General features: G+C 43.7%; 1 protein-coding gene across 1 annotated transcript; it reads right to left on the reverse strand.

Moving 5' to 3' along the window:
* Positions 1-13818: 13818 nt before the first annotated feature.
* Positions 13819-47584, reverse strand: CFAP263 (cilia and flagella associated protein 263). Its single transcript, XM_068528060.1, has 9 exons — positions 47402-47584; positions 45113-45239; positions 43970-44131; positions 41215-41370; positions 40165-40245; positions 37326-37481; positions 32778-32885; positions 19441-19596; positions 13819-13898 (listed from the first exon to the last, which is right to left on the reverse strand). Exons 1-9 carry the CDS (start codon positions 47500-47502, stop codon positions 13842-13844), a joined length of 1104 nt encoding a protein of 367 aa, XP_068384161.1. The 5' UTR covers positions 47503-47584; the 3' UTR covers positions 13819-13841.
* Between the last annotated feature and the right edge of the window lie 13364 nt (positions 47585-60948).

The raw sequence follows: 60948 nt of genomic DNA on the forward strand, positions 1-60948 counted from the left end.
ATCTCCCAACTAATTCCACAGGGCCTTAAAACTGATACAACAACAAGAAAGGAAAATTATAAGCCAATCTAACTCTCAAACACAGATGCCAAAAGCCCTATATAAAACATTGGCAAATAGTAGTGTATAAAAAGATAACATTAATCCTTGAAATTCAAGAGTGGTTTAATTTGAGAAATTCTGTACGCTTTATTAATCACACTAACCAATTCAAGAAGAAAAACCATATGATTATCTTAATTGATGCCAAAAAATTATTTGATAAAATTCAATCCCAGATTTTGATTAAAACAAAACAAAACCTAGAAATAAAAGGGGAGTTCCTTAACCTAATTAAGTAAATCTATTTAGCAATTCATTATCATATATTATTCTAAATGAGGAAGTGTTAGAAACCTTCCCTTTGACCAAGACAAGGATGCCCGCTATTACTGATCCTATTCAACTTTGTACTGGAGGTCTCAGGCTGTAAGACAAGAAATGAAAGGCATAACAACTGTAAAGCGAGGAACAAAACTGTCATTATTTGCAGGTAATATAATTCTTTACATGGAAAATCTGAAAAAATCTAAAGGTAAATTATTAGAAATAATGATGGTTTAGAGGGAAATGGTTAAAAAGAATAATAAAAGAAGACATCATTTAATTGCAACCAAAAAGTGTAAGATACCTAGGAATAAATTCTATCAAAAGATGTGCAAGACCTTTTTGCAGAAAATCATAAAATTGTACCTAAAAATCTTAAAGGAAATCTAATTAGATTGAGTGATACATTGTGCTCATGGATAAGAAGACTCAATATTGTAAAGATGTTATATTAGCCACAGATTGATCTATTGATGGAATGCAATTCTAATCCAAATCTTAGAAGGTGTTTTTTGTTTTCGTTTTTGCTTTTTTGTGTGTGTGGAAGTTGCCAAGTTGATTCTAAAAAGTACAAAATGCTAAGAATAGTCAGGACATTCCTAAAGGAAAAGAATTAGGTGAGAGCACTTGCCTTACTAGATATAGGGCTTGTACAAAGCTATATGTATAGCTTTGTACAAAAATATATAATATATATTTTTTGGCCATGCCACGAGGCTTGCAGGATCTGAGTTCCCTGACCAGTGATCGAACCCGGGTCCTCGGCAGTGAGAGCTCAGAGTCCCAACCACTGAACCGCCAGGGAATTCCCTATAATATTTCAATACTATTAACACTATAATATGATATAATACTATAATAAAATTGTGTGGAATTGACACAGGGACATAGACAAAACGACTAGTGTAACAAAAGAGAGAGCTCAGAAACAGACCCAGGCACAAATGAAACGCTGATATATGTCTGAGGTCACATTGGAGACCTGTGGAGAAATAATGCTGGCACAACTGAGTATCCATGTGAGAAAAAGTGAATCTATACCATGCACAAAAAAATTCCAGACAGACTGAGGACTTACGTGTGAAGAACAAAACTCGAAAGATTTGAGAAGATGATATAGTAGAATAGATCTCTGATGTTGACCTACGGAAGGGTTTCTTAAACAAGACAAAAGAGCCCTAACTGTAAATGTTCATACATTTGACTTTATTAAAACTAAAATTGAGACCTCTGTTTATTCAAAACACCGTAAAGAAATCAAAAGTGAAAACAAAGGCCACAACTGGTAGAAGATATTCACCATACATACAGTGAACAATATTCAGAATGTATTAAGAATTCTTACATAGCAATAAGAACCCAACAGAAGGCAACCCAACAGAAAAAAAAGGGCAGAAGACACAAGCATTAACTTGTAGAGGCAATAAACATGTGGGAAAGTATCCTCAACATTATAATTAGGGAAGTGCAAATTAGCAAGGAGGTATCATTTATACCTATTGGATTGGCCAAAAATTAAGGCTGACAGTGGCAAGTGTTGGAAAGGACATGGATTGGCAGGGACCCATATACACTGCTTGTATGAGTATAAATTGGTACAACCACCCTGGAAAACAGTCTAGCATTGTCTTCTAAAAACAGGTATATCCTAACATATCATCCTCTGACCTAGCAACCCTACGTCCAGTATACACAGCCTAGAGAAACTCTTGCCCATGTACTCAATATATAGTTTAAGCATATATACACATGGATAAACTTATTATAAAACAAAGAGCAAGAGAATGAGAGAGAGGGCAAATACAAGATAATGGTAATGTCCTAGCTCTTGTGTTGTGTGGTAAGTTTGACTTAAAGAAATATATCTGTTAAATGTTCCTTTTAAATTAAATGACTTAAAATTGAAGGTTTTCATTAGGGAAATTTACACTGACACAGCTACATGTGGTACAAATGTTCATTATCAGTCTGTCTCAAAGATTGTTGATTGGGTAATTTGATTTTCAGGGGCCAGTGGCTAATGAAATGTGTTTCATTTTGATAAAAATTGAAAGTCTTGCATACAAGTTCTCTATTTAGGAGTTAAGGACATGGTAAACCTGATATTCTATTTTAAACCTTTCTAGGAAGATTTAAAACATTCTATGGATGATCTCTTTCGTGAAAAACTTGCAAATCCAATACAGATATCTGAAAATAAAATTTCCAAATCATGGCATGACACCATTAAAATATTTTTGTCATTTTCAAACAAGCACAATGACCTCTTTGGTATATAAGTTATAGATTTTTTTTTTCTAGAATGAGGGCATTATAATGCTTTCTTGAATTTAAAATTCCTGCTTTTTTTTTTTTCCTAAGCAGAGAAGATATCCAAATGGCAAAAGCCTGATTCAAAGTTATGCTCTTCATAGCAGACATCATACCATGATTGGGAAGCCTTCAGTGAGTGACATTAATGAAAAATAACTCAAAAAGAAGGCAGCATGAGCTAGCAACAAAATTCCTGTTCAAGAGACCTTGTAGGATGTTCTCTCGGTATAGTAGAAAAGTCACCCCAAGCAGGTGAGCAATAACTATGACATATTTGGGTGAGTAGATATTTTGCTTAACAATTCAGCAAACCAGGGATGAGTAGGAAGCAATGCTTGGAAAATGGGTGGTACATAAATGAAGAAATGCTTGATATTTTTTGTCCTGTCAATTTCACAAGAGATTTCTGAAGTATGGTGAAGCTCTTATTGGCATGTTTAAAAAACATTTTCCAAAGCTGCAATGGGACATGAAGAAATATCTTCCAGAGGGAAAAGAAACCAAGCGGACTAGAAATCCAACCATCACTATCTCTCAGAATGAAACTTCCAACTTTCCAGAAGAAAATTTCAACTCCCCAGGTTTTGAGCATGGTGGGCAGGCCCCTGAGCACCAGAGAACAGTCATCAGTGAAAAAAATCTCTCCGTGATTTTAGAGTCCACGTTCAATCTGAATACACTGAACTAAATAGCTGACGGAGCCCCCAGAACATGCTGCGATTTCAGACGTCCTTTGAGAGTTAGGATTTTCTAACTTAATGTAAATAAAGAGTAAAAATAGAAAGTGACAGGTTGAAAAACTACATATGTTTCATGCTGTCACTGTCCTGGATATGGAGTCCTTGGTGTAAGAGTGAAAATGAATTTCCTCTCAAAGATATAAAATAAAAATTTTATTATTATTAACCTTAAAGAATTAAATAATTATTTAAAACGTTGTGATGAAGTTTTTAAAAATTTACCTAAAGTTGGCAGTCTGTACTAAGTGGCCCAGAGAGGATGAAAATTTGAGGCCCACCGTCTGTAAGGTCTGCTCGGCCCCTGCAGGATTCTGAGCAGGCCTTTCTTATCTTGGGTTATGCTAGATCCTTCCTGTGAGGAGACAGAGTGTTTCTGGTGGTTCGCGCATGACCTCTTTTCATGAAGAAATTTAAAGAGGAAGCTGGAGAGAGTCAGGGTCTTGGGCACTAACCTCAGCATCTCCATTCTTGAAGAGCGGACTTTGACTTGGCCCCAATCACTGTTTCTACTTCCGTCCCCTATAAAGGTAGCACGTGGTCCAGGCTGAGAAATGCAGACTTGGAGATCGGTGACCCTGGAGTTGGAAGGATCTGGGTTGGAATCCTGCCCACGTTTTCCAGGTGTTCGGCTTTAGGGAAGTGACTTTCCCACCCTGAGGCACTCTGTTTCCAACTGGAAACTTGGGTAATTCCCTCATCCTGGCACAGTGATTGTGAATCCTGAATGAGAAAATGTGAAAGCTCTTTGAGACCTGCAATGTGGAGCATACTGAAGGATCAACAGCTCCCATCTCTCCCACTGCCAAAAATCTTACTGATTCCATTCTCCCAGCAGAAGCCAAGCCCTGCTCGGTGCTGGAGGTGATAGAGGCTGGCGAGGCACACGGGATGGGCGTCAGGGAATCCGCGAGGGGAAGGAGATAGTGGCTCCTCTCTAGTCGGGCTTCGCTCTCTATCCAGCCATCCTTCACCCATCAGCCATTCATCTGTCTGTCCAATAAGTGCCATTTACGCACCTGCGCCAGCAGCCTGCGAGCCCTCTGGTTCCGTGGAGTTACATCTCACCACAACGTTCTCAACACTTTCCTAAAGTCCTGGCATTTGTGCTGAAGCCAGAGCTGTTCGTAGCGGCCAGAGTGCAGATCCATCTGGCCTGGTGGTCTGGCAGGGCCCTTCTGGTAGCTCCACGTGGACCCACAAGCTGTGGGAGGTAAAGAAAACTGGGCTGAGCCTCCAGGAAACCACAGAGGGAGTGTAAGAATGTTGTCGGGGATTGGAAAAACCAAGCCCACCCAAGTCGTGGGCTTCCTCCGTCCAGTCAGACAAACTCACGTAGACACAGGGCAGGTGCTGAGGAGGCAGACAGACCACGGCCACGACTGGACCAGACTCTGTGATCTAGCGAAAGGGATGCCATCTCAGCCAGACTCGGGGAGAGCCAGGCTTCCAGAATAGCCCTGCCAAGTTTAGTAAACAGGCAGGCTTTTCATCCCGGCTCCTCCCGCGTCCCCATGTCCAGACATTTGCTTGGTGACACCATGGTAACTATGATGCCACAATGGAACATTCTTCCCAAGGTGGTAGCAGGATCCCTCTGTTGAGCTCTGCGGTGTAAGGTCAGGGTGAGTTCGTTTCTCCTTTAGCAGGAGCAGTTCACGGAAGAACTCTGAGAACCATCCTGATGACAAGAAACACTTGGTGTCATGAGCAGAACATGGTGACTGAGGACGGCATGCACGGGTTCCTTGGGCTCTTGTGCATTGTCTGAGGCAAGGGTAGGCCTGGTGGTGGGGCTGGTGGAGGAGCGCGCCTGGGCTTTGAATTCCAGCTCCACCACTCGGCAGCTGTGTGACCTTGGGTGGGATTCTCAATGTCTCTGAGTATCAGTTTCTGAATCTGTAAAATGGGAATGATGATAGTGTCCACCTCACAGGGTGACTGTGTGAATGAACTGGGTGACATGCTGGGGCAGTTACTATGTAAAAGGATGAGCTGCCACCAATTAGAAGAAATTCTAGTAGAGTTTAGCAGGAGGGGCAAAATCAGGGAAGGCTTTCACGGAACACCTGCTTTTTGCTTTCAGCAGCGTTTTATGGCTACAGAGTTAAGGCTAGGGTTGAATTCCACGAGTCAAAAGATGACCCTTTTCTGAGACCCGGCTCTGTGGGAAAGCCGGAGACCCTGGATTGTGGAGAAAACTGACCGGCGTGGCCACCTTCTTTCGCTGGGCCGTCTTACACGTTGCCGGCTGAATAGCGGGGCTGGGCAGCTGGTCCCTGCCTCTTTACTGCAGGGACCCAAAAAATAGGGATGTGACAGGTCTGTTTCCCATGTCCTGGAAGTTTTGTCAGTGGAAAGGAAAAGAGGCAGCGACTCTGACGCTGCGGTGAAATCACCACCTTGGGGAGGAGAGGAAAAGCCCATGCGTTTGCTCTTCTGTGTTCACAGCTGCCCATGGTGTCTGCTGCGGCTCTCTCTGGGGATGGCAGCGATGAGAGGGACGCTCTTGGTGCTGTTCTACGTCTCCCATGCTTCTGCCAGTGAGTGGGCTTCTCTCTTCCTTCCCAACTTTAGCTGATCGTGTGACATGGCAGGGGGAATCATCCCGGAAGAGGAAATGGTCCTTAATGTGCAGAGAGGGACTCAGGGGGGGTAGGTTACTCACGGCATTTTGCTCTGGGCAGCTTGCGTTGGTGGTGGGAACCAGGAAGAGAGTGGGACGTGGGGCGTGGATGTAGGAAACTGTGGCTTCAGCAGCCTGGTGTCAGGCCTAGTCCTTGGTGAAAGTACGGTTAGGGAGACAAGCCTTAGGCTATGGAGAGGCCCCCTGCGCAGACGGGGTTGGCGTGATGCCTGCCTCCCCACTCACAGCCCTGCCCTGCTCTTCCGGGGGCACATTCCCCGCGCTCCGTCAGGTGGCGGACATCCTTCCTGAGCCGGGGTGGGGGCCCCGAGATGCGTCTTATGCACTTGGGAACCGGGCCTTCCCTGTGTTTCTACTTCAGTATTGTTCCGATGAAGCCCTTTATCCTTAAACCTTATTGTTACCTCTAAACTGACCCCCAATTGCAGGGCCCGGCCCAGGAACAGGGAGGTGCCTGAGAGGCTGCCTGGCCTCAGTTGGCAGAAGTGGCAGCTGCAGTCCCCTCCCCGACCCCCAGGTTGTCCAGGACTAAAATTCTGGCCTGGAAAGGGGAGATGGAGGGGGGCACCTGACTAAAGCAGGCTCTGCCCCACCTTCTGCCACCCCAGCTGGCTCTCTCCTGTCTTCCTGGAGTTAGATGGGGGACAGGAGAGAGCTTCCCGTGCACGCACACACACACATGCACATGCCAAGAGGACCGCCCCACCTTCCAGGCCTCCTCCGTCTCCTTGCAGCCCAAGGAGACAAAACACAGATAGGGCCTCTCTCCACTCTTAAAAAGCCTCAGGCAAGGGACCCGGGGCAAACATTTCATCTCTGAGGCAGATTTCCTCATTATATCCTGGCTGTTCAAGAGTTTTATAAGGACAAATGAATCAGCCAGCTAGAGCTTTGAAAAAGCAAAAGTCATCACAAACCTGTAGGTTCTTCGTGGGTTAGGAAGAGTTGGTTAGTGCCTCGTTCACCACAGATTGCCAATGTCCTGTGGAAAAAAAAAATGGAATTCTTGTCTTTGGTGACCCTGAAGCACTTGGTGGCCTTACAGACATCATCTTGTTAACAACCAGCTCTTGTCACTGTTTCAGCAAAGACTCCAAGTGTCAACTCATAGAGATGTTTGATCACATGATTCCCTAGCATGGCGAGGTCTGCTGTGGTCCTTTAATGACTATACTGAATGTTCAGTCAACTTCAGCATCATGGTTTGGAAACTCTCTGTCATTGATGCTCACCTCAGAGGTCACCTCCTGGGGGAAGCCCTCCCAGACTTCATGCTCTGGGCAGAATCCATGCCCCCTCCTCTGTATACTCCGGGCACTGTCCCTTGTGTCACAGGTCTCTCTGAATGCTGCCACTCTCCAATGTGTCTGTCTCCCCTGTGCACTGTGACCTCCCCTGGGGCGGGGACAGGATCCTGAAATCCTTCCCTGCCAGCCCAGCCCCTAACTCAGCAGGGCTGCATGTGCAGTTGGATGAATGGCTGAAAAAGAAGCCACCAATGACCTGACTTTTTCAGCTGGTGCTACTCACCATGTGACACACAGAACCCAGGGCCACCAATTTAGAAAAAAAGCACTGGGTACTCATGCAGTGGCTACCAGAGCAGTGGTTTACATGGGGAAAAAAATGGAATTGTCCACTGGGCTTAGCATTATCAGTCATGGGGACACAACACTTCTCTTGTGACAGGCGTGTGTTACCCCACCTCTCATAAAAGGAAACTGAGGCCCAGACAGAGGAGTGGCTCTCCCCAAGTCTCAACACATAGGGGCCAACTGGACTTGGGACACTGTGTCCAGGGACTTCCTGAAACACTAGTGGTTCTCAACCCCAAGTACACATTCGAATCTACCCTGGGGAGCTTTTGGAAAACATCAATGCCCAGGCCTCATCTCCAGGGGTCCGGGAGGGGCCGGGCAGCCGGCGGATGAAATGTTCAGTCAGCTTGAGAATCCCTATACTCCCCTCTGCATAGGCGAGGATGAGAAGGGCACCCCTGGTCCACTAAGGAGGCCAGGCACGGGGACTCATCGGGACAGGGCTCATGGACTAGGGAGGGAGACCCACCAAGGGTCTTTTATGGGGAAGAAGACCCACTAGGAAAATAAACGTGGGTGGTAGAGTTAGTGGTGACCAAGACAGAGAGCCAGAAAAAGCGGGGAACCAGCAGAAGAGCGAGCGGGTCCTGGGGTCTGGTGCGGCGGCCGCAGCCCCAGGCCTCCAGCTCCTTGCCCCTGCACAACCCCCTGCAGCTTGCGGCATCCAGAAAAGCAACCCTGTGGAAACTTCCGAGGAGGGTCTGGTGGAAGACGAGGAGTTCCCGTGGGTGGTGTCGCTGCAGGATGTCCAGTACACCCACCTGGCTTTCGGCAGCGTCCTCAGTGAGTTCTGGGTCCTCAGCATCGCATCCGCCTTGCAGAACAGGCCAGTACCCCTCCTTTGGAGTCTACGCGGCCCACCGAGGCGGAGCGGGGCGGGGGGGGGGGGGCTCTGTTTCCTGCTCAGCTTGGGGAGGCCTGGAAGGTGGATGCCCAGTGACAGGGCAACAGGGCTTTTTACCAGCACAGTGCTCGCTGTGAGTTTGGGGCTCCTGAGGTCACCAGTCGCCAAGGTTGGCGCAGTCTGTGTCTCCTCTGCTGTGAGGACTGCCAGCTGCACAACTGCAAAGTGAAACGCTTGTTTCTCCATCTTCTACAGGAAGGATATTTGTTCCCATTTTATTACAATCACAAAGGCACTAACTTTTTTTTTTTTGACACTTTTTTTTTTTTAATTTTTTTAAACATCTTTATTGGAGAGGCACTGACTCTTGATACTAGAGGTCCCTATTGCTTATCTTGTTAAGTGAATTGATAGGAGCCCTTACCTTAACACACTTACCTCAGGCCTTAACAATGTGACTGCCACAAATACATGCAGGTAGAGAAAAGACTTGAAGGAAATACGCAAACATTTGAGGAGTGCCCATCTCTGGATGCTCAGAATGCATGTGATTTGTTTTCTTCTTTGAACTTCTCTGTATCCTCCAAATTTTTTACAATAAATGGGCATTCTCTTAAACCAGAAAAAGAAAAAAAACCTATACATGCTATTAAAGGAATAACTTTTTTTGGTAAAACATCTCACTTTCTGACCCAACGATTTCACTTTTGGGTATCAACATTAAGGAAATAATTTCAACCACTGGAAAAGTTTTATGCACAAAGTTGTTCATAGGATGATTAATTACACACAAAACACTGGAAGTGTAATGTCTGATTATCATGGATAAGTAAATTATGATATAGTTACTATTTTATAGTTTATAATACGTTATATATGATACATAGTATATAACTTCTATATATAATTACATATAGATCTATTCAATATATTATATAGATATATATTATATATGATATATACTATATATAGTATATATTATACAGTATATAATATATACTATATATAGTATACATACTATATTATATTATAATTTATAATTATAATTTATAAATATATAGTATATTATATAATTTATAGTATATATACTATATATTATATACTATTTATACATTATATATTATATATACACATATAGAGTATGGGGGGAGAGGATATAATTACTATAACTGGCCAAATACATTATAGTGTAAGCCCTTGATGAGATATTGTGCAATTGCTGAATTTTTTAACATATGACTTGTATTTTTTAATTAAAAATACATGTATTTAAATGAAAATACATGTAATACTGTGATGTTCATGAGGAACCAAAGGGTGTATAATGAAAATCAGCTCCTCCCCTTCCCTGCCCTTCAGTCATCATTTCCCTCCCTTGAGCCATTTCTGTCACCAGTTTCTTGGGTGTTCTTCCTGAAACACTCCATGCAGTTATGGATATCTATATACCTATAGGTCTATCTATATTGACTCTTATATCTATTGACAGAGAGAGAATTTTCTTTCTCCCCTGTATTAATCTGCTGGGGCTGCCACAATGAAATACTACAGACAGGGTGGCTTAGACAATAGAAATTTATTTCTTACCGTTCCAGAGGCCTGGAAGTCCAAGATCAAGGTGTCAGCAGGGTTGGTTTCTCCCGAGGACTCACCCCTTGGCGTGTGGGTGGCCACCTTCTCCTTGTGTTCTCCCATGGCCTTTCCTCTGTGTGCACACATTCTTGCTGTCTCTTCTTCTTATAAGGACACCAGTCCTGTTGGATTAGGGCCCCACCCTATGGACTCATTTAACCTTAATTACCTCCTTAAAGGCCCTATCTCCAAACACATTCACACTGGGGGTTAGGGCTTCACCTATGAATATGGGGGGACACAACTCAGTCCATACACCCGCCAATACAACTAGTTACACACCATATACATTATTCCCCTCTTAGCTTTTTTCACTCTGTCATGAATGTTGGGTGATCCTTTCTTATCGATACATAGAAAGTTACCTCATCATATGAATCAGTTAGCTGCCCAGTATCCCATATGGATGTACCATAACTACACAGTCCTCTAATAATGGAAATTTGGGTTGTTTCCAATCTTCACTAGTAGCAAAAAATGCTGCAGTAGATATACTTGTACACACATTATTTCACATACATGGAAGTATATTGTTGCACGAATAACCTAAGAGTGGAAAAACTGGACTAAATCTTGATAGCTGTTGCCAACCAGCCCTCCAGAGAGGTTCTGTTTTCTATGTAGTGTTTTCATTACTGCTATTTTCTATCTGGTCTGCTGTTTTGGTTTTGATTTCCTCTCTGACTCTGGGTTTTATTAAAGACCATTTAAAAATATCCAGGTGATAGGGTGTTTTGTTTTGTATTTTAACATGATTTAAGTTTGCGTTAGACTGCATGGTGATCTATTAAGGAATTTGTTGATGTTATCTTTGTGGTCTACTATGTGGTCCATATGAATATTTTCCACAGGTAAATTAAAGAGCTCATTTTCTGTCCTTGGAGTACAATTTAATATATAAAGTTGGGGCAGGGAGTCTACTTGATCTATCCTAGGCTGACTGAGGTGAATTACAAACTTCTGGCTTTTCCTCCTCCTATTTCCTGGAATTTAATTCATGAACATTGTATCACTTGCTGCAGATATTTATAAATGAACTCTTCACTGTAGACTGAATTCCTTATTATCATGAAAAGCCTTTCTTTGTCTTGTTGCACGCTCTTCTGCTCTGGTGTTCAGAATGAAACTCCTGCTTTTTGTTTTTATTTTAGACTGTTCTGTTTTTATTGCTTCCTGTTTTTCTTTTCATTATATGGCTTTGTTTTGTATGTCTCTTCTGACAAATTTGGAAAGTTTGAACTTGTGTTCTCGTGGTCATCTTAGAATTATAATTTCATGGAAGACACACAAATCTTCTGTTTCTCTCTGGATAGTCCTCTCTAGATTCTACTGTGGCTGATGCCAGAATTCCTGTCTTTTCACTTCTTCCCTCATTCTTCATGACCACCCAATTTTAATAGGTTATTTATGTACTTTAATGTTTACCTTGATTCTTATATATATTTGTACACCCTTGTTATTTCATATATTAGCTATAAATAAATAATAGTTTAGACTCCCATAAAAGATGAGAAAATTGGTGTATACACCTACCTCTGCTGGTTTACACCACTATTCCAATCTATAACTTTAAAAGTTTCTCTTTTAATTTTAGACCCATATAATGAATTCCACACTTACTGACCGTCCCTTTGCTGGATTTTTTCCATTCAACACTGGAATTGGCTAAAATTTGTCTTCAAGTAGTTTCTTTTCTTTTCTTTTTTTTTTTTTTTGGCCACGTTGCACAGCATGTGGGATCTTAGTTCCCCGACCAGGAATCGACTGTGTGCCCCCTGCAGTGGAAGTGCAGAGTCCTAACTACTGGACTGCCAGGGAAGTCCCTCCAAGTAGTTTCTTAAAGGGCTCTCAAGAACCATATTTCCTCGAGTTTTACATATTCAGAAATGTTGTGCTGCCCTTAAATCTGAACGACCACTTAAGTGTAGAATTCATGGATCATGCCTGCTTCCATTTGAAGAATTAACAGGTATTCTCACCCTCACCACACCTCGGCTTCTGGTATTAAATCTTGCTGTGGAGAAGTCTGAAGCCATTCTGATTTTTTCCTCTGTAGGTGGGAGATCACACATCCTAGTATTCCCCGTGAGAGGCCTGGTTTACACCTGTTACCCTATTGTTAGCATCTCCTTTCACTCTCACAAGTTCCCCAGCTTAGGCAATAAATTAGAGGACAAACTTAAGATGACTTAATCTGTTTTGTGTGGATGCCCAAGGATTCCTTCTTTGTCACTGAAGTCCAGCAACTTTACTAGCCATGCTGGATCTCTCCCATTTGCCCCTCCAGACCCACTCGCTACTCTTTTCCACTCTGCTGGGTCCCAGGAGGCTGACTTGTGTGGGTTACACCAATGGGCGCTCTTGCCTTCTGGGTTCCAGCTGGGTTTGGCCAAAGGGAGCACTGGCAAGAGATGAGAGGGAGGAAGGAAGTGGGGTCAGGTATTCCCCTGACAGGTACTGCAGACTGGATGCCTCCTCCAGCCAAGGGACCCACTCCCCATAGCTCTGTCTGACCACTCCCTCCCACCAACACCCTGTTGTTGCCTCAGCAGAAAGCTGCATATGCCACCCGGAACCCAGCATACTGCACTAGTCTCTGTGATTTCCCTACATCCTGCGAGACCTTTGTAAAGAGTCCCTTTATTAAACTTTCCTCAGTTTACCTTATTTGAGTGTGTCATCTGTTTCCGGCTGGGAGCTGACAAGGGTATGTCTCAGTGTTGATCATTCTGTATTGATTTTTCCCTAGGATATGGAGTACGCTTCCACACTGTAGACACATGAGTCTTATTTCTGGAAAACTTTCTTGGCTTCTCAAGATTCCCTTGCTCTCTCTCCAGGAAGGACGCTGTTGCTATAGTTGGTATAGCTAAGATGGATGCAAAACTGATTGCTCACAAAGAATATCCAGTCAACACCATCATCATCCATGAGGACTTTGATAATAAAACAATGAAAAATAACATAGCCCTCCTGAAGACAGACACGGCGATGCAGTTCAACAACCTGGTCCGGCCCATCTGCTTCCTCGGCAGAAAGTTGCAGATGCCACCAGCCTTGCAGAACTGCTGGGTGGCAGGATGGAATCCCACATCTGCAGTTAATGCCTTCCTTCTCCTAGAGGGGGCTGTGTGTGTGCTAGCAGTGGGGGTGACTGGGATGAACCATTCTAGGGCTTAGCTCAGTAATTCAGGTGGCCTGAGGTTCTAGAGTTGGGCTGGAACCCTCACTTGATCCATCAAGATTCCCAGCGCTTGCCCTCTTGAGACCATTCTTACATCTGGTCCTTTTTCTTCTATTCCTACACCAAAATTGGAAGTACATGGGCAGCAGGCAGCCTGAAATGAGTGCAAGGTTACCGAGGGGCCAGGGGACATTATTCCCTGAACCAGAGCTGACAGTCCTCTTGTCTGAGCCATCCTTGTTTTCTTTTATTTTGGGGAAACAAACAAGGAAATGCATTCATTCTCTGTAGATGTGGAGGACGGGTGAACATTGTCTCTGCCTATTTTCACATTCAAGTTCAAAGCAAAGGTAGTTTTCAGTAAAAACTGAGACACAGGTTCGGATTTCTGTGAGGAAAAGGGGGTTTATCAGAACATTTCCTACTCACTCCCATCTGGATATGTGAGTTGTAGTTGCGTTGACTCGGGGGATGTCTTCTTGTGAATAATTCTCGGGCTCTCTGTTGTCCAGACAGGAAATCACATGACGATGAGTATCCTGAGGAAAATCTCCGTGAAGGACATCGACTTGTGTCCCTTAAACAAAATCGAGAAAACAGGATGTGGCAATCACATAGAGATGGAAACTGATGCCGTCTGCTTGGTAAGAACGCGCTGGAACAGAAGCTACAGGCTGAAAGTAAGCAGTGGTCACTTCATGGGGGGCCTCAGGACTCCCCCTCGCTGGATTGTGAGCTCCGTGAGGGCAGGGACTGTCACCTGGGATTCATGGACGTCTCCAGGGCGAACAGCACTTGGCAGGTAGCAAGTGGTCGATAACAATCTGCCGAATGGACTAACCAGTCACCGTTTTCAGTGTGACATGACTAAGCATGGCTAAGTCACATGTTTTTTCATTAGCTAAAAGTTTGAAAGAGTGAGTCCAAACCACACCTGCAGATATACGCTGAGCACGCCTACAGCACAGGCTCGCTGTATTCGGCTTCTTTGGAACCCAGCCTGATGCTATTGTTCATCAGTTACCGGGTTTCTTTTTCCCTGTAAGAAGCCCTGTCCTCTACCTGAATGCGGGCTGTCCAGATGTGGCTGTCCTACTGCCTCAGGAAAATGTGCAGAATTCACAAACACCTGTCCAGGCCCCCTCATATCTGTATCTGGAAAAAGTGTGGCTTACCAGGGCCACACAGTTAATAAATCTTGAAGGCAAGAACTCAGGTCTGCCAGATTTCCAGGCAGAGTTTCCCTCCTCTACTCTAAAATTGTCTAAGACACTGATCAACCACTTTTGTCGAAGTAACCTTCAGGATTCCCTGATGGGGAAATTTTTTTTCCCAGAGGATCTAGGGAAAGTTTTTTAGAGAAAAGGGAAAAAATACATATGTGCGGACAATTCTTTCTCAAAGTCATTTTATTGCAAAAGCATGAGGGACTGCCTTTCATCAGGAAATAAGTTTGCCCTTCTAAAGCTGGTTCAACGTTTATCAAGTGTCTACATTGTACTGGGCTCTCTGCCAGGTGGAGGATTGTAGAAGCTTCTTAAATTACAGAATGTGTTAAAATACAGTAGAAGACGTAGCTACTTAACAAAATCCTGCCATCAGCCACTCCATCAACCTAGTGCCACACTTCATCAAACCCAGGATGCTGTCAGGTGCAGAATGCACCATTATTTTATGTAACACTGAGAAAGAAAAAATGCTGCCACTGAAACTCTGGAATCCACTGATTAAAAGACACATCCCATTTCAAAGATGCTAATTTTTAAGAGCATCTTAAATTCACTGGAATATGAATTTAATATAAATAGAATATCATTTACCCTCTAAATGATCACCTCTTTAAACCATCCACAAAGGTCAGATTGGTTTTTAACTGTAGCACTCCTGTAGACAGTCCTTTGTTTTTTAAGAGAATTGTGCTTGCAAAAAAAAAAAAAAAAGGTGCCTTGTCTACCTAGGATCCTTCCTAGGAAATGTGTTCTAGTGTCCAGAGGCCCTCAAAGCCACACTTCTCACATGTAGAATAAGCTACCCAGGTTCAGTGTCTGCCCTAACGGGTCCTCAGAAACCCAACAAAATTAGAATCGCTCTGAACTCACCCCTCCTTTTTTCCCACAACTGTTAGGGCTTTTGCTGGATGTCAAGGTTGAGGATCACGCAATGAAAGGGGGTCGCTCCCCTGGGAGATGAGGTGGGGCTGGAGCGCCTGATACTTTTTGTCTCCATTGCTTGAGCTTCAGAAGTCTCGGCCTTACACGTCATGGGGAAGAGAAACAGCAACTTGCAAAACCACACAATAGCCAGGGATGTTGACCGCACAGTCATTTGTCAAAACTATTTGTCCTGAATGGCATTCTTTTTCTTCCTCAAGCTGTAAAAGCACAGTTAAAACAAATTGGGAGTGGGACTGGTGAACGGAGGGGAGACCACTCCATCCTCAGCCAGAGAACCTCTGTGCCCCAGGCAGACACAATGAGGTGCAGATAAGAGCCTGTTCACCAGTCCTAGGAGGACCAGCCAGAGCTCAGGGATGAAATCTCCACCCTCTGCTGTTTGGCAGCATGGGATGCAAACAGTAGAATGTGAAAAACTGAAAAAATCAAGAGTTCCACACTCAAGCACCCCCTTCCATCTAATGAGAAGCACACACAGAGGGAAGTCTGGAATGTCATCCTCCTGTGTGTGCAGCTGTGGGACAACCAGGGCATTATGGCAGCCTTGCAGAGCATGCCTCCCGTGGCCCTGCTTGCAGAAGTGTTCTTTGCTTCTCCCATTTGCCTGCATTTCTGTTCTGGTGTGGCCTCCTCAGAAAAAGGAGGGTTTAGTGAAAGAGGCTGCATGTGTGTAGAAACCCAAGAAAGCTCAAACACCCAGGCCTGGGAATGGGCAGGGGCTGAGGTGACCACTGTTTTGCCTCTTGAATTCTCACTGTTGGGTCTGTTCAGATTGTTTCCCATTGTCAGCTGCAAGCCCCCTCCCTCCATGCCTCAGTCCACACAGTGAGAGCAAAGTGTGATCACCCAGTCTGTCTCGCCTGGCACGTCACATAGGTCAAAGGTGGCTGGCCAGCCTTTGATGATAAACTCCCTCTTGGAGCAAGATGGACCACAGGCTGGTGCTGGCGGGCAGGTGTTCCTTTAAGAGGAGGCCTGGGGGCGGAGGGTAGGGTGGAGGACAGGTAAGGTAAATTATACCTAGTAGCTATCTTGTTGCTTTTCCCACATTTCTCAGTTTTTCACATAAAAATGATGGCCTTTTCTCCACACCAGGGTAATAGCAGCTAATTGTTTACTGAGGGCATCCCGTATGTCAGGCGCTGTGCCAGGAGATCTGCCGGTGTTACAGGCACTAACCACGTCCCCACATTAGCTCAGAGAATTAGCTAACCTGCTAGGGTCACATGTCCAGCCAAGTGTGCCGGGCTTCTACCCACTCACCTGAAGGGAGATAAGGTCTGTGTGGCAGAACTCCCGAGGCCCAGAGGACTGCTCCTGAGAGCCTGGGCCGGGGATGGGGGGCAGGGTACACTGGCAGGCAGCTGCCAGGTTGGAAAAGCTGTGAACCCAGCCTGGCAGCGTGTGCTTCCTGGAAGTCTGACTGACCCTAGCAGGACTGTGGGTAGGTGCAAGCAGCTTAAACGAAGGATGTAAACAAAATAGGGAAGAGAAGGAAAAACGGGAGCATTCCAGGCCAAAAAGGAACAAAATAACATTTGAGGAGTGAGAAACCAAAAGAGAGGGAGGATTTATTCAAAGTACTGGAAAGGGGCAAGAAAATGAAATGGGATCCAGGAAGCTACAGGCAAACTGCAGGAGCCTACAAATAATTTGTATAATGAAAGGAAAAGTCATCTTGTTGGAATTTGTGGTGGAGGTGGCCTAGATTGGAAATATCCTATAACTTACCCCATTTCCAGTGAGAACCAGTGTAAAACTTTTCTAGAACAGAAATTGCACAGGGACATATTAAAAAAGAAAACAAGTTTTTCTAAGACCTGAAGCTTTCTGTCCTTTGTCACAGGGGGACCCAGGAAACCCAATGATGTGTGAGCTGAAGGAATTGAATCTGTGGGTGCTGAGAGGAATCCTGTCTCAAGGTGGTGAGAAATGCCCTGGCCTGTTCCTGTACATCAAGGTGGAAGACTACAGCAACTGGATCACATCCAAGACCAAGAAGACCAGCCCTCCCCTGTCTTCCTTCCACCACTGGGAAAACCCGATTCCTTTCCCCAGCCACTCATCACGTGATGTTGTGACACAGAAAAAACATGCTGGGCTGAGCCAGGTTGGACGGTCCCAACCACACTTCCAAGGACAAAAAAGGGCCACCGTGCATTCATGGTCACAAATGGCAAATGGCACTCCAGTGAGTCTAGACTTCAGGGAAAAGGGTCTGAGGGAGTCAGACAAGTCTGAGGTGGCCATCCAACCCATGTACTATGACTACTACGGTGGGGAGGTTGGGGAGGGCGGGTCTCTATCAGGCCAGAACAGGTTACATCAGCCCCAAGAAATTATCTTATTTTTCTTTGTGCTTGTTTTCTTTGGTAATGGTGTCTTAGTCTAGGAGCTAACCTTCCAAACGGAAGAGAAAGCTCAGAATGCTGAGTGCCAGGCATTCACCACGCTGTTTTGGTGTCTCTTTTTGAGAGTTGCACAGCTGGGCTGCCACGGACAGGCCCACAGTACAGACTGGGCTGGCTCTCCCTCCTCTGTCCCACTCCCACATGCGGGAAGGTCATTTTCATGTGTGCTTGTGAACTAAATGTGGGCTAACAAGTGTCAAACCATTAGAGTGCCCTGTGGTTCTTTCAGTGTTTATGGTTCCCGGAGCCAGGCTGTGAAAACACTCCCCAGGGGGTCGATGTGGCCTGAGAGGTGACCAGCAGCCTGGCTGGAGAATTGGGGACACCAGCCAGCACAGGGAACAGTGAGAGGACCCCATGACTAGAGAGGAGCTGATTACTTTAATGGATCACTTTTTGGTCGGCAGCCGTCGCCTCCCTCTGGCTATTTCCCAGCGGGGCAAATTGCCTGCAACTGCTCATTGGTGATTTTCATTTTATTCCAAGCCTTGCGGTAGCCTTTTAAGGACATCTGCAAAAAGGAGAAAGGGGGAGGAGGGAGAAGGTCATTTGGGACAAACGGGTTGTGCCTATTCTACCTGCATCGAGCCCTGTGATGGTATGGATGACCTCATATGCGGGACAGTGTCTGCATGCATGTGGCGGACACAGGCCACCTTGGGGCATCCGGAAGATTCTTCTAAAGAGCTTGTCTCTGTTCCATGAAGTGAGAAGTTGCAGGTTCCTTCTGTACTTCTTTGCCACTTCTTAGCCCCAGATGTGATGGGCCCAAGTATGGATCCTAATTTACTTTCTTGCTGCCAAGTGACCACTGGAAGGGCAGGTAAAAGCACTGTGGAAAATGGAGCTGGGGTCTAGATGTGAGAATGCCAAGCTTCCCAAGTGACCTAACTGGGTTTTTAAGCTACCCTAAGGATGTCTTAAGTGCTCTCAGTGTGCAACCTGGCCTGTGGCAGTCTTGGTGCTTTCCTTTTTTTTTTTTTTTTTTTTTTTGATGCCAGCACATCATTTGCACTTTTCCTTTTTCTCCTCCATGGCTTACAAGGGGCAAGGGTGCTTCTGTGCACACTGTACCATATGAAAAGGCTACGGGGTTAGTCAACATCGAAAAGACCCATGGCAAATATGTAAATGCATGGAATCAGGTTCTGAGTGATATTAAAATCCATTATTATCTCAATTTTTAAAAACCTGGCTTCTCCATGTATAAAATAGCAATCACTAAATTATCAATGGTGGGGGGAGGGATTCAGAAGCTTCCAGAGATCAATAAGAAAACAAGCAACTAAAAACACACCATTACTAGAGTCTCCTCCTGATAACCTGAAAAGACTGTCCCTAACAAGAAAAAGGAACTTTAAGGGAAAAAAAAAAAGCCATCCTTTATTTTGGTGTAAGAGTCGAAGCAACGGCTGAGATTTCTCACAGGTATTACGTGTCTAAAATCCTGTATTCTTACCTCAGAAAACAAAATCCTAAACAAAAATGTGAGGGGCATAAGATATCGCGGTTCTCAGGACTTCCTGTAACTCACCTCTGCAATCTCCACTTTCCTCTCCCACATCCTGATGGTCTTCTCCAGGTCCCTGTTTCGGATCTTCTCCCGGACGTACATCATCACCTGTGGCGCTCGGAACTCAGACAGCTGCTTCCGGAGCTGCTTGTTCAGAGCCATGGCCTTCGCCCGGTCCTGGGTTGGGAAGGACCAGTTAAACATGGGGCTCCCTGGCAGTTCTAGCCTCCTGGGACTTACTGGCCCTGGCATCTCTCCCCAGTTTCAATGTAGTTCTAAAAATAACGTTTACATTTTCAAAGGAGTGGGTGAAATCACAAGATTCTTTTTCTTTACACATCGTGACATTTTCGTCCAGTTTAGAAACATTAAGTACAGTCTAAAACAGTCTTTTCCCCTCCCTTCCTTCCTTTCTTCCTTCCTCCCTTCCTTCCTCTATTAAGGAATATGCTTTACTTTTGATTGCTTAGGGGCTTTTTTTGCTTTGGAAAAATTATGTATTTAAGTATACTTTGATTAGATCAATTTCAATTCATTTTCCTGTCTTTTTTTTTTTTGGCAGAATACACATAACATAAATTTTCCCATTTCAACCGTTTTTAAGTGTACAGTTCTGTGGCATTCACAGAACAATTCACATTATTTTGCAACCTTTATCACCAGCCATCTCCAGAATTTTTTCATCTGCCCCAACTGAACCTCTGTACCCATTAAACACTAACTCCCCAAACCCCCTCCCCACAGGTCCTGGCAACTACCATTCTATTTTCTGTCTCCATGAATGTGACTACTCTAGGTACCTCATATAAGTGGAATCATACAATATTTGTCCTTTTGTGACTGGCTAATTTCACTTAGCATAAATGTCTTCAGGGTTCATCCACGTTGTATCATGTCAAAATTTCTTTCCTTTTTAAGGATGAATAATATTCATCCTTAAAATAATATAAATAAAATAATATATTCTATTATATGCATATACAGCTCACTTTGGTTATTCACTCATCTGTCGATGGACACTTGAGTTGCTTCTACATTTTGGCTATTGTAAATAATGCTGCTACAAACATGGGTGTACGAATACCTGTTGTTCAAGTTCATGCTTTCAATTATATTGGGTATATACCTGGAAGACAACTTGCTGGATCATATGATTATTCAATTTTTTGAGGACTCTGTCTTTTTACATTTCATTTTTAAAAATTATTATACAGTAAAATTAACTAGTCTTTTTCTTTTGAGTGGCTTTTTGAATTAGCATTGTCCTTTTAACAATTGTTTTGAAAAGGCAATACATTCAATTCAAATGGTATAAAAGTACACAGTGACAAGCTCCCAACCCACCCCTGTCCCCAGACACACAGGTCCCCTTCCAAGAAGCATACACTATTTTTAGGTTTCATGCATCCTTCTAGAAATCTATATCCATACAAACATATATGTTTACTTTTTTGACCCAAGGAGTAGCCAATTCTATTCACTTTCATTCATCCAACTTTTTTTTCCACTCAATAAATCTTGAAGATTCTTCTGTATCAACACATAAAGAATTCACTCATTCTTTTTAACAGCTTCATAATTTTCCACTGTATGGATCTACCATACTTTAACAGGTCCCCACCAACAGTCACTTAGCTTCTCCATCTCTTGCTATTACAACAAGCAGTGCTGTGATTACAAATTTTCTGGGTATACATCATTTTGTAAAAATGCAAGTACAATATATCAGTAGGATAAGCTACTGAAGGTGAAATTGCTTATTCTAAGGCAGTGGTTCTCAACCAGAAGCTATTTTGCCCCCAGGAGACATTTGGCAATGTCCGGAGACATTTTTGTTTGTCACAATTAGGGGAGTGCTACTGGCATAGGGTAGGTGGCGGCCAGGACGCTGCTAAACACCCTGCAATGCACAGGACGGCTCCCACAACGAAGAGTTATCTGACCCGAAATGTCAGTAGGGTCTAGGTTGAGAAACCCTGCCCTAAGCATATGTGTATGTACAGTAAATGGTGCTAACTTGCCTTCTATTATAATGATGAAGCCAATTATACTTCTGCAGCAACGTTTGAGACTGCCTGTTTTCTCCATTCTTGCGACACAATCTTACTTTTCCATCTTTGTCAATCTAACAGAGGGAAAATGGTACCTCATTATAGCTTTATTTTCTGTTCCTTATGAGCGAAGAGCAACATTTTTCATATGTTTGAGATTTTTTAGCTTTTCTTTAACTGTTTAAATCTTTGGCCCAGTTTTTTCCTATTTTTCGTTAGATTTTTCTGGTTAATTTATAAGACATTTATCTTTTAAGAAAATTAGCTCCTTGTGATATTAAATACAATATTTTTCCAGTTACTTATCTTTGGGCTTCACTTATGATGGTTTTTGCCATGCAGAAAAGTTTTTATTTTTATATAGCTGACTTCATTGATTTCATGGTTTATAGGTTTCACATCTTAAAAGTCTTCCACCTTCCAAGATTACAATAAAAATGTTCCCACTATATAAGTTCAGGACTTTAATGGTTTTATTGTTAACATTTAAATCTCTGATACGCCTGGATTAATTTTGCTATTACATATAGTTCCAAATTAATTTTTTCCAAATGGCTACCCAGTCATTGCAAATCATTTATTGAATAATCTGTTGTTTCTCATTGCAATGTCACCTTTATCATAAACTAAATGTATCAATATCAAAACTATCAGAAACTTGATCATATACATATCATATATGGTCTGTATTGGAGTTCATCATATGGCTTACATTTTTTTCTTTTATCTTCCCGTCTATTCATGGACTTGTTTTAAATACTGTAACTTCATAACATGTTTCAGTATCTAGTAAGGCTAGTCTCCTCCTTATTAAGAATTTTGTGGATATTCTTATTTATTTTTCCAAAAGAATTTTTGAGTCAGTTTATTTAAGCCTTTAAAAAAATCTCCTTGTGGGACTTCCCTGTTGGTCCAGTGGGTAGGACTCCACGCTCCCAATGCAGGAGGCCTGGGTTCAATCCCTGGTCAGGGAACCAGATCCCACGTGCATTCTGCAACTAGGTGTTTGCGTGCCGCAACTGAGAGTCCATGTGCCGCAACCAAAAAGTCTGCATGCCGCAGCTAAGAAGTCCATGTGCCATGACTAAAAAGATCCCGCATGCCATGACTGAGGATCTCGCATGCTGCAACTAAGACCCGGTGCAGCCAAAATAAGTAATAAATAAACAAATAAATATTTAAAAAAAATCTCCTTGTTATTTTAATTGGAATACTATTATTTCACAGATCAACTTAAACAGAACTAACGTTTTTTATGATGTTGAATCTTCCTAACCTAGTATTGTATTTTGATTCCTTGCTGTGACACTGGCATCACCTGGGAATTGGGTGAAAATGCAAAGCCTCAGGCCACCCATACCTATCCAATCAGAATCTGCTTTTAACAATATCCCCAGGTGACTTGTTGTCACCTTCTGGTTTGAGAAATGCTGTTTTAATTCAGTTTGAAGCAACACAGTAAAATTATTTTTTTATCAACTTGTTTTCAGAATACAACAAAAATTTGTCACGAAGTGTTCAGTGCATATCTATTATCGGTCTAGCATGACATACAACTGTGGGGAGACCTAAAAATGTACCTGGAACCATCAGTGGACACTCTTGTGAGCATGATGATTACAGAATACCTAAGATAAAATATAATGAAGTAGCAAGAATTAAAGCATTAAAAAATAGGTACTAGCTACGAGGGATATGCTGAGAAGACCCGGGACTGCAGTCCCTATGCAGCACCCCACTTGTAGAGCAGAGGTGAAACTACAGGAAAGACAGGCCACTGTTCCCACACCCAGCTCCAGTGCAATGGTGCAGAAATTTTGCCCAAGGGGAGAGGCTGTAAAATAGAAAGCTCTGGAATGCTGCCTAAGAAGGTGAACTTTATTTGGATCAGAGTGTGGGGAGTTCATGCTAAGGACTTTGTGGAAAACAATGGAGATCTTTGGGGTGAGCAATTAAGATCAATCTGACAGTTCCATACTAGTAGCAACAAGCAAAAAGTAGATTAGCTAGATGTTTAACTTAACCAGAGAAAGAGACAATTAAGAAGAGCCTTATGGGGTTAGAGCAAGCCTCAATGACTGGCAACACTTTGCCCCTGTGACAGGGCCTGACTGTAATTAGTTCGGAACGTGGAACAATTCACGTCTCAGGGTGTTAAAGCAATAGAGCAATTAGCTAGTAATTAATAGAGGCTAACAGCTAGGTGTGATACCAATAGAGGTAGACTGGCCAGAAGTTTAGCTGGAAGATGGAGGAGTCAAAGAGAACTAAGCTGAAATCACCCTGGTTGTCAGGGAGATTGTGTCCATGATCAAGGCTGTACCCTCTGGGGAGCCACATCAGAGGCTACTAACAGCAGGAGAAATAGACTTTACTGAATTAGTCCAGCCAAATTACTACACAACAAGCAAAAACAATGACAAGACCAAGATCAGTATCTGGTGATGCTAAAGTATATTATCCAAAAAGTCCAGTTTTCAACAAAAATTATGAGATAGGAAAGAAACAAGGAAGTGTGACCCATACAGGGAAAAAAGCAGGCAACATAAACTGCCTTTCGGAGAATCCAGATGGTGGACTTAGCGAAGTCTTCAAAGCAACTGTTATAAAGATGTTCAAAAAAACTAAAGGAAACCATGTTTAAAGAATTAAAAGAATATATGATGATAGTGTCTTATCAGAGAATATCAATAAAGAGGTAGAAATTATTTAAAAAATAAAAAGAAGAACCAAATAGAAAATCTGGAGTCTTTCCAACTGGAATGAAAAATTCACTAGAGGGGATCAACAGTACATTTAAGCCAAGAGAAGAAATAATCAGTTAACTTAAGGTAAGTTGATAGATATTATGCAATATGAAGAACACAGAGAAAAAAGAAGAAAAGTCTTGGAGAAATGTGGAACACCCCTAGGTACACCAACACACATGAAAACTTCCCACATTTGATGAAAAACATTTACACATCCACAAACTTCAACAAACTCCAAGAAGATTAATCCAAAGAAATCCATGACCAGATACTTCGTACCCAAAATGTTGACTGACAAGGCAAAGAGAATATATTGAAAGCAGCAAGAGAAAACAATTCATCACGTACAAGGGAAGCCCAATAAGATTAATAGCTGACTTCTCATCAGAAACAAAATGGAGGCCCAAAGGCAGTGGGATGACATATTCTAAGTGCTGAAAGGAAAACAAAAACTGTCAACAAAGAATCTTACATCTAGCAAAACTATCTTTCAAAAATGCAAGAAAGCAATGAGCAAGCACACCCAGATCTTGGTTTCCAATATTAATCAAATAAAAAGACCCGGGACTCCTTGGAGAAATGGTTAATTCTAGGACTGGGGTAGGAAATATACAAGAAGAGCCTGGAGCATCTTCTAGTTCCAGAAAGGAAAGAGGTGCTCAAAACAAAACACACACACATACAACAACAACAACAACCACCCACAAAAATGGGGATATACCAAAGGAACACAGAACCTGACTGAAAGAGCTCTCAATTGCCAACTGGAGCAATGGAAGCAACAGAATAAATGTTAGATTATAAACCAATATACAAAATTAATATTCATGAATTGACGCTGATATAAATAAATAATTTTTAAAATAAACAAATGGGGTAGAATTGACAAATCTCTCACAGAGAAGAATTCCAAAAAAATTTGTAACCCCTACTTTTTAAGCGTGGCCTGCACACAGGACCTTCCTTCCAAAGAGTCAAGTCTGAAAAGTGGGAAAGAGTAACTTTGCAGTGGAGAAACCTGTGGAACACCATCTCAGCCAGGTGATCAAGGTTAACATCAGCAATGAAAAGTCTTGTTGACAGGATGCTCCCTTGATATGATGTGATGAAAATAGCACTTTACTTCTGTAGAAGAAGGCTATATGCAAGAAAACAAATAGCACAAAGGTAATTATGTAGGTAATTATAAAAAAAACAGCATAATTGCATATTTTCCTTCTCTTAACTGATTTAAAAAGCATTTTCATAAAACAATATGTATATAATTTTATATTGGACCTATAACATATAAAATGTAATATATTTGACAATAATGGCACAAAGGCAGGCTGAAATGAAGCTGTATTTGAGTAGGAAAATAACACCAGATGGTAACTCAAATCTACAGGAAGAAGTGAAGAGAACCACACAAGTGGTAAAGGAAGGTTAATGTAGCAAATTCTATGAACATACTGCATCTCCTTTCTTCTTTCAGCTTTTGGACCCCTTCCTCACACCATTTACAAAGTAACCCACAATGGATCATAACCTAAATTTAAGACCTATAAAAGTCTTAAGAAAAGACATAAGAGGGACTTCCCTGGTGGCACAGTGGTTAAGAATCCACCTGCCAATGCAGGGGACATGGGTTCGAGCACTAGGCTGGGAAGATCCCACATGCTGTGGAGCAACTAAGCCCGTGAGCCACAGCTACTGAGCCTGTGCTCTAGAGCCTGTGAGCCACAACTACTGAGCCTGCACGCCACAACTACTGAAGCCCGTGTACCTAGAGCCTGTGCTCCTCAACAAGGGAAGCCACTGCAATGAGAAGCCCACGCACCACAACGAAGAGTATCCCCTGCTCGCCACAACTAGAGAAAGCCCTCACGCAGCAACAAAAACCCAACTCAGCCAAAAATAAATAAATAAAATAAATAAATTTATTTAGAAAAAAACCTGGGCAAAGGCCTTGAATAGACATTTCTGCAAAAAAGACAGACATGTGGCCAAAAAGCATATGAAAAGATGCTTGATGTCATCAGTCATCAAGGAAATTCAAATCGAAACCACAATGAAATACCACTTCACACCCACTAGGACAGCATTAAAAAAAACACCTGAAAATAAGAAGTGTTGGTGAAGATGTACAGAAATTGAAACCCTCACACGTACATTTTTTTTTTAAGTTCTAGGAATTTTCTTTATATTTCCACTCAACTTTTATGCATTTTTTTTTCTTATTAGTCATCCATTTTATACACATCAGTGTATACATGTCAATCCCAATCGCCCAATTCATCACACCACAACCCCCACCCCCTGCCGCTTTCCCCCCTTGGTGTCCATACGTTTTTTCTCTACTTCTGTGTCTCAATTTCTGCTCTGCAAACCGGTTCATCTGTACCATTTTCTAGGTTCCACATATATGTGTTAATATACGATATTTGTTTTTCTCTTTCTGACTTACTTCACTCTGTATGACAGTCTCTAGAGGCATCCACGTCTCTACAAATGACCCAATTTCGTTCCTTTTTATGGCTGAGTAACATTCCATTGTATATACGTACCACAACTTCTTTATCCATTCGTCTGTCGATGGGCATTTAGGTTGCTTCCATGACCTGGCTATTGTAAATAGTGCTGCAATGAACATTGGGGGGCATGTGTCTCTTTGAATTATGATTTTCTCTGGGTATATGCCCAGTAGTGGGATTGCTGGGTCATATGGTAATTCTGTGTTTAGTTCTTTAAGGAACTTCCATACTGTTCTCCATAGTGGCTGTATCAATTTACATTCCCACCAACAGTGCAAGAGGGTTCCCTTTTCTCCACACCCTCTCCAGCATTTGTTGTTTATAGATTTTCTGATGATGCCAATTCTAACTGGTGTGAGGTGATACCTCACTGTAGTTTTGATTTGCATTTCTCTAATGATTAGTGATGTTGAGCATCCTTTCATGTGTTTGTTGGCAATCTGTATATCTTCTTTGGAGACATGTCTATTTAGGTCTTCTGCCCATTTTTGGATTGGGTTGTTTGATTTTTTGATATTGAGCTGCATGAGCTGCTTGTATATTTTGGAGATTAATCCTTTGTCAGTTGCTTCATTTGCAAATATTTTCTCCCATTGTGAGGGTTGTCTTTTGGTCTTGTTTATGGTTTCTTTTGCTGTACAAAAGCTTTTAAGCGTCATTAGGTCCCATTTGTTTATTTTAATTTTTATTTCCATTACTCTAGGAGGTGGATCAAAAAATATCTTGCTGTGATTTATGTCAAAGAGTGTTCTTCCTATGTTTTCCTCTAAGAGTTTGATAGTGCCCAGTCTTACATTTACGTCTCTAATCCATTTTGAGTTTATTTTTGTGTATGGTGTTAGGGAGTGTTCTAATTTCAATCTTTTACATGGAGCTGGCCAGTTTCCCCAGCACCACTTATTGAAGAGACGGCCTTTTCTCCACTGTATATCCTTGCCTCCTTTGTCATAGATTAGTTGACCATAGGTGCGTGGGTTTATCTCTGGGCTTTCTATCCTGTTCCATTGTTCTATATTTCTGTTTTTGTGCCAGTACCATACTGTCTTGATTACTGTAGCTTTGTAGTATAGTCTGAAGTCAGGGAGTCTGATTCCTCCAGCTCCGTTTTTTTCCCTCAAGACTGCTTTGGCTATTCGGGGTCTTTTGTGTCTCCATACAAATTTTAAGACTTTTTGTTCTAGTTCTGTAAAAAATGCCATTGGTAATTTGATAGGGATTGCATTGAATCTGTAGATTGCTTTGGGTAGTATAGTCATTTTCACAATATTGATTCTTCCAATCCAAGAATATGGTATATCTCTCCATCTGTTGGTATCATCTTTAATTTCTTTCATCAGTGCCTTATAGTTTTCTGCATACAGGTCTTTTGTCTCCCTAGGTAGGTTTATTCCTAGGTGTTTTATTCTTTTTGTTGCAATAGTAAATGGGAGTGTTTCCTTAATTTCTCTTTCAGATTTTTCATCATTAGTGTATAGGAATGCAAGAGATTTCTGTGCATTAATTTTGTATCCTGCAACTTTACCAGATTCATTGATTAGTTCTAGTAGTTTTCTGGTGGCATTTTTAGGATTCTCTATGTATAGTATCATGTCATCTGCAAACAGGGAGAGTTTTACTTCTTCTTTTCCAATTTGGATTCCTTTTATTTCTTTTTCTTCTCTGATTGCCGTGGCTAGGACTTCCAAAACTATGTTGAATAATAGTGGGGAGAGTGGACATCCTTGTCTTGTTCCTGATCTTAGAGGAAATGCTTTCAGTTTTTCACCATTGAGAATGATGTTTGCTGTGGGTTTGTTGTATATGGCCTTTATTATGTTGAGGTAGGTTCCCTCTATGCCCACTTTCTGGAGAGTTTTTATCATAAATGGGTGTTGAATTTTGTAAAAAGTTTTTTCTGCATCCATTGAGATGATCATATGGTTTTTCTTCTTCAATCTGTTAATAAGGTGTATCACATTGATTGATTTGCGTATATTGAAGAATCCTTGCATCCCTGGGATAAATCCCAGTTGATCATGGTGTATGATCCTTTTAATGTGTAGTTGGAGTCTGTTTGCTAGTATTTTGTTGAGGATTTTTGCATCTATATTCGTCAGTGATATTGGTCTCTAATTTTCTTTTTCTGTAGTATCTTTGTCTGGTTTTGGTATCAGGGTGATGGTGGCCTCATAGAATGAGTTTGGGAGTGTTCCTTCCTCTGCAGTTTTTTGGAACAGTTTGAGAAGGATGGGTGTTAGCTCTTCTCTAAATGTTTGATAGAATTCACCTGTGAAGCCATCTGGTCCTGGACTTTTGTTTGCTGGAAGATTTCTAATCACAGTTTCAATTTCATTACTTGTGATTGGTCTGTTCATGTTTTCTATTTCTTCCTGGTTCAGTCTTGGAAGGCTATACCTTTCTAAGAATTTGTCCATTTCTTCCAGGTTGTCCATTTTATTGGCATAAAGTTGCTTGTAGTAGTCTCTTAGGATGCTTTGTATTTCTGCGGTGTCTGTTGTAACTTCTCCTTTTTCATTTCTGATTTTATTGATTTGAGTCCTCTCCCTCTTTTTCTCGATGAGTCTGGCTAATGGTTTATCAATTTTGTTTATTTTCTCAAAGAACCAGCTTTTAGTTTTATTGATCTTTGCTATTGTTTTCTTTGTTTCTATTTCATTTATTTCTGCTCTGATCTTTATGATTTATTTCCTTCTGCTAACTTTGGGTTTTGTTTGTTCTTCTTTCTCTAGTTCCTTTAGGTGTAACGTTAGATTGTTTATTTGAGATTTTTCTTGTTTCTTGAGGTAGGCTTGTATAGCTGTAAACTTCCCTCTTAGAACTGCTTTTGCTGCATCCCATAGTTTTGGATCATCGTGTTTTCATTGTCATTTGTGTCTAGGTATTTTTTGATTTCCTCTTTGATTTCTTCAGTGATCTCTTGGTTATTTAGTAACATATTGTTTAGCCTCCATGTGTTTGTGTTACTCTTTATTTTAAAGTCTATTTTATCTGATATGAGTATTGCTACTCCAGCTTTCTTTTGATTTCCATTCGCATGGAATATCTTTTTCCATCCCCTCACTTTCAGTCTGTATGTGTTCCTAGGTCTGAAGTGGGTCTCTTGTAGACAGCATATATATGTGTCTTGTTTTTGTATCCATTCAGCAAGCCTGTGTCTTTTGGTTGGAGCATTTAATCCATTCACGTTTAAGGTAATTATCGATATGTATGTTCCTATGACCATTTTCTTAATTGTTTTGGGTTTGTTTTTGTAGGTCCTTTTCTTCTCTTGTGTTTCCCACTTAGAGAAGTTCCTTTAGCATTTGTTGTAGAGCTGGTTTGGTGGTGCTGAGTTCTCTTAGCTTTTGCTTGTCTGTAAAGCTTTTGATTTCTCCATCGAATCTGAATGAGATCCTTGCCGGGTAGAGTAATCTTGGTTGTAGGTTCTTCCCTTTCATCACTCTAGGTATATCATGCCACTCCCTTCTGGCTTGTAGAGTTTCTGCTGAGAAATGAGCTCTTAACCTTATGGGAGTTCCCTTGTATGTTATTTATTGTTTTTCCCTTGCTGCTTTCAGTAATTTTTCTTTGTCTTTAATTTTTGCCAATTTGATTACTATGTGTCTCAGCGTGTTTCTCCTTGGGTTTATCCTGTATGGGACTCTCTGTGATTCCTGGACTTGGGTGGCTATTTCTTTTCCCATGTTAGGGAATTTTTCGACTATAATCTCTTCAAATATTTTCTTGGGTCCTTTCTCTCTCTCTTCTCCTTTTGGGACCCCTATAATGCAAATGTTATGTTTAATGTTGTCCCAGAGGTCTCTTAGGCTGTCTTCATTTCTTTTCATCCTTTTTTCTTTATTCTGTTCTGCAGCAGTGAATTCCACCATTCTGTCTTCCAGGTCACTTATGCGTTCTTCTGCCTCAGTTATTCTGCTACTGATTCCTTCTAGTTTATTTTTCATTTCAGTTATTGTATTGTTCATCTCTGTTTGTCTGTTCTTTAATTCTTCTAGATCTTTGTTAAACATTTCTTGCATCTTCTCAATCTTTGCCTCTGTTCTTTTTCCAAGGTCCTGGATCAACTTCACTATCATTATTCTGAATTCTTTTTCTGGAAGATTGCCTATCTCCATTTCATTTAGTTGTTTTTCTGGGGTTTTATCTTGTTCCTTCATCTGGTACACAGCCCTCTGCCTTTTCATCTTGTCTATCTTACTGTGAATGTCACACACGTACATTTTTGATGGGAATGTAAAATGGTGCAGCCACTTCGCAGAAGAGTTTGGCAGTTCTGTAAATGTTAAACCTAGAGGTACCATATATATAACCCACAACTCCACTGTTACCTATATGTCCAAGAGAAAAGAAAACATATATTCACACAAAAACTTGTACATGAATGTTCACAGCAGCATTATTCAAAATAGCCAAAAAACGAAAACAATACAAATATCGATCAAACTGATGAATGGATTAAACAAAATGTGGTACATGCAAGGAAACATTATTCAGCCATAAAAAGAAACAAGTACTGATACATGCTACAACATGAATCTTGAAAATATTATTAAAGTTAAAGGGTCACACTGTATGATCCCTTTTATATGAAAGGTTGACAAAAGGCAAATTCACAGAGACAGAAAGCTGATTAGTAGTCACCTATGGCTGGAGGGTGGGAATGAGGTGAGGTGAAATGGAGGATTTCTAATTGGTCTGGGGTTTCTTTCTGAGGTGATGGAAATGTTCTAAAATAATTATGCTGATTGTTACACAACTCTATGAATATACTATAAACCACTCAAACGTACACTTTAAATTGGTAAATTGTTTGATATATGAATTATATCCCAATAAAGCTGTTTTTTAAAAAGTTAAGAAAATGAAAATATACTAAGTAGTGAATGCTGGGCTTTTAAAATTTGATTTCATGTTTTACTTGTAATCTAATAAATATCAACCCAAACAAAGAAGTACCACAGGAATTCTGCATGGAGAGAGCACACAGACTTTTGCTTCACCTTTGTTAACGGCCACTCTGCAGCGAGACTGACTTTTTTGCAAAGGGTACTGGTTCTCCTTCAAGGATATGATGTGGATGCCATGGCAAAACTGAGTCAGATGTAGTAATCCTGTGGCTTTTGGCCCACTGTAGGCAGATTTGGGGCCACACACGCTGCTGGGGACACTTCAGGCTCATTCAAGGCAATGATAGTAATAACTGAAATAATGGCTTTAAGAGGTTGACAAAGCATCGTCCTATCTGATTACCACAACAAGGGCTGTGACGTCTTTTTCACAGACGTGGAAACAGTTCTGTCTAATTCAAAGGCTTGCTCAAGGCTAGAGACTGGCAACACAAACCTGATGCCAGGCCTTCTGAATGCAAGTCCAGGGCTCATTTTCCATCACCTTGCCCCCAGAGTCTCCTTTGAGTCATATCCTAGGTGCGTGTAACTGGTGGAAGTTCAACTCTATGTGTTCAACAAAATAATGAGAGCGCTCAATCCCAATGCAGATGTCAGGAGTTCAGATGATACCACACATTTTCACATGGTGACCACAGGCCCTGGAATGGGCCTGGGACAGAGGTCACAGGTCTGCCATCTGAGCATCTGCCGTACCGAGTGAGAGCTCCATGTTTAAAGAGCTTTCTCTCCTTTACACAGAAAGTTATATTTTGCCATGTGTTCTTTTTCTCATATCAGTTACATTATTACATGCATCATACATTTTTTTTGCCAGATTGAATACACTACCACTTTGAATTTGCTACCTTATGGGTCACTTAAGGAATTCTTGAGAGTCATTTGGACTCTGTAGTTTCTAGATGATTTCATGATTTCTGACACTAGATTCTAACCCGGCAGTAAAATGCAACACCATGGACTGGAGCCTCCAGGGGCCACTTTCTCATCTGATGGCCCAGAGCTATTTTGGTTTTTATGATCTAGGCTTTTCTAGACAAAAATCAAGGTGGCCTAGATCTTGGTGAATGCTGACCCGAGCCCTTGTAAGGCAGAAGGAGGAAAACACCAGAAACAGTATGTTTTACCCTCTCCTACCTCCTCTACTTGCAGGGTTTCTTTTTCAACTTTTTCGAGTAACTCTTTTCTCAACAAGAACTCTTTGTCCAGATTGAGGGACATTTCCATGGCTCGGTGTAGCTTGCTCTGAAATATAACAACACAGCAAGTCTTGAGCAAAGATGATTGCTTAGAACTATGGGAAGAATAGACAGACAAACAGCTCTTTATTAAGCAGGAGAATAGCAGGATCAACCAGGAACTTGGGCCTGCCCTTCTCGTGGCTGCCCAGATTTTCAGAATCCTGGTGTCTAAGTGGCAGGGGAGGAGAGGACCTCGGGAGGCTTGTCCTCACCTGCAAAGTAGCCAGATACACCTGGACCCAAATCCCACCCCACCACTTATTAAGAGAACCTCTCTAAACTAGGGCTAGTTGCCTTGTAGGGTTGTAGAAAGGCTTAAGGGAGGCAAACCTGGTAAAGTGTTGAGCACAGTGCCTGACACATGCAGAACCCATGGCAGACAGCCGCCATCACTACCTCACTTGGATGAAGAGGTGGATGCTACCGTGAGCCCACAGTACAGGTGAGGGAGCTGACTTTCAGGGAGGTGAAACAACTTCCCCAGGGTCACAGAGGCAAGGGGGAGCCAGGTTTGATCCTAGGCAGCGTGATTTCACAGTGCATGGACTCCACCACTGTCTCCAAAGCCTATCAGGACTCGGCCTGCTGGTGCTGGAGAGGTCCTGCAGGAGCTGCTCCACAGCTTCCTGCCGCATTTTGTGCTGCCACCCCTCACCAGCTCCTCCCTGGCCCCTGCTTCTTAGGTTTGCCCCCTTTGGACCTCCATCTCCTACTGGTGAAGAGTCAACCTGGAGGAGCTGGGATGTGCTCTGCTTGGCTGAGGAGGAGGGGGCCGAGGGACAGAAGCCAGTGACTCCAGGGGGCTGGCCAACAAACCCTGAGAACCCACCCAGGCGCTGGTCGGCCAAACAACCTAGGCCCGGCCACCAAGAGGCCGGCTCACAGCCCTGACGGAGGTGCAAGAAGAAATGCCAAACTGCAACTGTGCCAAGAACCAAGAATGCATGGGCACTGGGGGAAGGGATGATGGAAAAAGAGAGGTGAAGTCAAGTATGTCTAGGTAAGAGGGGTGGGAAGAACATTTCAAGCTAAGGAAAGAGCCTTGGGAGAGGAGGGTCCAAAAGGAGCCGGGGAGAGGAGGGTACTGGGGCAATGCCCGAAGGTATCAAATCTTAGACCTGGCAGAAAAGCCTGGAGCCACCTGCCTGGGGGAACTTAGAGCACCTGGGACCACCTCGCCTCCTCCCCATTCCTCTCCTCTCCAATCCCTTCTTCAAGGCTCATTTCCTGTTCCACATCTTGTATGAAGTTGCTCTTCTGAGGAAAGCAAAAGTGGATAAGAGGCCAGGCTGAGGGGGTCAGCTGTGGGGAAGGGAAGGCAGGACAGGACTTCACTGCACACCAGCCAGTCAGGTGGGAGAAAAGGAGAGCAGAGGGAAAACAGTCATTCACCCGACAACTTAGAGAGACAGACAGAGACACAGGGCAGGAAAGAACGGAAGCTTGAGGCAGCCCCTGGCTCTGCTGGGGCGGGGCCATCAAGGAGGTGTAATGAGAGTAATTTGGGATCCTGAGCAGGACGATGGTCATTGAGGCAGCTACTTTTGACAAGGCATGTTAGCTTTCTGTTGCTGTGTAACAAATTATCACAAATTTTGTGGCTTAAAGTAACACACATTTATTATCTCACAGTTTCTATAGATCAGAAGTTCAAGCACAGTGTGGCTGGATTCTCTGCCCAGGGAGCGACCCACCGTGTTGGCCAGGGCTGGGTCTTATCTGGACCCGGGGTCCTTGCCAAGCTCACAGGTTGTTGGTGGGAAGCATTTCCTTGAAGTTGTAAAACCAAGCTCTCCATTTTCTTTCTGGCTGTCAGCAGGAGGTGGCCCTCGGCTCCTGGAGGCCGCCCTCAGACCCCTTGCATGTGGTCCCTCTATCTTTGAGCCAGCAATGGAGAACTTCTCATCCAGAGAATTCCCTTCATGCTTCAAATCTCTGACTTCCTCATCCAGAGAAAACTCTCTACTTTCAAAGGGCTCATGTGATTAGGTCAGACCCACTGGGATAATATCCTCATCTCAAGGTCAAGGGTGCCCTCTAATCTAACCTAATCATAGAGCAGAATGGAACCTAATAACAAAATCCATCATATCCAGAGCCCTGGGCATTGTGCAGGGTGAATATACCAGGGGGCGGGGTGCCTTGGGGGACATCTTGGAATTCTATCTACCACAAGGCACCACTAGTTTATACACGGATCACTAGTTTACAGTCAGTTAAGAGCGACACCTCAAAGCTGTAGTCACGTGCTTATATTCTATCAGCCTCCATCAGGCAGGGCTTGAAGGCACAGCAGAGAAAAAGGGGCCCCCTTGACTGAGACCCACTCATAAAACTCATAGAAGAGAAGAGACCATGTCTGTCTCCTTCACAGCTGTACCCTCAGCACTTAGCCCTGTGCCTGGCATGTCGTAGGTACTCAGTACATTTGGTAATAGAGGAAAATTATTCTATATATTTTTAATGAGGTCTCATACTTGGGTGTTTGACATTTATATGTAAGTGATCCCTCCTGCCACCCTTCCATCCCCTAGACATACACCTGAATTTTTAGCAGTTTTTGACAATACATGCTGAGCACCTGCTTTGGCCAGGCACTGTCCTCAGGGCTGGGGACACATCACAGACCAGCCGGAGGTCTGTCCTGGTGGTAAGTCACAAAAACCTGCTTCTGAGAGGTGACGCATCGGCCCATAGTCCCCGGTAGAGTCCCCATTCAAACCCAGGTGAGGCCGGACTCTACAACCCACAGGTGTTGGGCCCCGTTTCCCCCAGGAGGCCTGAGAACTGAGACACAGAAATGTGAGCCTGCTTCTCTCTCAGCCCCTCGCTGTGTCGCCTTAGGACTCCAGCAGGCATCTCCTCCCAGCTCCACCATCTGCTTGCTATTATTCTAAACAGGCCTACAGGCACCCTGGCCCCTGGGATTCTGACCAGAATGGCTCCCATTCTGCCCACCGTGGCCTGTGTTGCTGTTGCTTGGGTGTCACAATCAATAGGCACTGTGCATTTAGATGTCCTAAGGAGCTCGAGCCCTGGACCTAGCTGTTGCATTTTATAAACCAGTAGCTCCACTGCAAAGCCCTGGCTTTTCCCCACAAGACCAGACTGGCCCTGTGCCACTCAGTTGATTTCTCAGGATAAGATCAAGGTCCAATGTGATGTAACCACGTACCTCGAGGCTCTCCAGTTGTACACATGAATTTCAGAATGTGAGCACGGCCTTGTCTACACACGTTATGCCAGGGGAAGGCAGTTGGGTGAGGTGGGACACGCACTGGACTAGAAGTCCAAGCTCTGTCACAAACATGTTGCTTGAATCCGGCAATTACTCTGCCTCTTTCGGCCTCAGGTTTTTCATTTGTAAAAGGAAAACGCTGGACAAACATAAACCTAGTCTAAATACATTCCAATTCACATTTTTAAATGACACTGTGTGGGCCAAATGAAGCTTACCTGTGAGCTACCTAAGCCCGTGGCCGCTCTTGCCACCTAGACACTAGGGCAGGGGTCAGCAACCTTGCTCTGTAAAAGGCCAGATAGTAAATACTTTAGGCTTTGCAGGCCAAGGGGCAAAATTGAGCATATTGTGTAATTACCTACACTAACAAGAGAAAAAACAAATTTCCACAAAATTTTATTGATAAAATTCAAAATAAAATAATTAAGTATAATATTTTGGAATGCAGGTCTACTATTGAGAAGAATGAAATTTCTCGGGGAGAAATCACTTTTGCTTAATTGGGTTTCAAAGGGAGTGTTCTCTATCAAATCAGTTGCAAATGTTCTTCTGTAAAAACCATCCTTAGCTCCCAGACCAGTGGGCAGGATACGCAGGCCCACAGTTAGTTGACTATTGCATCAGACAGTTGCCAGCAGGGTGACCAGGCAGCCTGGTCTGCCGAGGACAGGCCATGTTCATGCCCACAGTTTCTGCTTAATTATCAATAGTGCCTCTTTCTCTACAAAAAGGGTTCTGTGTGGATGAGGAATTATTTAGTAGTTTTCTGATTTATAGCTAAGATGATTTCCTTTGCAGGGTTTTAAGCAAGGAAGTGCTTATTACACACTAAATTAAACAGGGCCCTAAATGTGGCTGGTTACCAAAACTCACTGTGCATAAAAATCATCTGGGAGTTAAGAAAAAAAAAAAAAAAAAAAGATGCACGGCCCTCACCCCCTAATTCAATTGGTCAGGGTTGGACTAGAGTGTCTGTCTAATCTTTAAAAAAACAAAAGGCTCCTTGGATGGTTCTAATGCACAGCCAGGATTGTGGGGACATGCGGAGTATTTTAGGAGACATGGCTTCGTCGGGAGAAATCAGAGAGCAACAGGGGAGTGAAGGACGCCTAGGCTCTCAGTGAAACCACAGTGGTGCCCTAGTACCTCTCTGTGGCCGGAAAGGTAGGCACAGGAAGCCCCGGGGACCAGCGCGGACCTTACTTTGTATGCGTTAAGGATCTGCAGGGTGTTTCCGGATACCAGCTTCAGCTGGATCAGTTCTTGATTCCTTGCTTCAATTGTCTCTAAAAACTGAGCATTCTCGATCTTCAGCTGCTGAAAGTCAACATCGTGGAGGGCCTCTCCCACCTCTTCCTTCTACAGCTCAGAGAGAAGAAACGATGTGAGGTTGTGACTTCTGAATGTACGGTTCGCACCTTGCAATTCCTAGCGAGCTTTTGGAAGTCAGTCATCATTCAGTCATTCAACAAACTTGGATTGGGGATCTGCTTGGTGCCAGGCATGGTGTTAGGCACCAGGGATAGAGATCTGAGTAAATATGATACTCCCATACTCAATGACCGTTCACAGACAGGTCATAGTATGGTGTAGTGGGACACACAGGGGCAGAGGGCAAACAGAAGCCCCTCAGCCAGGCCAGAAGAGAATGGAAGGCTGGGTCAGGGGAGGCTTTCCCCAGGAAGTGGTGCCTAAACAGGGCTGTGTAGGAAGAAAGGCCATTTAAAAGTTGTTTTTAACCTGGAAAACCCAGGACAAGCAGCCCATAAACACCCTTCCTTTGAACCCATGATATTTCTGCATGGGGGGGTGTATCAGTGCACTGGGTTCGCTCCCCAGCCCTGGTCCCACCTTACCTGCCCCACCAGGTCTGTGCCATCTTACATTTGCGGTACACAAGAGCCAAACTCAGGACTGTTCCCCATCCCCACGTGCTACTCATTCTGTACTACCTCTTAGAAGGCATCTTCTTCCCTTTCCCCCAAAACAACAGAACAATTTCCTTAAGCCCCAACTGACCCACCCTCTAGCTCAAATGTTCCCAACCCACCAATCCACACCAGAGGGTAATCCCTCCCTCCACGCAGCCTCCTGAGGCTGTGGCTCCTGGTCCCTGTCGCTGTTTCCTCTGTATGGCAGTTATGCGTCCATGCCTTTTCTCACCATCACCACTCCCTGCTAGCCTGTGAGCCTGCGAGGGCAGGACCACATCAGTGTCATCTCTGTGTAGCAATGGCTTTTAGGTTAAAGGTCATCCATCTGCTTCCCCTCTCACGCTTCGGGATGCCTGAGGTTGCATGAAGCCCAGAGTACTAGGAACTCAGTATCAGGAGGCAGCTCAGCTGGGGCCACGTTCTTTCTTAAGCTGAACTCAACTCTCCTTGGCTGACACTTTTACCCCAACCCAGCTCCACCCTGGGAGCCCTCCCAAGCAGTATGTTCTCTTCCCCGCAGCGGCCAGAGCACTTGGAGACAGCAGCCATGGCTCCTGTGGGCTCCTCCTCCTTGGCCCCATCAGTTGCAGGTCCTCTGACGTGCTTTCTCTCCCCTTGCTCTCCATTCCCTCTCCTACGTGGACTCTAGTTTACAGATTCTTTCAAGTGTGGCACTCTCCCTGAGACACAGTGCTCCAGGTGGGCTACTCAGAACAGAGTGCAGTGAGACCACCCTTTTTTGGAGGGCACTGTGGAGTGCAGCCTAGGCTGCAGCACCGCCCCCAGCTGAGTGGACTTTATCAGCTTCTCTATGACTAAGCCACCTAGCACCTGTGCAGATATTTGGGGGGATCAAAGTGGAGGACCTTATGTTTGTCCTTAGTCACTTCGTGTGTTAAAGTTGTCCCAGCCTGTTGAGCCTTTGGGATCCCAAGTCAATCAAGCAATAATTCCCAGCCATCTTAATTCTCCTGCCCAACTCTGTGTCACTGTCAGTGGCCACCTCTGATGCACATGCCATCAGCACCCATATAATGAGTTAATAACAAAAATATTGAGCTAAAAGAGGATGGAGCTATGTAACCACATTCTAGAGGCCCTGTGCCATGTCTGCCTTACCGCCTTTAATCAGGAGCCTTTAAGGTCAGCTTGTTCAAAGACTTACCAAGGCATACTACTAACTGTGCCACCCAGGCCACATTCCCCAAAAGGGTCAATAAGTATGTCATGAGGGGTCTTTTAAAATTTTTTTTAAATTTATTTATTTATTTTTGGCTGTGTTGGGTCTTCGTTGCTGTGTGAGGGTTTTCTCCAGTTGCGGCGAGCGGGGGCCACTCTTCGTCGCAGTGCGCGGGCCTCTCACTGTCGCGGCCTCTCCCGTTGCGGAGCACAGGCTCCAGACGCGCAAGCTCAGTAGTTGTGGCTCACGAGCTTAGTTGCTCCGCGGCATGTGGGATCTTCCCAGACCAGGGCACGAACCCGTGTCCCCTGCATTGGCAGGCAGATTCTTAACCACTGCGCCACCAGGGAAGCCCAAGGGGGTCTTTTAAATTCAAGCCAACTCCATCTACAGATTTGCCAGCACAGAAACTGTATTAGTTTCCTGTTGCTGCTGTAACAAATGACCACAAATTCAAGTGTTTAAAACAACATAAATGTATTATCTTACAGCTCATGATGTCAGAAGTCCGAAATGGTTCTTTGGACTAAAATCAAGGTGTTGGCAGGGCTGCATTCCCTCCGGAGGCTCAAGAGGAGAATCTGTTTCCTTGCCCTTTCCAGCTTCTGCAGGTAGCCTGCATCCTTTGTTCATAATCCCTTCCTCTATCTTAAAAGTGCATCACTCTGATCTCTGCTTCCATTACCACATCTTCTCTGACTCTCATTCTCCTGCCTCCCTCTCATCAGGACCCTTGTGATTACATTGGACCCACTCAGATAATCTAAGATAATCTCCCCATCTCAAGATCCTTGACTTAATCACACCTGCACGATCTTTATGCCACGTAAGGTAACAGACTCCAGGAATTAGGATGTGGACATCTTTGGGAAGACGTTGTTCTACCCACCACAGTAACCTTAAAAAAAAGAAAGACAAAGCCACATACCTGCCTCAATTGTAAAAGCATCTTTTTCCTCTGAACTTTGAGAAAGACATTTTTCAAACATAATTTATCCTTCATATTATCCTAAAAAATAAAAGCAAATTTTAATCCATTGCTCTTCTTCTTCCCTGTTGGTTTGAAAAGTTGGCAGGTCTGGCTGCAAAACTAAACCTTGAGCCCTAACATTCAGTCACCTATTTTTAAGTCTTTTATGGCTACTCAAGCTGGTGTTGCTATGGTATTTTGCTCATGACCAAGAAGCAGAGGAAACTGGGTCTGCTCCATACAAATGTTCTATTGATTTTAAATTCAAGATAACTTGGGTATATCTTTAGGTATAGGGGCCTTTACTGACAAAATGATTTATGATTCTTTGGTCTATTATTCTCTTGGTAATTTACATACTTTTTATTACATATAACATGTTACAGTTAGTGACTCTACCTATCTCCAGGATCCAAAGTTTGATATGCTACAAAACCTTTGGAAAAGAAGGAGCATTTTATGTCTCATTCTTACAATAATGGAACTCAAAGAAATTAAGATTTACTTGTCGCATGCCACGTAGTCACCTGACTAGACAGACTCACACCTTTCTCAAGATAACATCAGATCTTGAAACAAACAGCAAAATACAGTAAGTCCCCTACATACGAACGAGTTCCATTCCGAGGCGAGGTCATAAGTCCAATCTGTTTGTAAGTCCAACAAAGTTAGCCTAGGTACCCAACCAACACAATCAGCTGTATAGTACTGTACTGTAGGTTTATAACGCATGTTCACATCTTTGAAAGTTCGCAACTTGAAGGTTCGTATGTAGGGGACTTACATACGGTCTGAGATACTATGAATATTCATCCTGCCTGATTGATTTTAGACTCGATAAACTTGCATTTTGAGACACACATGCTGTGAGGGACACAAAAAATCTGCATATGTGGGCAGCATTTACGGTGGACCAAATGGAGTGGGGCTGCCTCACGTGGGCCACATCTGTGTCATCGTTCTACGAATCTATTTCCCCTTCTAAGCTCTAACCTCCTGCCCACTCACCCTCCGGCGGTTCAAGTCCTCAATGTACTTCATCACTTTCTGAGCGGCCAAAATACTCCCTTTCTTCTTGGATATGGTCTTTAGAATATCTTTTTCAAACTCATGCACTTCTCTCTGAACTTCGGTCCACCGAATTTCAGCTTCCTCAACGATAGCCTGGGGGAGCCAGCACAAAGAGAGAACAGTTTACAAAATTTCTCAAGGATATAGCCGTCTAAGGAAACCTAGACGTATTGGGTGACCTATTTGTGTCCCAATGCATAACGTTTCTTCTTAGTCTTCGAAAGATATCCTTAAGATACAAATTGGACAATACGAATATTATTATTTAAAAGCATGCCTCAAAAAAGTTATAGTCTCGATATAAAGGGGAAGAACAAACAAAAACAGGGCCTTGGGACTTCCCTGCTGGTGCAGTGGTTAAGAATCCGCCTGCCAATGCAGGGGACACGGGTTCGAGCCTTGGCTCGGGAAGATCCCACATGCCGCAGAGCAACTAAGCCCGTGTGCCACAACTACTGAGCCTGCGCTCTAGAGCCCGCAAGCCACAACTACTGAGCCCTCGTGCCACAACTACTGAAGCCCGCACACCTAGAGCCCATGCTCCGCAACAGGAGAAGCCACCGCAATGAGAAGCCCGCGCACCGCAACGAAGAGTAGCCCCCGCTCGCCGCAACCAGAGAAAGCCCGCGAGCAGCAACAAAGACCCAACGCAGCCAAACATAAATAAATTAAGAAAAAAAAAAAAAAAGCGGTCATGAGGGTGGATTTAAAAAACAAAAAACAAAAAGAAACAGGGCCTTGAGTATCTCCAGAAATATGTATTTCCATATCTGAAACATTATTTATTCATTAAAAATTATAACATTAATATCATATCATATATATAAAAAATATCTGGAAGGCTATAGGCCAAAACATTAACCAGAGTCATATCTGGAAAGATGGATTAGTGGGGAGGCAAAGAAGCACTCTGTAATTTTAAAAATGATGCTATAAATGAATCTATGTATTGATATGGAAAGACATTATTAAGTGAAAAGTATAGTTTACAAAATAATATGATACCTTTTTATAAAGAAATTCATACACACATAGAAAATAACATAAACTCTAGGAGAAGAACACAAGAGCCAAATACAAGTCTTAGGTGGTAAGACTGTGGATGTTTTCAAATGTTCCCCTTTTAGCTTACCTGTATGTTTAAATTTTGCTACAACAGAGACTGTCTTTAAATAAGAAAACACAAACACACATACGTTATTTTAAAGAACGAAGTGAGTAGCTGCAGAGCAAATCATCCTTGTTCAGGCTTTTTCACTGGGCACCAAGGAGCAAAAGCAGCTTCCTTCTCCGGCTGGCGTGTGGCCCCAGCCTCCTCCCTCCCCATCATCTTCACAGGCCAGAACATGCATCCGCCTTAAATGCCGCTTCCTATGCATCGCTCTTCTGCTCAGTTATCCTCACTGGGGTCCTGATCTCTAAGACATCAAAGAGAAGCCCCTCTGCTTGGCTTTCAAGGTCTCACAGCCCTACTCGACCTGATTTCCTACCATAGCCCCCAAAGCGCCCTCTTCTCTAATCACACCAGCCTCCTCAAGGTCCTGACTTGTCATGTTCATTCCTACCGCCACTTCCTTGTTCATGTCATTCACCTTACCTAGGGTGCCCTTGTCTTCCTATTCCTTAAACAAATGCCACCATTCTTCAAGGCCACGCCAAGTCCTATGTCCAGCCCCACCTCCTCAACACAGTCTTCTTTGACCACTCTAGCCCACACCGTGATGTTTAATCACACAGTCTAGCATGTCAGGACAAAGCTACCACATCCTGACCTCCTTTAACATGTTAGAATTCAACGATGCATGTTTGGGAAGAGAAAGAAGGAGAGAGGGGAAAGGGCAGGAAGGAGGGAGAGAGGGAGAGAGGGAAAGAAGGATAGGTTTATGCAGTACAGATGATTCTATCAATGGAGACATGAGTCCACTGACCCATCTCTTTCAAGGAAATGAGTGTGATTCTGTGTGTGCCTCCATTTAGAAATGGAAAAATTTAGAAATAGAACAGAAATATCTATTTTTCATACAACATGGCTATCAAATGCAAGCCAACAACTCCATCCCATGGGCAACCAAGTTAACAGCGATGTTTCTTCTCTGGAGGAAAACTGATTGCAGTGGTCTCTAACAAGACATGAACCATGGTCATGGACGCTGCATATGGAGGGTGACAAGGGATTTTTCGCCCAACTCACTGACTTAAACCTCCAGCCCCTTGTATTAGTAAGGAATTATTATAAATTTTTAAGGGCATTTATGGTTATTATGGTTATGGGTTTTTTTTTTAAAGAATCCATATCTTAGAGACATATATTGAAATATTTACAGATAAATGATATGTTTAAGATTCACTTCATAATAGCCCAGTGGCCTATTACGAGAGGGAAGTTGGTAGGGATATGGAGGGAACAAGAGTGGCCATGCATTGATGACTGTTACGTGTGGGTGTTGAATACATAAGGGTTCGCTGTGCTAGCTTCTCTACATTTGTGTATTTTGAAATTTTTCATCTTAAAGAGTTTAAAATTTGATATCTCCTCAAGCAGATGGTAAGTTCCTTAAAGGTAGGTCCTCAATTTATCTTATCCTACTTGTGTTTCTCTCAAAGCACCAACACTTATATGAACATATTACAGGTACTTCTTGCTGAGGCGGAAACGGGGAGCCCAGGGAGGACAGCCTACAGGAAGGTATACCTCGTGATGCTGCAGGTCCCTCTCGGCATTTGCCCTTATGTGCCTTATTTCACTCTTCGTGTCGTCCAGCTCTTTTTGCACAAGCTTGAATTTTTGGTCCACGCTGAGGCCTGTTACACGTTCTAGACTTATGCGGGATTTGGATCTACGCCTGCCTCGTAACTGTAACACAAGAATAACAAAGCCATTGTCGAATAGGAATTGGCAATAAAGCAGCCTAAGGTGGGCATCAAAACGACCACTCAGGCCTGCTAGAAAACGCTCTGAATGACATCCAGAGAGAACCAATTCAACGTGAAAGGATTCTGGATATTAGGCCTGAGGTGATGTTCATTTCACAAGTCAACCTAAGCCACCGTGCCAAATACTTCAAAGGCCTATGCTTGACAATGAACTGAAAATAAATGAGGGAAAGTGTCTTGAGGGTGGGAAAACCGTGAACCTGCTATAGACTAGCACTCAAGTCAGTGTCAGGGAAAGCCTGGAGCTCAGTGCTGCCCAAACTGAACACAGAAGAGAAATTGCATCAGGGGCCACGGTGTTCAGCAAAAACCAAAAAGACAAGAATTTTGGATTTCCTAGGCATTGAAGCCAAGGTCAAAAGCAGGTGGCCCAGGGAATGTGTGGACCTGAAGATGACATTGTTTGGCCCTCAAAAAAATAGACCTATACACAGTTTTAAATTAAAAAGAAATTAATTACCCACATTTGAAAATCAGAGGCTTCTACCAAAATAATCCAGATTTCCAGCTTCTCTTGAAAAATCAGCTGCTCTGGCAATACCAGGTTGTCTGGCTGGCCCTTTTAGATGAGGGAGGAACTCTCCAGTGCCCACACCAGGCCCATCTTCACTCCTGTATGTGGCTGGGCAGGCCTTGTACACGTTTGGGTCCCCAAAATGAAGGGAGTTATTTCAAATTAACTAAGATATTCTGTGAGAGTCAATCCACTGTGAGTTGAACCTGGTTCCCCTCATACTCATTTGAAAGAGAAACCTTGGAGGGGAAGGAAGAATCAAAAGTAGAACAGTGAGAAAGTCATATGCCACTTGGCCAAGAGGGAACACCAAAAATGGATAACAAACACCACTTGCATCTAAAGGGACAAACAGAATAAAAGAATTCTTAGATCTCTCTTGCGTACCTGTGCAATTTCTGCTCCTGATATTTTCATTTCTGATAATCGTGGAGGTCGCTGGTCCCTGGGCTCCAATTTATTGTAATATTTTTCAAACATCTCTGTCTCAGTTTTGAGAGCAGAGTTTCCGTAGCTGCAAGACAGAGGGTGCCTAAGTAAGTTCCACCAATAGGAGTTTAAACCCCAAATAACTAGTATTTAACACTTACTAGCTTTGTATGACCTTCTGCAAGATAATTAACCTCTTGGTGCCTCACTTTCCTCATCTGTAAAATGGGAATAATAACAGCACCTATCATTGAGGGTTGCGATAAGAAATGCAAAGACTTTGGGACAGTGTCTGGCACACAGTAAATGCAATTTAAGTATTCTATATATTTTTTAAATACATCTAAGGAGCCACAAAATTCAGAGCACTGGGATTACAGGCATACCTTAGGGATATTCCAGGTTCAGTTCCAGACCACCTCAACAAAGCAAATATTGCAATAAAGTGAGTCATATAAAGTTTTTGGTTTTCCAGTGCATATAAAGTTATGTTTATATTATACTGTAGTTTACTAAGTGTGCAATAGCATTATGTCTAAAAAAAATACATACCTTACTTTAAAAATAATTTATTGCTAAAAAAATGCTAACCATCATCTGAGCCTTCAGTGAGTCATAATCCTTTTGCAATAGTAACATCAAAAATCACTGATCACACATCACCATAGCAAATATAATAATAATGAAAAAGTTTGAAATATTGCAAGAATTACCAAAATGTGACAGAGACACGAAGTGAGCAAATGCTGTTGGAAAAAGTGGCATCAATAGACTTGCTCAATGCAGGGATGCCACAAACCTTCATTTTGTAAAAAACACAGTATCTGCAAAGTGCAGTAAAGCAAAATGCAATAAAATGAGACATGCCTATATATTTTAAATTGCTACAAGTTTCTTCTTCAAGTATCTTCTAACCCATTTGTGAGTTTCCTTCTGAATTACTACTGAATTCTTGAAATTACACACATCCACAATCTTCAGAGGTTTTTCCTTTGGTTTATATTTCTCAGCTCTTTCATTTCCAGCACGCAGTGGATGAAGTATCCACTAGAAGTCTATTATAAATGGTGGAAAAGCTTTGAATAGATGGTTTTTAAACAACTAGAGATAATAAACCTAGCTTATTCTGTATATGCCAAGACTATGACCCTTTTAACTTATATAACATACATGTATGTTCTATATGAGTGTGTATAATACACACATATGTATGTAAATGTATATATGAGAGAGAACAGCTCTGATATTTGCATACATTATTGAGCTGAATATCTGTTTATTGAGCTGAAAATCCTGTTTGGCTGAATTTTAAGATTAGTGGGAAAGGCTCAACAGAAAAGCCCAATATATCAAAGCATCTTTCTTTTTCAGCATATGTCATGTTCCCAGCTTAGGCTGGGGAGTTACACCTGAGTCTTAATCTTAGCACTACCACTGACTAGCTGTGTGACTGTAGGAAAGTGACTTAACTTTTGGGTCTGTTTCCTCACCAACTTTCTAGGGTTATGTGCCATTCTATAAGGTCATATATGCAAAATACTTGGCACATAATAAGCACTCAAAAGATTGTAGCTATTTTAGCAATAATACCTCAATTCTGACCTAAACTATTTAAAAATATATTGAAGTAACACCTATTCAGCTGCCAGGCCAGGATATTCTGTATGAGACCAGTAAGTTGTACAATTAACCTCAACTACATCATGGAATCTTGACATCCAATTTACTTGCTATAGTAGATATTAAAACAGACTGCTAAAAATACAGAATATTGAGCTAGTCCTTCTTTGCTGTCCACCTCCATGCTTATACTCAGGTTCAGATATAAGCTGCTTCATACTAAAAACATCTCAATAGCCTCCTTTCTATCTGCTGCCACATTAATTTTAGCATAGAATCTTAGCATTGGAAAGGGGCTTAGAGGTCACCTGGTCCAAGCTGCCGCCGCACAGTAGAGGAGCGGCTAAGCACACAGTGTGGCACCAGACAGACCCACCAGGCTGAAGCTCTGGCTTCACCAATTACCCTCTGGGCTTCGCACCACCTTCTTTTTTTGGCTCCATCAGTGGCTTGTTAGCGCCATGGCAGTGGAAACACGGGAATAAAGAGCAAAGGTAAGCGCCTTCCCCACTTTGGGGGTCTCAGTTTCCTCAGTGTTCAAGGCGGACTTGGAGCATTCCGTGCTGGACCAAGCTCCGAGCCCACACGCTGAGGAGGGACCGCCCCCAGAAGCCGGCAGGCTGGTACCTGAGCTCTTCCACCAGCCCACACAGCTGGATAACAGGCAGCTCGCTCTCATCCTGGGCTTGCGCCTCGCTGGCAGAAGTCTCAGAGTCCTCGTCCGTCATCACTGCCGAAGCTACCCTTGTCAAAGCCCCTTGTCAATGCCTAGTGTGGCCGAGAGCGCCGTGGGGCTAGCGGCCACGCGTCACTCTGACTGCGACCTAGCAGTGCGTTGCCACGGCGACCTGACGCGTGCGTGGAGGGGCGGGGCTTCGGAGGCCCCGCCCAGCGCTCCCGCCCAGCGCCGCGCTGACCAGAACGAGTTTACTGGCCTTGGCTACACGCGTAAGTGCATTCACCGTTCACTTTTTCAACAATAATTCTTAAAATGATGATAATAACAGCTACTGTTTGCTCAGCACTTACTATGCCCTTGGCACCGTGTTAAGCATGGTTTATGAAAATCCTTGCAGCAACCTTGTAATAGTATCTATTCTTCTCTTTTTCCAAACTGGGAAACTAAGACCCAGAAAGTTCATTCGATTTGTCAGAGTGTCTTGCTTCTTGCACCTCACTGTGAGGCCTCTACTCTGTTCGACACCTGGCACTTCATACATACTCACTGCAGTTTCTCTCGGATACTAATAACCTGTATTCCTGGAAGGAAAAAACTTGGCTGATTATTAAATGGGTATAAATTAAAGAGACATTTCTAAATAGTGATAATGTATTATGTCCTGAGTATCCTGGGGTACTGTATGGAGCAGACCATTTCCGGCCCTCAAGGGGCTTCTAGTTAAATGAGGAGATAGCCCCTAAACCAGCTGTTGCAACCTGGAGTGATGATGGTGGCAAGCGTTGTGCCTCACAGCGTTTTATAGTCATCAACTCATTTCATTCTCAAAACAGTCTCATGAAATTGGTACTATTGTCTTCCTCTTACAGATCAGGGAACTGAGGAATATAGTAGCTTAGATGAGTGGCCACCCAGGAATGGAGTCACCCTCCAGCTAAACTCAAGTCCGTGCTGTTGACTCCTACACCCATGTGCCTCCAGACAAGGATCTGCCAGGCAGCAGGGTTGCTGTCTGTCTGCTCCCAACAGGATGGAAGAGGACAGAGGGCAGGATGGGCAGACTTCTTTGAGGGAGGGTGGGCCTGGATGCGGTTAGAAAGCAAGCTGTGATAAAATGCTTAGAATGAGGGTCAGCCACTCCCTGACCCCCACCACCCCGCAAGAGACGTGTGTTAGCATCAACACATAGTCACTAAAGTCCAAAGAAGGACTTTTGTTTTGCTGCTTAGGATGCACAATTTTAGGGCCAGAGTGGACTTACTAGAGAGGATAGCAGAGAGACTGAGCCCTGCCACCAGCTTCTTGGGATGGGCTCAGGGAACAATGCTTAATATGCTCATATACCATGTGGTACAAATGGGTGCCAGCCCCAAGAGGGCTCAAAGCAAGAAAGGGCTCTGCAGCAGGTCCAGCTATGGTGCCAATAGCCCTGTCAGTTGGGCTATGTGATACAGCAGGCCTTATGGTGTTAGAGGTATTAGTGGTGGGAAAAGCGTGAAGCTTAAAGCAAGATCCAGTGGGAGAATAACAGTGCAGGACCTGGGATTTTGGAGCAAGACCGACCATGCAGTCCACGGCAGGAATTTTCACACCTTCTGAGAAACAGCTCCTGGCCTGTTACTAGACCCTGGTAGAGACAGAATACTTGACTATGTATCCAGTCCTGCCCACCATGAGCTGGGTTCTGTTGGAACCACCAATCATAAATTTGGACGGGCCCAGGGAGGTAGTGCCAGGTATCTAAAAGAAGTGGGGGAAAGGGTGCCTTAGAGGTGGGAGAGCGAGGAGCACAGAGTGTTTTAGTGGCCCAGAGTTCCAGCCCTGACTTGGCTACTGGCCGCTTGACTTGGATAAGTCACTCAATGCTTTTGCCCCTCCATTTCTACCTCTGTGAAATGAGGATGACACATTTTAAGTGACTGCCCTGTGCATCTTGCAAGCTTCCTCTCGGGCTCAAGTGGGATGGAGTAAGAGAAAGAAGGAGTTTGGAAAGTAGGATGCCAAGATGGGAAACCCAGCACCTCCTCCATCTTTAAGAGCCACTGCCCGGGTTTCCCATCAGTCCATAGTAGATTTTGATGAGAAAAACTGACTCAGCTTGCAAATGGTAAATAATAATGATAATGATCATTGCCATTGTTATTTCTTAATATATTTATTACCCATTAGGTAATATTAGTATTGCTTAATAAAAACACAACAATTACTCTCTCAGTTACTGTTTATTGAGCGTTCGCTAAGGGCTGGACGCCGTGCTAAGCACGTTCGACATATTCCCTCATTGCCTCAGCATGACCCCGTGCCCCCTGTAGTGGAAGCGAGGAGCCCTAAACACTGGACCACCAGGGAATTCCCAAGAGAAGGGAAATTAAATAAAGCAGCTATCACGATTATAAAGCAACAAGAGAATGCTTTGAAAAATGAAAAAAATGAAAACTAGCCACTGGACCACCAAGGAAGTCCCCCAAGTACCTTTTTAACTCCCATTTTACTCATGCGGAGACTGAGGTTCAGAGATGTTTAGCAACTTTCCCAAGGTCACGTAGCTCTTCTGGGTGGGGCTGAAATTTAAACCCAGGTTCATCCCACTTTGCTCAGTCCTCTCATCATTTTTGCCCCATTAGAGCAGTGGTTCTCAACAAGGGGTAGAGAGGGGACTATTTTGCTCCCTCAACCAGGAGACATTCTGCAATGTCTGGAGACATTTTTGTTTGTTATAACTGAGAAGGGTACTCTTGACTTCTAGAGGGTAGAAGCCAGAGACAGTGCTTGTATGCAATATTAGTTTCCCAAGGCTGCCATAACAAAACACCACAAACAAATGGCTTAAGACAACAGAAATTTGTTGTCTCACAATTTTGGAGGCTAGAAGTCAAAAATCAAGGTGCTGGCAAGGCTACACTCCCTCCGAAGGCTCTAGGGAAGAATTCTTCCCATCTTCTGATGGCTCCCAGCAATCCTTAGCATTCCTTGCCCTGTAGCTCTATCACGCCAATCTCCTTCTCCATCTTCACATGGCCTTCTTCCCTGGGTCTTGTGTGGCCTGTCCTCTTTCTATAAGGACACTAGTCATTAGATTCAGGGTCAACCCTAAATCCAAGATGATTTCATCTCAAGATCCTTAACTATTTACATCTGCAAAGATCCTTATTTCAAACAAGGTCACCTTCTGAGGTTCCAGATGGACATGAATTTTCAGGGATGCTTTTCAACCCACTACATTGTTAAACACCCTTCAAAGCACAGGACAATTTCCCACAACAAATATTTATATCAAAATATCAATAGTGGTGAGGTTGGGAAACCCTGCTTCAGAGGGAGGCGTTTCTTCTCTGGGAAGCGAGGAGAATGTGTCTCTGCTAATCCAGACAGCTACAAATAAAAAGGGTCTCAGAGCGGCTTAAAGTCCAGAGGCCACCCTCACCTTCCATTTTTCTGGGACCACTTCTTCTGACAGCCTCCAGTATCTCCATGTGGATGCTGCCCCCTGCCTGGCATTTTTGTAGCACTCTGCATTTTGACTTAAGAATCACATGATCAGATCCACCCAAAGTATAAGCTTCAACCATAAATGAAAAGTGTCTGACCTCTCCTTCCCCAAAAAGAAAGATGCTCAAAAAGCAAACAAAGGAACTCGGGCTCACAGGCAAGCGATATTTGCACGTTATGGGAAAGGGACCAGCCCTTCAAGGTGGACCATCATCCGATGACTGCCAGAGCACTTTCCTCCATTCTTTCAACAAATATTTGTCAGGCACCTACTATGAGCTTGGCCCTGGGGATGCAACAGCAAGCAGCAAGGCTGGTGTGTCTGATCACGTGGAGCTGCCAGTCTGATGTAAACAATTACAGTCCAGTGGGGGAGTGCTATAACAGGGAAGTACAAGGTGCCCAGGTTGCAAGGGGTCATGGAACGCTTCCTGGAACAAGTGAGGCCTAATCTGAGATTTGAAGACTGAGTAGGATTCAAATCCAGGTGAGTCAGACTCATAAGTCCAAACTCAAGCACAACTTTAGCCCCTAAGTGAAGACCAAAAGAAGAGTAGTTTTGGGAGAATCGAAAGCTTGTGCAAAGGCCCGAAGAGGAGAGCGAGCACCTTTGGGGAATTGAAGGATGGTCATCTGTGCTTCACCCCTTTAGAAGAAAGCAGGGAAGATCGTTACTAACATCCACCTTCTGGTTTTCCTGCAGAAAATCAGAATCAGAGGTGTGCAGTTAAGGGCTAGGAGCCATAGTCAACATCATCACTTGTGTCTCCTGCTTCCTCTGGATAATAGAGGAGCAAAGGGGTTAAGATCCTGGGCTCTGGGGCCAACACAACCTGAGTTTCAATCTTGCCCCAACCAGTTACTAGTTGTGTGGCTTGGAGCCGGTCAGCTCACTGAGCCTCGTTCCTCATAACCATAGTGCTACCCCCTAGAGGTGTGTGTGTGTGTGTGCGCGTGCGCAACTGATGGGGCCATGAGACCACTCCTGTAAGAGCTTAGCACGTGGCTTGGCACCCAAAAAGACCCCAGGCCTCGGGGCTTGTTTCTTTCTCATCTTTGACTGTGAACCCAGGCCCAGCATCCTCCTGCATCGGTTTCCAGGGAAGCTCTCTGGACTGAGATGAGGGATGCAGGATGTGGGATAAGTAAACAGGCCCTCTCTTAGGGTATTTTTTTTTTTTAAGGTAAACATAATTAAAGAATAACATAGAAAAATGTGTGTAAATCATAAATGTATAGCTTAACAAAATTTCGAAGACTGAGTACACTCATGTAACCAGCACATGGCTGAAGAAACAGAACATTACCCAGAAGCCCCCTCCCAAATACTCCTTTACTGTCACCATCACCACCAAGGGTGACCACGACTCTGGCTTCTGAAGCAGACATTAGTATTGCTTGTTTTTCTATTTATACAAATGGAATCATGCAGCACATACTCCTTTGTGTCTGGCTTCCTTCCCTTGCCATCCTGTTGACAAGTCATCCACATTGATGTGGGTGGTTATAGATCATTCATTACCGTGGCTGTACAGTATTCCATTGTGTTTATCCATTTCACTGTTGATGAGCTTTTGGGGAGTTTCCAGTATGAGGCTATTGTAATAAGCAACACTACCAACATTCCAGTAAATGTCTTCTGGTGAACATATGTACACACTTATGTTAGGTACGCGCTTAGGAGTGCAATTGCTAGGTCATAGTGTGTTCAACATTAGTAAATATTACCAGTTTTCCAGAGTGATTATACCAGGTGTTCACTTTTTAAAACAATCAGTGACATAGGGCACTGTGCCTTCCTGCCCCAATGGTCAATCATTTGTTCACACATGTTTATGAAGCCTGGGTCTGTGCCAGGCACTGGATGAGCTATTGGAATGCCAAGGTGGAAAGGCCATGGGCTAGTCTTAGCCCCTGTGCCCTGAGATCTATTCCTTCCCCTTCTTCATCCGTGTGGGGAGGGGGGCGGTAGGGGGGTGGCAATGAGCCTTTCAGGCTGCACCCCCCAGGCTCCTGGGTCAGCTGGAGGGCACTGGCTGGAGCCCAGGGGGCAGGTGAAAGGAAGAAGCTTGTGGCACCGGGGGAGGGCATGGGGGTGGGAGGATGGAGTTCTCCTCTCTCTCTGCCTTGGGCAACACCTCTGGTTGTGGCCACATCTTTTCCACAGCTCCCAGAGGACAGGCCAGTCATGGTTACAGCTTATGCAGGTGACCCTGGCCCTGGGCTCCAGTGACATCATCTGCCCCCTTGCCCCTCCAGCTGAGGGGTGGCAGTAACTTTCTCAATGGCTCTTTGGCTTCCCCACTCTTCTACCACATGTGTATCTAATTCTCTGCAATCAGGCCCTCTTCAGATGCTTGGAGTGGTTTCTCTTTTTCTGATTGGATCCTGACTGATCCTGACAGGGACCTCCAGGGCCAGTGGGGAGATCTCCAGGCAAAAGGACAAGTCTCATTCACCCAGACCTGTACTGACGGTGACAGATGAGACCTCTTGTGGGTTGGGGGGTTCTGTTAGACATATGCTAACTTGCCTGGGGAGTCACCACGAGGACTACTGCCAAATAAAGGCAGTTGCTTCTCCCAGACCAAGTAGCGATGTTGGGAGGCCTATCTCAGTGTCCTGCTGGCCGAGCCCACTCCCTCCAAGGCATCCGTCTGTCTGGTTCTCTGGAGCAGAGATCCGCAGGTTGGTCCTCAATGTGAGTTGCCTGCAGTGGCTGTTTATCTTTGTGGAGAGTAGCCCGGAGTGGAGAATAGCATCTTTGGTGATCTCAGTGCCTCATGCACAGTAGGTAATAATAACAATTCACACCTGAGCATTTACTGTGTGTAGGAACTGTTCTGAGCACTTGACGTGTCTTAACTCGATAAACGTGTTACTATGATCCCATTTTACAGATGAGGAAACTGAGGAGTGGGGAGCTAAAGTAGCTGGTACTCAATTGATGTTTGTTGATGACAATAGCATCAATAATTTGTGTATCAGAGTGCTTAAAAACACTGGCTTTGGAATTCAAAATACAGTGCTTTGAATCTGGATCCTGCCCCTTGCTAGTGTGTGACCTTCCTCAGTTTCCTTCTCTGTAAACTGAAGGTAATGATGCCCACCTGGCCAGGGTCCTGAGAGGATTAAATAATGGGTGAATATCAGTGGTAGTAGAACTTGCAAAATTTACATGTATATATAAAATGTAAAATTGTACTTTACTGCATGTATACTACATCTCAATTTTTTTGATCATGTACTTCTTTATTTATGATTAGTAATGGCCTGAAAATAAATTATAACCTTCAGATTTAACAAACCAACAATTATTTTATTTAATAAAATAATATTTTTGATGAATTTGCCTATGTTATCCCAGACACTAGCCTCAAATCATGTTACCCATTTGGGGATCACATTAAGAATCCCACTCTATGAGGTATATTTTTAACACTGCACTATTTTTAATTTTTAATTTTGAAATTATTTCAGTTGCAAAATATAATAAAAAATTTTCATACAACTTTTACCCAGAGTTTCCACATTCCCCAAATATTAACTTTTTACTACATTTTCTTTACCATTCTCCCTCTCTCTCTTCATATATATATATATGACAAAGTAGATGTTCATCTATATTTTCCTTACCCAAACATTTCTTTTTCTTGAAACATTTGAGAGTGGTTGCAGACCTGATGTGCCCCTTCATCCCTAAATATTTCAGTGTGTGTTTCCTAAAAGCAAGGACATTATCTTATAAGATAATGTTAATCAAGACATTAACATTGATTTCATATTGTTATCTAATATATAGATCTTATTTAAATTTTGTCAATTTTCTCACTAATGTTTTATTTATTTATTTATTTATGTTTGGCTGCGTTGGGTCTTCGTTGCTGTGCGCAGGCTTTCTCTAGTTGCGGCGAGCGGGGGCTACTCGTCGATGCGGTGCGAGGGCTTCTCATTGCAGTGGCTTCTCTTGTTGCAGAGCACGGGCTCTACGTGCACGGGCTTCAGTAGTTGTAGCACTCAGGCTCAGTAGTTGTGGCTCACGGGCCTAGTTGCTCCGCGGCATGTGGGATCTTCCTGGACCAGGGCTCGAACCCGTGTCCCCTGCATTGGCAGGCAGATTCTTAACCCCTGCGCCACCAGGTAATTTATTTTTTAGTAAAATAAATACATGAATTCTTCTGGTCCAGAACTGCATTTAGTGGTAATGTGCCTTCAGTTTCCTTTGATCTGGAACAGTTCCTTAGTGTTTGTGTTTAGGACCTCGACATTTGTAAAAGAGTCAAGGCCAGTTGTTTTGAACTGCGCTCCTCAATTTGGGCTTGTCTGCTGTTTCCCCATGATTAGATTCAGGTTCTATATCTTGGGCAGGAAAACCACAGAAATGATATGTCATTCTCAGTGCAATGTGTCCGGAGGCGTTTGATATCATGTGATTTTAACTTTGATCACTTGGTTAAGGTGGTGCCTGCCAGGTTTCTCTGCTGTAAGGTTACTGGTTTTCTCTTTGCCCTTTATAAGTATCTTGTGGAGAGATACTTTAAGTCTGTAAATATTCAGTTTCTCATCATACTCTCACCCACCATCACTGGTGATTCTTGCTTGAATAAATTATTATGGTGACAGCTGCCAAATGGTGATTTTTCTAATTTCAGGATTCCTTTTACGTTTATTAGTCGATATTCTACTTTGTTTATATCTGTATGGACTCATGAATTCTTAGTTTATTCTATGATTTGTAATCCCTTACTATCATTATTTAATTTAATGCTCAAATTATCCCAAATTTGGCCAGTGGGAGCCCCTTCAAGCTGGTTCCTTCATCCTTTTGACATGTCCCCACCATTTTCTGTGTGTGCTTGCTTAGTTTCTGGAAAACTAGATGTTCATCTACATTTCCCTTACCCAAATCTAGAATTAGCCATTTCTCCAAACAGCCCTAGTTTCCTTTAGAAGAGAATTTATCCTTCAGTTTTTCAAAGGAGGAAGGAGAAGAACAAGGAAAAGGAGGAGGAGGGGAAATGCCCAAAAAGTGGGGGATAGGGGCTTGCACATATTGTAGTATGTGTTTAAGTGTTTACATTTAACAAATCAATAGATTTTCAAAAAAAGATATGATACAAATATAATTGTACTCCACATAAGATGGTTACACCAAAAGTCTACATTTGAGGCCCTTCCTGAATATGGGTCCAAATCTGCTCCCCAGCGCACTCCCTCATAGCCCTCTACTGTGGTGCTAAAATGAGAAGGAAAAGGGAATTCCACAGTGCGATGATGAATCTCAGAGAGCTCAGCTCTGGCTTCTCTGAACCCTGACCTTGACCCCCACCCTCAGAGCAGCTTTGCTAATATCTGTTTATATCTTGATTTTACTCAGTTTTTTTTTTTTTTAAAGATAGTAGTCATCTTTTCTTTTTAAAATTTATTTATTTATTTATTTATTTTTGGCTGTGTTGGGTCTTCGTTTCTGTGCGAGGGCTTCCTCTAGTTGCGGCAAGCGGGGGCCACTCTTCATCGCGGTGTGCGGGCCTCTCACTATCGCGGCCTCTCGTTGCGGAGCACAGGCTCCAGACGTGCAGGCTCAGTAGTTGTGGCTCACGGGCCCAGTTGCTCCACGGCATGTGGGATCCTCCCAGACCAGGGCTCGAACCCGTGTCCCCTGCATTGGCAGGCAGATTCTCAACCACTGCGCCACCAGGGAAGCCCCTACTCAGTTTTATTTGAGGAAGTTTTAGGAAAGTGGAGGGGGGAAGGTGGTTAAGAAGAGCCAGAAGAGCCAGACTGGTCCAGTGGTTAGGACTCTGTGCTCCCAATGCAGGGGGCATGGGTTCGAGATGTGATCAGGGAACTAAGATCCTGGATGCCGCACCAGCACAGCCAAAAAAAAAAAGAAAGAAAAAAAGAGCCAGACTACCTGATTTCAAATCCTGGCTCTGTAAGTGACTTGATAGCTCTATGCCTCAGTTTCCTCATCTGTAAAATGGGCATGTACCACCCCCAGAAGATTTTGGAGAGGGTGGCACCATTTGATGTATGTCAAGCACAGGGAGATGCAGCTGGCAGATGACAGTATTATTACACATGATTTTGGTGGTTGTCATGACTTCACACAGAGACTTCTGCCTTTAGAGACACCTTCCCATTTTTATACTCCCTGCCCTCAAGGATTGGTGCTCACAAACTATCCCTCATGGCCCAGGACTGGAAGATCTCCACTCTGACCTGTCTTCATCCCTGGACACCTGCAGGCAGCTGTGCATCAGTCAGGACCCTTTCCGGTGCAAGTGGCAGAATCCCAGCTCCTACCAGGTTACACTAAACAAAATCCATTGGCTCTGAGGGTGTCTCCTCAACCTTCAGGCGTGGCTGGATCCAGGGACACAATTATGCCATCAGGATACCAACCCCCTCCATCTCTTCTGGCCTCACTTTTTCTCTATGTTGGCTTTACTCTGAAGCTTCACTCTTCTTATGTGCAGCAAGATGATCAGTGGCATCAGGTTCACATCCTACCAGCTGAGCAATCCCAGCAGAGAGAGAGAGAGCCTTTACCCAGTAGCTCCATCTAAGGTAGTCAGGCTGATGGCTATTGATCTGCTTGCATCACATGCTGTGCTAGATCTTTTCTATTTGCCCCTCCATAGCTACTCCCCACCCTTTCCATCCCCCTCTGTGCCTTGGGGGGCTGACCCATGTAGCCTATAGAATCAGGCTCCCCTGCCTTCTGGGTTTGGGTTGGGCTCAGCAAATCGAAGGCACAAGCAGGAGACTGGAGGGCACGGAGAGGGTACAGTCAGGGTGTGTATTTTCCAGCTCCTTCCCTTCCAGGTCAGCATGGACTGTCTGTGTGTCTCCACTGAAGGTCCCAGCTCCTGCCAGGGTGCCTTCTTCATAGGACCACCAGGAGCACCACTCCTCCTGGGCCCAGTAATCACTCCCTCTCCTTGCCCCTCAAGCTAGGGGAGATGACGGCTCCCTGCCGATGCAGGTCCGGCACTAGGTCTTGTTGGTTTCCCTATATCCTGACTTCACCTTTATAAAGAGAACTTTGATTACACTCTCCTCAGTGACCCAGTTGAAAGTGTCACCTGTGTTCTGCTGATGCACACGTGAAGTCTGTCCTAGTCAACCATAAAAGAAGGGACAGACAGTGTAACAAACACGTGTCATAATGCTTTGTAAACCTCAAAGCCTCAGACCACGTTGGGGGTGTCAATCTGTAAGTCAGGATCCTCTTAGTCTTGGTTTCACCCTCCATCTTCTGAATTCCACTGAGCAATGGGATGAGGAGGGGAACTGAATTTGGAGTCCAAAGCCAACCACCCCCCTCCCTCTTATATCTCCCACTAGCTGTGTGACCTGAACCATTTACTCAGTTTCTCTGAGCCTCCCTTGAAGTGAAGAGACATTGCCTGCCTCCCCCAAGCGTTGCTAGTAGAACTGTTGGCTGTGGGAAGGGATTGCTGACATCTGGAGTTCTCCACTCTGTGTGTTGTGGCGCCTCAGGACTTCTGGGGTACCCACAGCTGCCTCCTTCCTTCTCGCTTGTGGTTCTATTCGTTTCCATTTTGGCCACAGAGGATCTCAGTCCTCTGCCAGCCACTCTCTGCATGACCTCAGAGGTAACCTCCTGTACCATTCGTCCCCTCCCCTACCCTGTGGCCAGGATGCTATGAGGATAAAAGTGATAACATCCTTTTATGGTCTCTCTGTGCCACTCCCACCACAGGAGACCGTAAGCTTCTTGAGGGCAGGGATACCATTTGTTCTGTCCACTGTTGTATGCTCGTGTCTACGACAGACCAGCACAGACCAAGTGCTCAACAAACATGCGTTCCATGAACAGAGGCAAACAGGAATCGAGGATGTGTTAAAAAACAAAATGAAGAATTGTAACACAACGTTACCCAAATTGCCCACATGGCCAGCCTGGTGATAATAATGTCTCCTACATTATAGGCTTGTTGTGAGACTGACATGAGATCATGTATGTGAAGCACTCAGCACAGTGCCCGGCCAGAAGCAAGTGCCCCATCAACGTTGGGTGGATTCATGAGCAACAACCTGCTCAGAGACCAGCATTGTCTGATGGTCCCTCTGCTCCTGCCAGGCTGGCATCATTGGATTCCAAGGAGGTGGACCATTGTCTTGGGGACAGAGATGTCTTTCTGTTTCCTTCTCAAGGAGGGACACAGTGGTAGATAAAAAGGCAAAGAGAAGCTATGGGCCAGGCTGAGAGGACACTGCACTCAGCTATTAACCTGCCCCTCAGATAAGTGGTCTAATCTCTCCAGGCCTCAGTCTCCTCATCTGGAAAATGGGCATATTTCCACCAGTTTCTTCTACCTCACAGGTGGTCCTGAAGGCCAAATAAGAAAATGACCATACTTAAAAGCTCTTTTAAATTAAAAGTCACTAATGAAGCTCAATGGATGACAAAAACCTTTCACTATCCCAAACTCACCTCTCACAGCCCCAAGGGGTCCCCAGATCCCCATTTTAAGGCTCTTTCCCAGCTCCCCCCCATCCTTTGCTCTAATCAATGAACCTTTGCTGTAATCAATGAACCTTGGACTCTTCATCCTTTGCTCTAATCAATGAACCTTGGACAACCCCTACCCTCCCTCCCCAGGCTGGCTCCAAAAGAACTTTGTGCAAAGGCCCAGATTGAAATGGTACCTTGTTTCTATTGATTTGAAAAGGACTCCTCCTTTTAGGATGGCTGAAACAGGGAGCTCTGTAGGCTCTAGCCCTCGGGGCAGCTCACAGGGAAGGAGAGGAGGGAGTCATCTCCACCACTCCTGAAAAGTGAGTCACTCTGTCAACATCCCTGTCTGATGTCACAGCTGGTTCTACCAGACACCCCTGGAGCTGGGCCCTGCCCTTGCCAAGCCGAACCCTCACCCTCCTCCTGAGTCCAAAGCCAGAGACACACACCAGCCAGAACTACCAGGACCCCAGAACCCCATTCTACTCAAAAGTCTTTCAGACTATCACAGTCAAACTATTAATGCTGAATAACATGGAGGAAAAAGAGAAAGTTTTCTCTCCCTCCCTGCCCTCCACCTTAATCCACGCCCCAAAGGAAACCACTATTAATAGCTTGGTATAGAACATCCAAGATGCTATATAAGGCATATTCAATTTTATTCATTAGGACTTCTTAAAAATGTTACAATGTGTGTTAGTTGCTGATGTAGAGCAAAGTGATTCAGTTATACATATACATATATATTCTTTTTCATATTCTTTTCCGTTATAGTTTATTATAAGATATTTAATATAGTTCCGTGTGCTATATAGTAGGACCTTATTGTTTATCTATTTTATATCATCAGGACTTTATTTTTTGGAGCAGTTTTAGGTTCACAGCAAAATTGAGGGGAAGGTATAGAGATTTCCCACATGCCCCCGGCCCTTACATGTGCACATCCTCACCCCCCACCAACATCCCCTACCTGATGGTACATTTGTTACAATGGACGAACCTACACTGACGCATCATAATCACTCAAAGTCTGTAGTTTACGTTATGGTTTACTTTTGGTGTTGTACGTTCTAGGAGTTTGGACAAAATGTACAATGACATGTATCCATCATGATAGTATCATACAGAGTATTTTCACAGCCCTAAAAGTCCTCTGTGCTCTGCTTATTCACCCCTCTCTCCACCTCCAACCCCTGGCAACCACTCCTTTTACTGTCTCCATAGTTTTGCCTCTTCCAGAACGTCTTATAGGTGGAATCCTATTGTATGCAGCCTTTTCAGATTGGTTTCTTTCAGTTAGTAACATACATTTAAAGTTCCTCCATATCTTTTCATGGCTTGATCGCTCACTTCTTTTTAACACTGAATAATATTCCATTGTCTAGATGTACCACAGTTTATTTCTCCATTCACCCACTGAAGGACATCTTGGTTGCTCCCAAGTTTTGTTAATTATGGATAAAGCTGCTAGAAACATCTGTGTGCGGGTTTTGGTGTGTGATTGCTGGATCATATGGT

The sequence above is a fragment of the Eschrichtius robustus genome, chromosome 19, assembly GCF_028021215.1.
Source record: "Eschrichtius robustus isolate mEscRob2 chromosome 19, mEscRob2.pri, whole genome shotgun sequence".
NCBI classification, from domain to species: Eukaryota; Metazoa; Chordata; class Mammalia; order Artiodactyla; family Eschrichtiidae; genus Eschrichtius; species Eschrichtius robustus.

What these genes read in the sequence shown, in the direction of transcription:
- CFAP263 (XM_068528060.1), bottom strand. Translation starts at nt 47,502, where the DNA reads ATGACGGACGAGGACTCTGAGACTTCTGCCAGCGAGGCGCAAGCCCAG. An exon ending in AGGACTTGAACCGCCGGAGG is followed by an intron (nt 40,246 to 41,214) that starts GTGAGTGGGCAG and finishes TTTATTTTTTAG; the next exon opens with GATAATATGAAGGATAAATT. An exon ending in AGATCCTTAACGCATACAAA is followed by an intron (nt 32,886 to 37,325) that starts GTAAGGTCCGCG and finishes GTTATATTTCAG; the next exon opens with AGCAAGCTACACCGAGCCAT.